The sequence below is a fragment of the Carcharhinus amblyrhynchos genome, chromosome 13 (genome assembly GCF_965287045.1).
Source record: "Carcharhinus amblyrhynchos chromosome 13, sCarAmb.v2.hapA, whole genome shotgun sequence".
NCBI classification, from domain to species: Eukaryota; Metazoa; Chordata; class Chondrichthyes; order Carcharhiniformes; family Carcharhinidae; genus Carcharhinus; species Carcharhinus amblyrhynchos.
Genome location: NC_137336.1, coordinates 15,811,801 through 15,872,748, shown reverse-complemented (window position 1 = coordinate 15,872,748; position 60,948 = coordinate 15,811,801). Strand labels below are relative to the sequence as shown.

Genomic DNA, 60,948 nt, shown 5'->3' with positions numbered 1-60,948 from the left:
CTGAGTTCAGGAGACTCATGAGGTGGGTAACCACCATATCACAGAATCCTACAATGCTGAAGAGGTCCTTCAGCCCATCGAGTCTGTAGTGACACATGAAAAGACCTGACCTGCCTACCTAATTGCACCTGCCAGAACTTGGCCCATAGCCTTGAATATTATGGCGTGCCAAGTACACATCCAGGTATTTTTTTTAAAGAATGTGAGGCATCCCGCCTCCACCACCCTCCCAGGCAGTGCACTCCAGACCGTCACCACCCTCTGAGTAAAAACATTTTCCTTCAATTCCCCCACTAAACCTCCCACCCCTCACTTTTAACTTGTGTTCCGTTGTAACTGACCCTTGAACTGAGGGTAGCAGCTGTTCCATCGCATACTAGATAAGCTGAATGGGGTCACCAAATATTTTTCAGGTGAAGGTAAATATATTCTTGTTAGGTAAAGAAATCAAAAGTTATCAAGAGTAGATTGGAATGTAAAACTTGAAACACAAACAGATCAGCCATGATCTTATTGAATAGCAGAGCAGGCTTGAAGGATTGAATGGAACTCCCTACTCCTGTCTCATATTGTCTGTCTTTGTGCATTTTCATTGTAATTATATTTTTAAATAATCCAGTAGAAACAGTATGCTTTTCTATAGAATCTTAAATGTAAAGAGACACCACTGAGTCTGAGGAGTAAATACTCAGTGCTGAAGAGAGAGCTATCAAGATGGCTCGCCAAAAGCAAATAAGTGAGCATGAAGCAGAGTCATAAAGATAGAGAGGGGAGGTGCAGGGCAGGAATTCCAGGAAGTCAGTTACAGACAGCTGAAGGTTATATTAGTAGGGGATTTCAACTTTGTCATATTAACTGGAATTGCCTTAGTGTGAAAGGGTTAGACAGGGTGGAATTATTAAAGGAGATTTTTCTGAGCCAATACATAGATAGTTCTCTTAGGATTTTTGACTTGATTTATTACTGTCACATGTATTAACATACAGTGAAAAGTATTGTTTCTTGCGTGCTATACAGACAAAACATACCTTTCATAGAGAAGGAAACAAGAGAGTGCAGAATGTATTGTTACAGTCATAGCTAGGGTGTAGAGAAAGATCAACTTAATGCAAGGTAGGTCCATTCAAAAGTCTAACAGCAGCAGGGACGAACCTGTTCTTGAGTTGGTTGGTACATGATCTCAGACTTTTGTATCTTTTTCCCAAAGGAAGAAGGTGGAAGAGAGATTGTCCGAGTTATGTGGGGTCCTTAATTATGCTCACTGCTTTGCTGAGGCAGCTGGAAGTGTAGACAAAGTCAATGAATGGGAGGCTGGTTTGCATAATGGATCGGGCTACATTCACGACCTTTTGTAGTTCCTTGTGGTCTTGGGCAGGGCAGGCTGTGCCCTGCCCAAGACCACAGCCTTAGCCATACCAAGCTGTGATACAACCAGAAAGAATGCTTTCTATGGTGCATCTGTAAAAGCTGGTGAGAGCCGTAGCTGACATTTCCTTAGCCTTCTGAGAAAGTGATCAAGGGATATAGGAAGATGGGATCAGGGTATTGAATCTGATGATCAGCCATATTCATAGTGAGTGGCAGAGCAGGCTGAAAGGACTGAATGGCCTATTCCTGCTTCTATTTTCTATGTATGTTTCTATGAATGCACGGCAGAGATATCTAAGGCAAGAAGGTGCAGGTTAAGGTGAAGATTAAATGGTTTAGAGGAGATCTGAGGAAAAAATGTTTTCACCCAGAAGGTGGTGGAAATATGGCATGCACTGCCTGTGAGGGTAGTGGAGGCAGGTGATCTCGCAACATGTAAGAAGCATCTGGAAAACCACTTAAATCACCAAAGCATTGTGGGCTATGGACTAAGTGCTGGTAAATAGGATTAGTCTAGATTGGTATTTGATGGTCAGCATAGACAAGGTGGGCCAAAGGGCCTGTTCCTGTGTTATAAGTCTCTATTATTCTATAAGTGTATGGCATGACCAGCATCTAAGATGTTAATTAATTTACATTCCCAAAGAACCATTTTAACTTTAAAGAATCCTGAACTTTAACCCAAGACACACAACGTTCTTGAGAATTAACAATGGATGCTTGGGAGGGTGGGGGGGAGTTGTGGCGGCGAGGGTAGTGCAATGATATCGACTAAGAATCCAGTCCCACAACTTAAGAAAAAACACTGGACATTCTGAAATGATGAAGCCAGCAGCATTTACAAAGGCCACATTGTGTTGTGTCTGATTTGTGCCTTTTCTGATCTTTTATCCGTTTCATACCTACATTTTCTGCTAGTATTATGTTACATTCAGTTTGTAGCATTGTACCTACCTTGTCCCTTCTGTCATTTTTACCTTCTTATAGCTACTTGGTCTAGCTCATCTAATGGAACATACGCATCCCTGAGGGCTGCTCCATTACTGTCTCATTGAGTTTACCCAGTGATCTGCTGGGCTATACAGACTAAGGTCAATCCTCAATTTTGGGGCGTTAACTGATCTCCGTCAGGGTGGCAACAGGAGAGCAACAGTGTCCTGGAATGGGAAGAGAAAAACTGACTGTGTTTGGCAGCCAGTAATTTGTTGGTCCACTGGGCTTGTGGATGGAGAGGTGAGTCGAAAACTGATCCACTGCTGCACAAAGCAGAAACCCTGGCTACTTTAAATCCTAACCTCATTTACAAGCTGCCCTTGAAAATCACGTTCAGTCGACGACACGGATCAGTTTCTGCCGGTGCCTCACATACAACGTGCATTTGGGAAGGAGAAAGACACTGGGCATGGGGAGCCTTAGTGGAGGTTGTCGAGCAACTATTGCTCTTGGCTCCACAAAGGAAAGAATAGCTTTTAATTTGAATGAATTAATTTTAATTAATAGCTTTATACAGCATCTTCCAAGGACTGATCCTCTGCTGTCCCAGGCCAGCTGAATTAAAACAATGGCTTAGTTCCAGCCGTATTATTGCATCCTGAACGTTGTGAGAAGTGAAATTTGTGCCTGAGATTTGCAAAAGCTATTCAGACCGAGGGAGTATCATTAGTCCTCATGAAATACAGAATACTGCCGCGGGAGAATTGACCAAATCTTACAGCGTGCATTACAAAGGTTAAAGTAACCCGCTAAAAATTTGAGGATACTTTCATTACAGATAAGCAGAGCCTTCAGTCTATGTGACTCTCAAGTCTATGAAATGTTTAGCGGGAGGTCGGGATTGTAAAATCAGGTTGAAGCACATAGACAAGCATACTTCAACTATGTTTCACTTCAATGTCAAAGTTAGGACTTTGATGAAACTTCATGTGCACAAATAACCCAGAGCTATAATGTCGACTTAGCTAACTTGGTTGTTTTGGAATACGGAGAAACTAATTCCCCAAGAAGGCAGGATTTTAGAAACGTTTTATCAGATAAACATTGTGTTTAATTCTCCAAACAACAACTTGTAAGAAATTAGTAATATGACGGACTCTGATTTTTTAATTATTTTGTGTTTCTGGAATGTGTGTGATCAGGAAAGGAAGCAGCTGTTGTATTGTTGACTGTGATGTTTATGACACTTGCAGCATCCATGAGTAATGAAAGCACCGAAGGAAGTTTAAAACAGATGTACAACATCAAAGCGGTTTCGGTGTTTAAACAAACAATTAGATGCCAATTGGATAATTGAAGCTCAAGGTGGATTTTAATAGCGTAGTATGAAACTACCCACGAGATAGCCTGCACATCTTGGATAAAAAACATTTTAAAAGTTGCAAAGAGTGATATGGTGCTTTCGCCAGTTAATCTATTCAATTTCCAAAGAATATGATTGGTAAAATGTTGACTGTCCCTGAAAGATTGCATGCAAAATTCCCTGTAACATAATTGTGAATAACAAGTGTATTGTTAACTATCAAACCTAGCAAAAGCATCGGTGTTTAATTTGGGCTTTGAATGCCGTCTCACTATTTTTCACTATAGTCATGTCTGAACAGTAATTTGTCGTTGTGGAAGGTTCCATTTTATAGTATGCTAATGCCAAATGACAACCCTATGGTTCTCTGATATCACTACGCTCTTCCAATTCTGACCTCTTACTTTCCCGATTTTCATTGGTCCATAACTTACAGCCATACCTTCAGCTACTTAATCCCTAAGCTTCTTAAAGATCTTTGTTTCCTCTACCTCTCTCTCCTCCAGTAAGATGCTCCTTAAATTCTGTCTCTTTGATTTTGGTCATTTGTCCAATCCAGTGACTGTCAATCTTTTGTTTCCAACTGCATTTCTGTAAAGCACCTTGGATAGTTTCCATGAAAAAGCATTATATAAATGCAAGTTGTTGCTATGAAAAAATAACCCCCATCTACATTAAGTATGTGTCCTGGCTGCCTGCTTAGGAGGACAAGTTAAAATTGTGGCTCATCTTGGTCATGGAAGTAAAGCATTTTTCATTATTTACTGGCCCAGTTTCTACCAAGCAAATAAGGTTAAACATTTCCTCTCAAATGAAAGCAAAATACTCCGAAAGCTGAAAATCTGGAGTGAAAGCAAAGAGTATTGGAGAAATTCAGCAGATCTGGCAGCATCCGCGAAGAGAGGTTCTGGCCAGAATCTTACCGCCATTCACACTGGTGAGATTTTCCTATCCTGCTGCAGTAAATGGAGATTTGGCTGGCTGCCAAATTCTCCGATTTCACTGCAGCCGGAGCGTGGCATGAATGGTAGGCAAGATCACAGCCTCTGAGGCCAAACTGACTATTCTGAGTCTTACAGCCCTTTCTGTTATTTTTATTTAAAATATTCCCCATTCAATCAACTCAGGACTATCTTAGAAATGAACAATGGCCAATTGTTATGGTTCAGGTCAGAAACTACAAAGTGTTTTATGGATCCTACCTGGATCATACGTCTTCCACCTTGAATTTGGCTAGAAAAAGCATGATATGTTTCACCTCTGGTATGATTCAAATGACCCACTGTGGAGCTTTTACCAAACAAATTTTATTTAAGAATATAGTCAACATGTATGGAAAGAAAATTAGCAAAAACTTTTATCAATTACAAACAAAACCAAAACAACTACAATAATGTATAACCCTTAACAAATAAACTTAAGATGTTCCAATCAAACAAAAACTTCCCTTAGACAAAATCCTTTCACAGGTTCAAAGCAGAAAAAAACTAATGTTCACGTGATGCTGGTATTGAGTCTTTTGGATGAATGCCACAGTTCTATTAATGCACTCAGTTCAGTTTGAAGTCAGAACAGCTTCCCTAAACGCCAGGGAGAGACTCTGGTCGAACCACCTAGAACAGATTTCCTACTGTAGGAATAAGTCTTGGTTTCAGCTGACCAGCAGAATTTCCCAAAACTGGGGAGGGGGTGGGAGGGGGGTGGTGAGGGGAGAGAGAGAGAGTCACTTTCCAGCTTGATGTCCCTTCTAAACCTAAAACCTGCAGCTCAGAACTGAAAATGAAAGAGCTCCTGTCAGCTGACCTGCAAACATTCTTCCTCCTGATAATGCAGGGCCATAAAACTAATTACCAAAGTAAAAACAAACAACCCCCCATTTAAGCCACTTAAGGAAAATAAAAGGACTCCTCATAAACAACCTGGCAACAATTACATCAGCAAAGTAAGGCACAGAGAGCATGATTTTAAAACAAAAGCTTTTAAAGGTACACTAACGTCACACACTTGCAATTAAATAGTGTACAGCGCTGCAAAGTAATTTATCAGTGACATCCCACTGAATGGAATTTTCTAATTCTTGAAAAGTCTATTCTGATTGCTTGCTGCAAGTTCAGACAAACAGACGCTGGGGAGTCACTGGCCTAAGGCTGCAGAAAGAATAAGACCAAATGCTGTTAGTCATACTTTCATATGTACAACCAAGCTGCGAGTGTATGATATGTTAGCTGCCAGTGACAATGCTGAGAAAACTGTGTGAGACTGCTCTATGCTATGAAGGAATAAATCACATGGCCAATGAAAATACAATTCAGAATTGCCCCTGCACTATTGCCATCATTAATGTGCTCAATTTCACATTCCTTATCTTGCTCCAGAAGAATTAAAACAGACTGCCTTGTGACGGTCTTAATAAAACAAATACTGAAGCTTATGTTTGCAGTGGATTTAATTTTAATTATAGGCTGGGTTAGGATGGCCTTCAGTAGGTGATCTCTGTTGGCAACAAAGAAGCCCTTGTGCTCTGTTCACCTATTAGGTTTATTAGCAGAAAAATTATTTAACTGAAAGAGATTTAATTACGAAGACAAACAGAACTGCCTTTGGAAATCTCTGTCCTGTGGAGGCATATAGATATATCAGAGACAATATTGGATAAAAATAGGTTTTGCTTTTCGTTAGAATTCTAAGCTGTATGTGATTTCTTCAGTGTTTGACATACTCTTTGGATTCTATAGATAGCAATAGACAATCATAAAATGGTGAATTCCATCCAGCAGAAAAATAATATCTGGCTTGGGCAACACAGTGGCACAATGGTTAACACTGCTGCCTCACAGTGCCAGGGACCCAGGTTCAATTCCAGTCTTGGGTGACTGTATGGAGTTTGCACATTCTCCCTGTGTCTGTCTGGGTTTTTTCTGGCTACTCCGATTTCCTCCCACTTTCCAAAGATGTGCAGGTTAGGTGGATTGACCATGCTAAATTGCCCCTTGACATCCATAAGTGTATAAATTAGGGAGATTAGCTATGCAAATGTATAAGGTTACAGGGACTAGGCGGGGGAGAGGGATTGGGTAATATGCTCGGTCCGAGAGTCAACATAGACTTGACGGACCGAAAGGCCTCCTTCTGCACTGTAGGGATTCTAAGACTTCAGAAACAAACATGAAGCTTGTCTGATAGGTGCAAAGGCTTTGCTGTCATTGCTGAGTGAGTGTGAGGTCCTGATGTGGAAGACCAGAAGTATTATTGTTTTGAACAATAATAATTGTCCTAGATTATATTGCTGTCCTTCATCTAAACATTGACTGTTGCTGTGTTCTGTTACAGTAACTGCAAGGTTACTAGGCAATAGCATTGTGGTTATGTCACTGGACTGTGTCTGAGGACACAGGTTCAAGTCTCACCACAGCAGCTGGTGGAATTATAATTCAATTAATAAATCTGGAATTGAAAGCTGGCAGCAGAAATGATGATCAGGAAACTGTTGTTGATCGTAAAAGATGATCTGGTTCACTAATACCGTTCAGAGAAAAGAATCTACCATCCTGCTGAGGTCTGGCCCACATGTAACTGTAGACCCACAACAATGCAATTGATTCTTAAATTCCTTCTGAAATGGGTTAGCGAGGCACTCAGTTGTATAAAACCACGACAGAACAGTCAATAGGGAATGAAATTGGACAGACCACCTGGTACTGACTTAAACATCGGAAATGACAATGGCATATGTAGCCCTGTTGGACCAACAATGTCCTCTTCACTAACATCTGTGGGCTTGGAACAGCTGTCCCACAGACTAGTCAAGCAGCAACCAGACATAGTCACAGTCATGGAATCATACCTCACAGACATTGTCCCAGAAACCATCTTTATTATGACCTGTCCCATTGGTAGGACAGATTGCTAAGAGTTGCAACACAGTGGTATAAAAGGCAGTTGCCCAGGAAATCTTAAACATTGACTCTTGACCCCATTAAGTCTTATGATATCAAGTCAAACATGGGCAAGGAATTGGCCTGCTGATTACCACATACCTCGCCCCTCAGTTGATGAATTACTACTTCTCCATGTTGATTATCACTTGGAATAATCATTGAGGACAGGAAGGGCACAGAATGTACTCTTGATGGGGGAATTTAAAGTCCATCATCAAAAGTGTCTTTGTAGCACCACTTCTGGCTAAATCCCCAAAATACTTAACTGCTGGACTTGGTTTGTGTTAGGAGGTGAGAGAACCAAAAAAGTGTGAAAAGCCTGTCAAGATATTAAGGTGATTATGGTGCTAGATTCCAGTATTGGATATGATATGGTTCACCCTGTACATCATGGGGTCACTTGACCTAGGAGTCAAAGGTCAGAGAGCACATTTAAATATGGATTGTAACAAGGACACAAAGGCCTTGCAATTGTGTGTTTGTACTTTGTTATTAATAAAGTTAGTTTATAGTAATGGTGTTGATGATTCTGCAACATTAAACATGACAAACCTACCTGACCTCCTCCTCAGCAATCTAGCTGTGGTAGATACATCTGTCCGAGACAGTATCGGTAAGTGTGAACACTGCACAGTACTTGTAAGGATGTACCATATTCATTTCAATCTACAACCTCATGGTCCAACATATCCCCACTCTGCTAATATCATCAAGCTGGGCAAATGGAGAGTGCAGGAGGCATGTTTGGAACAGCACCAAGCATTCCTGAAAACACGGTGTCAACCAGATGAAGCAACAATACAGGACTACTTGCATGCTAAACAATGTAAGTAGCATGAGCTCAGTGGTCTCCCAAAGATCAGACCAAAGCTGTATTGTCCTGCCAAGTCCACTTGTGAATGGTAGCAGACAGTTAAACAACAAACTGGAAGAAGATACTCCACAAATATTCCCATTCTTAATGATGGTAGAGGAAAGCATAAAAGACACGACATGAAGCACTTACAACTGTCTATGTAAGACAAATGATTTAGTGTGTTTAGCTAGCACAGTCATAAAGGGCCAAATGGCTTCCTTTAGTACAGTATAAAGAACAAAGAAAAGGACAGCACAAAACAGGCCCTTTGGCCCTCCAAGCCTGTGCCGATCATGATGCCTGCCTAAAACTGTATACACTTACAGAATCTGTACCCTTCCATTTCCATCCTATTCATGTATTTGTCTAGTTACCCCTTAAATGATGCTATCATATCTGCTCCTACCACCTCCCCAGGCACCGTGTTTCAGGCATTCACAACCCTCTGTGTAAAAAAAACTTGCCTCGTACATCTCCACTAAACTTTTCCCCATGCAGCTCAAACCAATGTCCCTTAGTACTTCTCTATGCTACGAAAGAGCATCTGACTATCCATTCTATTCCAAGCCACTCATAATCTTGTCGACTTCTATCAGGTCACCCTCAACATCCATCGTTCCAGTGAGAACAAATCGAGTTTGTCCAACCTCTCCTCCAAACTAAGCGACATCCTGGTCAACCTCTTCTGTACCCTCTCCAAACCATCCACATCTTTCTAGTAGTGTGGCAACCAGAATTGTACACAATATCCTAAATGAAGCCTAACTAAGGTTCTGTATAGCTGCAGCATGACCTGCCAATTTTTACACTGCCAATTTTATGGCAAGCATGCCATATTGCTTTCTTGGCTACCTTATCCATCTGCGTTGCTACTTTCAGTGATTGGTGGATATGTATGCCCAAATCTCTCTGCCTGTCGATAATCTTAAGGGTTCTATCGTTTACTGTATAATTCCTACATGCATTGGACCTTCCAAGATACATTATCTCAAACTTGTCCGGATTAAACTCATTTGCCATTTCTCCGCCCAAGTCTCCAACTAGTCTATATCTCGTTATATCCCCTGACAATCCTATTCACTATCCGCAACTCCACCAATTTTTGTGTCATCTGTGAACTTACTAATCAGACCAACTACGTTTTCCTCCAAATCATTTACATATACTACTTGAACCTTCAAGTTAGTTCCAGGACCTTTAGTCACAGCCTTCCATTCAGTAAAGCATCCCTCTGTTACTACCCTCTAGCCTCTATGGCCAAGCCAGTTCTATATCCATCTTGCTAACTCTCCTCTGATCCCATGTGACCTCACTTTTCGTACCAGTCAACCTTGAAGTACCTTGTCAAAGACTTTACTGAAATCCATGTATACAATATCCACTGCCCTTCCCTCATCTATCATCGTCGTCACTTCCTCGAAAAACTCGATCAAGTTAGTGAGGCACGACCCCCTTTCACAAAACCATTCTGTCTATCACCAATAAGTTCATTTGTTTCCAAATGTGAGTAAATCCTGTCCCTAAGAATCTTTTCCAATAATTTCCCTACCATTGACGTAAGGCTCACAGCCTATAATTTCCTGGATTATCCCTGTTGCCCTTTTTAAACATTGGCGATCCTCCAGTCTTCTGGACTGTCACCTGTAGTCAATGAGGATACAGATTTCTGTCAAGGCCCCAGAAACTTCTGCCCTTGCCTCCCTCAGTATTCTGGGATAGATCCCATCAGGCCCTGGGGACTTCGCTTTTTAAGATTCCCAATACCTCCTTCTTTTGTGATATCAACATGACCCAAAATATCTGTCCTAAGCTCCTCATCCATCAAGTCCCTCTCTTTAGTGAATACTGAGGCAAAGTATTCATTTAGTATCTCACCCATTTCCTCTGGTTCCAAGCAAAGATTCCCTACACTATCCTTGAATGGACTAGACCTTTCCCTGGCTACCGTCTTGCTCTTTACATACGTATAAAATGCCTTTGGAGTTTCCTTAGTCCTGATGGCAAGGACTTTTTATGACCCCTTTTAGCCCTCCTAACTCCTTCTTTAAGTTCCTTCCTCTTTTTTATATTCTTCAAGGGCTTCATCTGCCCCAAGTCTTTTAAGTAAGTTCCTATGTTTCCGTGATATCAGCAGGTGTTTACTACAGCAGACTGGCAAATAATATGGTCTGGATGGGGTGAACTACTGGTGTCAATGCAATTGAAGAAGGTGCGGCAATTTTGTACCTCACCACGGTACAGTGGTTAGCGCTGCTGCCTCACAGCGCCAGGGAACTTGGGTTCAATTCTGGCCTCGGGTCACTGTCTGTGTGGAGTTTGCATATTCTCCCTGTGTCTGCATGGGTTTCCTCCGGGTGCTCCAGTTTCCTCCCACAGTCCAAAGATGTGCAGGCTCGGTTGATTGGCCATGCTAAATTGACCCTAGTGTCAGGGATATTAGCAGGGTAAATATGTGGGGCTATGGGAGTAGGGCTTGGGTGAGATTGTGGTCGGTGCAGACTTGACGGGCCAAATGGCTTCCTTCTGCACTGTAGGTATTCTATGATTCACCATAGACAGTCATGCTATAAACAGTTTAGATCCTACATTCTAGAATCCCCTCCTCACCTCCTTCATCTTTTAAGAACCTCCTTAAAACACATAGCTTTGATAAAGGTTTTTAATTGCACTTTCCCTCCAGCACACCTCTCCACCACCTTACCACCCTGTATCTCCTTTGGCTTGCCATTTATTTATATCTCATTACGGTTCTGTGAATGACCGTGGAACAATTTTCTACATTACAGATATTTAATATAATGCAAGTTATTGTATTGTAACATGCAGTGATGTGCGCTATCAAAGCCATCTCTTATTGATCTTGCACACATAAACACTTCACATTGTTGATTCATCATTTTCACAATGCCCTGTTGTTTTGTGATTCCTCATCTCTTGGTACACCCATCCTGTGATGCAACAAATGATTTATTAATTTGTTTGCAATTCCATTTGCACAAGAAGATTTATAGCCCCTTTTATGCAGAAGTATAGGTGAAGTCACATTTATGTGTGGCTTGCATTACTGAGTGATATAAATTATGTTCTGTATTGTTTAGAATGCATGTACAGTTTGTACCTTACTATCCACTGTCACACAAAAACTTCAGTTACCCTGTGCATTGCAGCTAACAACAATGTATACAGTTTTGAACTGTGAATTTTATAATTGTTAACACACTATACAGCACCTTTATTTGTATTTGTATTACAGTAATTCATAATTTATTTGTTCCACACGATGGATTGTTACATTGTGTCATACTAATTTTGTACGGCCTTGTAGTGGGCTTTCCGCCCTGTGCAGTGTGTTTTGCCCATCATTGGCTGGCGGTAGGATTTTTCGGTACCATCCCTGCTGATGGGTTTTCCCATTGTTCACACCGTCAGCCGCTGGGGAAATCAGAAAATTTTGGCCTATATTGTGTGGGATACAATTTGGCCAATTTTCCACAGTAAATTTGATTTGCGTTACATCAAGCTCAGAGTGTATCAGACAAAATCTATAATGTACTGTATTGCTAGAAATGCACAGAAACATAGAAACAAGAAGCAGGAATAGGCCATTCAGCCCTTCGAGCCTGCTCCACGCCATGATCATGGCTGATCATCAAATTCAATATCCTGATCCTCCCATATCCCTTGATCAAGAGTTATATCTAATATCATCTTGAAATCAGACAACGTTTTGACCTCAACTATATTCTGTGGTAGTGAATTCACACATCCACCACCCTCTGGGTGAAGAAATTTCCCTTTACCTCAGTTCTAAGAGTTTTACCCTTTATCCTCAACCTGGTTCTGGACTCTCCCACCATTGGGAACATTCTTTCTGAATCTATCCTGTCAAACCCTGTTGGAATTTTATAAATACAATGGGAAGGATGGTAGCGCATGCAGTGTACACACTCCATGAGAAATATTTGTTTTTATACTGAGTAACAGTTCATGATCCCTAGGGCAGGGTTTGAATTTTACTGTCCGATGTACAATCAGACTATAGGGGGCATCACCTAAAGATTAGAGCCAGAATATTTGGAAGTAAAATGAGGAAACATATCTCCACACAATGGATGGTAGATGTTTGGAACTCTCCTCCACAAATAGCAATTGAAGCCGCGTACATTGTTAATTTTAGACCCGAGATTATTTCATTAGCCAAAGCTATTAAGGGATATGGGGAAAAGACAGGTATTTGGAGTTAGATTTTCTCCGGCCTTGAGAAATCCATGTCCGTTACGTAGATTGCTCGAGGTTGCAGCCCCTCTTCTTTTGGTTAAGTGCCTGATCTTTGGCCACCCGCTGATGAGGAGGGGGGCATACTTGTAAGCCTAATGCTGGATCAGGCCAAGGCGGTCATTAATAAGTCCAGGCGGCGCATAATTGAGGGTGTCATCCAATCTAACTGTTTGTCCCTCTTCTGTGGTTATGTTCTCACCTGTGTGTCAATGTAAAGGGAGCGTGGTATTGCCACTTAGGCCAGTCATGACCAGTGGACACCATGGGGGCTGGAGGGCATCATCAATCCTGCAAACTCTATTTTTCTATTCACACACACAGCTTTTTCCTTTTGTGGAATAGTGAATAAGTAATGGAAAGATTCCCAAGCTGATTATCAGCCATTTGAACTGTGTTATAAATGCTCCTTCTGTGGCCAACAAGTACTGACATTGGACTTGATCCTGGAACTTCTGGTCTAGAGCCAAGAGCACTACCACTGTGCCACAAGACTTCCATAATAACATCTTAATTTAGTTAGCTTCCTTTCAGATTTTGTCTTTTGTTACAGTGTCACTTTAAGGGGCTACCACTTTAATGTAACTGGCTAATTTGATTAATTAGTCCATTTTGTTTTACTGTTCTATCAAAAGAGTATATGGAGTTAGGCTGCAGGTAAGCCATGATCTTAGTGATGGCAGAACAGTATTGAAGTGGCTAACATTTGTGCTTATCAGGTACTTAGAGTTTATATTATAATGTACAGTGGAGTTTCTGGCATTGAACCATGTATTGTTATGAACAAAAAGTAATGCTGCAGTGTAATCTGTGATCGTATTGCACTGTGCAACATGGAGTTAAGAAGCACAGGTATGCAATATATTGTAGCACTGTCGTGTTGTTTTATTACTTTATACAGTGAACAGTTGAGAAATAAATGTAACAGAAAATACCTTAGTTCCCTGATCAGGTACAACATACCGAAGATAGAAAAGTTCGAATAAGTTGGCCTCTGCAGTGAAATAAAACACTTCCAACATCTCAACTGCATGCAAGAAAGATTTTGTTTTAATTTTTTTTATTAGAAAGAAAAAATATTGAAAGTGTGCTTCTCATGAGTTAGCGAATAGCAAAAGGGTACGTTCGAGGTAGACTTTCTCCAACATGTACGATCACATTCTCATTTTCCAAATCCATGTACATACTTATTAACATTGGCATGTCCAATTTTACAATCCACTTTAGGTGAAAAACAAATTACATTAGCACCCCTGCCTTAAATGTAAATCCACACAACTTTTAACAGCATACTGAAATTAATTCTCTAACACCCAGCCATCAAAATACACCAATCACTGTCTACCTGTACAAAGGAGAGAAGCTATGAATCACCTGACTTCTGGACATTAAAGGGCTAATTTAATACGGATTATTTCCTTCCATGGGCAACAATCTAGATAGTACTATTATGTTAACACATGCAAAGTTACTCTCTAAATGGACAAGGACACTTAAAAAAGAACAAAATATGATCGCGATTCAACAATTGAAGGAAGATGTACGTCTTTTTTGTTGACAAGTTGTTATTGGAAGCACATGCACTGTGTTACAGTGGTATAGATAATAAATGAGAGTAGCACCATTAATGTAGTCAGACTCTACATAGCACCACTACCCGAAGGTAGCAATGGGCAGCAGTAGGCATAGAAACACGAGAGTTAAATCAGAAGGTTGCCATCGATATCCTCTGCAAAGGAAAAAAATATTAAAATTAGCTCATAGTTCATTGGACAAGATGCTTTGCATTTTCATCATAGTACACAGGACATAATTTTATATTTACAAGTGGCAGTTTTATTGTGATAATTGTAATGTTTGCTACTTAGGATCTTATCATACCCAAAGGCCTCAGGGATGGGAGTGGGGTCGTATTAATTTTCAATTTACCTTCAGAGAGTCAAGTTAGCATCACCTACTGAGGAATTGCCCAACAATCCTTTCCACTGACTTCAAAAGAAAAGATTGAGTGGCTTCATGACAAGAGCCTGATTTACACTATCTGATTTATGAGCCTGCAAAAAGTTCAAAATGACCCCCATAAACTTCATGTAATTAATTATTTTCAGAAACAGACGAGACAGTCATTATATATAAGCAGTATGCCACAACATTGAAATGAATAACCAGTCAGTCTGATATTTAATTTTTTGCTGTGATTGCACACGGAAGGAGTTTATTAGCCATGAAATTGGAGAGCTTTCTTTTCTGTGGTAGGAATTTTTAACCTCCACCTGAACTGCTAGAACAGGTAGACAGCACCTCGGTTTGATATCTTATCCAAAGATCAGCATCACTGCACTGGAATAATATATTGGGATTGTAGAGTTAAATATTCTTCCCTGGCACACAAATCTGCACCATTCAACCCAAGGATAAGTCAAGTTATCACCAATTTAAACAGAGACCCACGCATCTCAGTCCAAAGATGTGCAGATTAGGTTTATTGGCCATGCTAAAATTGTCCCTTAGTGTCCTGAGATGCGTAGGTTAGAGGGATTAGTGGGTAAATATGTAGCGATGTGGGGGGTAGGGCTTGGGTGGGAATGTGGTCAGTGCAGATTTGATAGGCCAAATGGCCTCTTTCTGTACTGAAGGGTTTCAATGAATCTATGAATCTCACTGGTGTATTTTAAATGAGGGATCTCCAAGGAAAGTATATTGAAAATTTGCCAAAGTGTAAAACTGTTAAGTCACCCTTTACAGGAACTGTCCAATTTTAATTCCCTTCAAAACTGATGGAAATCTATTCCGAGCATTCTTATATACTTAGAAGTTTGTTCTTTAGTTTGTCACAAACGTACCTTCTTATGCCTGTCCAGTTTTTGGTTGTTCTCAATCAAATGTATTTACCTCAAAGTTTCTCTCAATCTTCTCTTCCTCTTGACCCTAATAAGTGCTATCTGCTTCAACAAACCACTTATTTCATACTTCTATGAAACGATGGTATGATGGCATAGTGGTTGGCACTGCTGCCTCACAGTGCCAGGGACCTGCGTTCAATTCCCAGCTTAGATTGCTGTCTGTGTAGAGTTTGCACATTCTCCCCATGTCTGCGTGGATTTCCTCTGGGTGCTCTGGTTTGTCAAATAGGAGGCAGAGAGTGGGGGTTAATGGGTGCTATTTGGATTGGCGGTTGGTGACTAGTGGAGTGCCCCAGGGGTCGGTGCTGGGGCCTCAGCTATTTACCATTTATATAGATGATCTGGAGGAGGGAACCGAGTGTATGGTGTTGAAATTTTCTGATGACACCAAGATTGGTGGAACGGCAAATTGCGCAGAGGGTGTGGAGAGTCTGCAGAAGGATCTAGATAGGCTGAGCGAATGGGCCAGGAACTAGCAAATGGAATTTAATGTTGGCAAGTGCGAGGTGGTCCACTTTGGTAGGAATAATGGTAGGAAGGACTATTACTTACGTGGCGAAAAACTGCAGCAGGCGACAGTGCAGAGGGACCTCGGGGTCCTTGTTCATGAGTCGCAAAAACCCAGCCTGCAGGTGCAGCAGGTGGTCAGGAAGGCTAATGGGATGCTGGCCTTCATAGCGAGGGGGATTGAATATAAAAGTAGGGAGGTCTTGCTGCAGCTGTATAGGGCATTGGTGAGGCCGCAGCTGGAGTAGTGTGTGCAGTTTTGGTCGCCGCACTTACGCAAGGATATTTTGGCCTTGGAGGGAGGGCAGAGGAGGTTTACTAGGCTGATACCGGAGTTGAGGGGGTTGAGCTAGGAGGAGAGGCTGAATAAACTAGGCTTGTACTCGTTAGAGTTTAGAAGAGTGAGGGGAGATCTCATTGAGACATATAAGATGATGAATGGGATAGATAGGATAGAGGTGGAGAGACTCTTCCTGCTCAGAAAGGACAGTAGGACTAGGGGGCACAGCCTCAAGATAAAGGGGGGACGGTTTAGAACGGAGTTGAGGAGGAACTTCTTCACTCAAAGGGTGGTGAATCTCTGGAATTCTCTGCCCGTTGAAGTGGTGGAGGCTACCTTGCTAAATATTTTTAAGATGTGGGTTGATGGGTTTTTGATAAGAGAGGGGATTAAGGGTTATGGGGAGAGGGCGGGAATGTGGAACTGAGCCACGACAGATCAGCCATGATCTTATTGAATGGCGGGGCAGGCTCGAAGGGCTGGATGGCCTACTCCTGCTCCTATTTCTTATGTTCTTATGTTTCCTCCCATAGTGTAAAGATGTGCAGGGTAAGTGAATTGGCCATGCTAAATTGCCCCTTAGTGTTAGGGGTACTAGCTAGGGTACCTGCATCGGGTTATGGGGATAGGGTCTAGGTGGGATTGTGGTCAGTGCAGACTAGATGGGCCAAATGGCACTGTAGAGATTCTATGATTCTAATAACCTTGATACAAAGTAGTTGGGCCTGAAATCTTTTATTCTTCTAGGCATTCTATTTCTGTAAATGATATTCCCAAGTTTTCCAGAGTGAAGAAATTGCCCTGGTCACCTTTCTCATTCCCTTTAATTTAACCATTGCTCGTGGAAAGTTGGTTTAAATTTCAGCTCGTGAGCAGGGGCAATTTTTGTCTTTAGCTGCCTTGAGAAACTCACCCTCTTTAATACCAAAGCATGTGGCCCACTCCTCAAGGGCAATGTATTTGTCGTTGTCTGCATCACACTTCTGGAAGAAGCGGGTGGTGCAGTGCTCCATTGGGACGAGCGGGGCGCGTAGAGGAGCCAGCTCAGAGTGAGAAAGGTACCTGGATTTAAAACAAAGATATATTTGCAAGGTTTAAATTCATTTAAAAACATAACTTATTGATGCAGCAAACAGCTATCAGGTGATCCAATGTACTGAAAAAGTTGGATATCAATTTTTAGGCTTCTCCACATAGTTGAATATACAGCTGAAAGGGGAAAAAATCCATAGGGCCATGCAGAAAGAGCATGGAATTGGACTAAGGGATAGTTCTTTCCAAGTATCGGCAGATGCACAATGAACTTTGTTGCCCTGTATGGTTATCCGCACAGTAGAAATCTAGAACACAAGGGCACAGCCTCCCAATCATTTCAGACTGAGATGAGGAGAAATTTCTTCACTCAAAGGGCTGTGAATCTTTGGAATTCTGTGCCCAAAAGGGTTGTGAATGCTCCATTGTTGACTGTATTTGAGGCTGAGATAAACAGATTTTTGTTCCCTAAGGAAATTAAGGGACGTGGGCAGAAAAATGGAGTTGAGGCCCAACATCAGCCATGATCACTCACCTGATGAAGGGGCAATGCTCCAAAAGCTTGTGCTACCAAATAAACCTGTTGGACTTTAATCTGGTGCTGTGAGACTACTTAATGATCATATTGAATGGCAGAGAAGGTTCAACGGGCCACATAATCTATGCCTGCTTCTATCTCTTGTGTTCTTGTGGCTATCAATCTCAAAAGAAATATATAGAAGTCAATGAGGTCTCTAAGAAAAAGTGAGCAATACTCATTTGCACACCAAGATTCCTGACTACAGGGTGAGTGCGAAAGATCAGCATGTGGAATTACAAACTAAAAAAAGTGAAAGACAAAGGCTAAAGAAAGCTTGTACAGGGAAAAACCAGATAAGGGAGGATTCATGTATGTCAACCATCCTTAATATTCAGATAATTTTTGTTGTGTGTACGACTGAGAAACCATGAAAATTGATACATTTTCCAAGACAGGATTAATAGCCAAGTATCTATAAAATAGAAGATTTTCGTCAGCAAGGTCCCCGATCTACACATTTCCAGTGGTCCTAGAGAAGCATACTTGTCAGCTGGGTGTTGATCAAGCTGCCCAAATTGCCAGTGAACAGGGAAGATGAACATGTTGTAGTTCTTCTCAAAGTCATGAGCCAGAAGATCCAGAGAATGTTCTCCAGCCTGCAGACGCTTTTCGTTCTCATACATCTTCCTCACCTGTTGGACAGAAGGGTAACAATCAGCAGACATACTACAGTGATGACACTAGTGCTTCTTCCAATATAATGTCACATTGCTACAGCAGAAACAGAGCGGACAGGGGCAGGATATCAGCACATGTCTGCTTAGGTCTTGGAGAACGTTTCAAAACCAGGCATGTTTCCATTAAATTGCATCATTCTAATGATTTGTGCTGCCCATGCTTATGATTAGTCTGTCAATGTGGAAGTGATTATCTCAAAATCTTAAGTCCACTAAATTCAAAGATTAGAAAAGATTGTACGGAGAAATATAATCTCAAATGGAAATAGTCACCCAGATATATGACCTAATTCACAGGTGGCTCTGAATTAGGTACAGGACTCCATTTCGAAAAGATCCAGAATCATACAGTGCAGAAGAGGCCCTTCGGCCCATCGAGTCTTCACCTGCATGCGAAAACCACCTGAACTCCCACTTGATTCCATTTACCAGCACTTGGCCCATAGCCAGATCTTTAGCAAAAGGAGGGAACATTTACAAAGGTAGTCGGGATACTTTAAGATTTTGGGCAAGAGATTCATGGGAGATGCGAGAAAGAACTATTTTCAGCAGCAAGTGGCAATGACCTGAAACTCTCAGGCTAAAGATGGAGAGATGATGAATGATTTGAAAAGGAAATTGGATGGGCACTGGCAGAGTAACAGGGATAGAGAGGGGAAGTGAGATTTACTGGGATGCTGCAAAGAGAGATTGGATGGAGCTGATGGGCCGAATTGCCTCCTGCTGTGCCCTCATGACTGGATGATATTTACTGAGCAGGTGTGAGGGTGCACAGAAGCCAGGGAACATCCCTGACACCCAGGGACACTGGGGGCCCTACCACATTTAACAAAAGAACCTCACCATAATTTATTTTCCGCCTAGCAACTGGTAAGATTGATGGGCAGGATATCCAATGTCAGAAGGTCACAGTCAGGAATTGTGTAGGGAGGTCACAGGTAGGATTGTGGAGAATGCTGCAAATCGGGAGTTGAAGGTGTTTCAGTCAATCACAGAAGCTATAGAAAGATCACAGAATTCTTTGAGGATCCTACTATCTGGAGCTGATGGATTGGTCTCTCTTTCACTCCCAGATTTCAAGAGCTGCAAAAGTCTTGGCCGTCAATTGTTAAATTTGAATCAGGCTTTGAATTGTGCAGTGGAAGCCTGATTTTAATGTCACACTGAAATCTAACACCTCTCCAAGATAGGTCAAAACCTGCCACTGTTAAAAGAGTAAAGAGCATAGCCAATTGTTTCCCATTTTTCTGATTTTATCCACTTTGATCACATGAGAACATGAGAACACAAGAAATAGGAGCAGGAGTGGGCCATCTAGCCCTTCGAGCCTGCCCCACCATTCAATAAGATCATGGCTGATCTGAAGTGGATCAGTTCCACTTTCCCGCTTTCTCCCCATAACCCTTAATTCCCTTGTCTGTCAAAAACCTATCCACGCATGTCTTAAATATATTTAGTGAGGTAGCCTCCACCACTTGAACGGGCAGAGAATTCCAGAGATTCACCACCCTTCGAGTGAAGAAGTTCCTCCTCAACTCCGTTCTAAACTGCTCCCCCCCCCCCCACTTATCTTGAGGCTGTGCCCTCTAGTCCTGCTGTCCTTTCTGAGCAGGAAGAATCTCTCTACCTCTACCCTATCCATCCCTTTCATTATCTTATACATCTCTATAAGATCCCCCCTCATCCTCCTAAACTCCAACAAGTACAAACCCAGTCTATTTAGTCTCTCTTCATAGTCTAACCCCCTCATCTCTGGTATCAGCCTAGTGAACCTCCTCTGCACTCCCTCCAAGGCCAAAATATCCTTCTGCAAGTGCAGCGACCAAAACTGCACACAGTACTCCAGCTGCGGCCTCACCAATGCCCTGTACAGTTGCAGCAAAACCTCCCTGCTTTTATATTCTATCCCCCTCGCTATAAAGGCCAGCATCCCATTCGCCTTCTTGATCACCTGCTGCACCTGCATTCTGGGTTTTTGTGATTCATTCACAAGGACCCCCAGGTCCCTCTGCACCCTAGCATGCTGCAGCTTTTCTCCCTTTAAATAGTAATCCCTCCTACTATTATTCCTGCCAAAGTGGATAACCTCACACTTGCCAACATTGTACTCCATCTGCCAGGTCCTCGCCCACTCACTCAGCCTATCCAGGTCCCTCTGCAGACTTTCCACACTCTCCGCACAATTTGCTTTTCCACTCATCACTTCCTGACAGCTGGCAGGAGGGGCTAGGGGAGGCTTTGTTATATTGCCGTCAATGTGTTTGAGAAATTAGTGTGCATATTAATTTATAATAGCATTAATAGATTTGTCAAGGATCCATCACATCTCTTTCTGTGCAGCATTGAATTCTTTAGGCCTAGGGAATCTGGAAGAGGATATCAGTGATAACTAAAATTAAAATGTTTGTGTTTGAGTGTTCTCCTGTGTATACTGAGTATCAGTATTTTTAAGCTGTTCTCAGAGTGCATCAAAATTTACTTCAAAACAGAAGAAGTATTTGAAAACCACAACCATGCAGATTGCTGTATGTAGCCATAGCTATATTATGAATGCATGAGCATGGACATGTACCACATTGGAACTACAACACATACATAGACCATGACTTTGCAGAGACACAATAGAGCTATGCTGTATGCTGTAGGATAGTCATTGTAACTGATTAATTTCTGATCTCTGGCATACTACCATGGAGAATTGTGACAGAAGTCAAATATTTTCTCAAAGGAATAGCGATTAACACCAGAGGGTGTGTGATCTGAGCTATTCTTACGCACTGCCTACAATTAAATACCAAAAGAAGAGGAAATGTTTTTTTAAACAGCGAGGCAAACTCATTAAAAGCAAAATGGTTAAATTTTCTTGCCTTCATCTTCTGCTTCTCAGTGAGAAGGTTTGTTTCCTCATTATCACGCTCATAAAGGGTCACCAGAACATTCTTCAGCCAGTCACGCATGCGCAGAGGGAACTCAGCCAGCTCATTATCAGCACATTCTTGGATGACTGCAGAGGAATTCCAAAGAGATCAGTTAAAGAAATTAAAAACCCTGTGTGAATTAGTTAATTTATTTCATTGTATCTTGCAGTAATTAAGTTTCCATTCTGTCCAAACCTTGGAAAAGCCAACAGATGGAAAATTAACGGTTCCAGGCCTATAAACACAGACTTGCATGAGAATAAGATAGTACACAGCCAAATAAGCTCACAGAATGGTGCCAGGGATGCATGACTTCACTGTCATGGAGAGATTAATGAAGCTGGGATTATTCTCTTTAGAACAGAGGCGGTTAAGGGGAGATTTAATAGAGGTGTTCAAAATCATGACCGGTTTTGACAAAGTAAAGAATAAATTGTTTCCCGTAGCACAACAGAGGACTCAAATTTAAGAAATGGACCACAGGCGGGGTGTTCTGTTTTAAATAGTGTTTTAAACACAGTGAGTTGTTCCGATCTAAATAGTGCGGACTGAAAGGAAGGCAAAAGCAGATTCAATAATCCGTTACAAAAGGAAATTGATAAGTATTTGAAGGGGGTTAATTTGCAGGGCTATGGGCAAAGGACAGTAGAATGGGGCGAGTTGGATATAAAGAGTTGGGCAGATATAAAAGAACAAAAGGCTTCTGTATCTTTTTATTAAGGGATGTCATTCAAAAACTAATTGTTCAGACTTAGATTGTCCAAGTTCTCATTTACTGTATGTACCACGTATGTTGGAAGCATGCAGCAGAAAATCACAGAGAATGAGCCCATGATTTTCCAGTGAACACCAGTGCTTGACGAGATATTACTCCACTGATATCTAATCTCCTCTTAAGTGGAAATCAGTAGTTATCCCCGTGTGGTGAGCATTCAGAACAGATGTCTATATTGTCGAGTCATTGATGTCTACAGACATTCCTCCAATAACATGCACTTCCCATGGACATTGCATATTCCAAGACGACATTTCACATTCAAACAGTAAAAGACTTGCATGGGCGACAGCTTATCACATCTTTCAGAAATCTCTCAAAAATGCTTCCCATGTAATAAATTATGTAGAAATGCAGTGATTGTTATGCAGGCAAAGACAGCAGCCATTTTGCACACAGCAAGATTCCATACAAACAACAAAAGAGATGCACGCTGTGTGCAGGGACAGGTGGCAATTTGAGGAAGAGCTAAGTGATGGAAAAGATGTCTCACTCAGAGTGCACTTCATGTCATCAGCTGACGGCTGGAGGGTAGTGGAGGGTGGCAGGGGAGAAATATGAAAATTGCACTGTTATGAGGCAGGAAAGAATCAACTTGGAACAACTTTAATTATAAAATAATTTTCTGTAACAAACTCTCTGAACTCTAAAGCATCTTTCATATGTTTAGATACCCAGATGTGCACATTGCAAAGAGAAATCAAACATACTGCAAAATCAAAGCATTCCCTGAGCCACAGTAATCATGGATTAAGTTAGTTTGTATTTCTGGATCTGCTGCTGGAAGTTTAGTATTGCCTCCTTAAGGGGGATGCACTTATCTGGTCAAATTGTTAATAAGTTTTACAGAACAGACTCAAGGCTGTTGTTTTAACAATACCTCTCATTGTATAGGAAGCATTATAAACCCTTCCTATGCTCCACTGAAGTGATCCTTACTGGAACAGAGTGTGTCGCAGAGTGATAGACTGGTCCTATTACAGTGATAAGTATTCAAAGAAATGAATGTTCCCCCTCTTTGCCAGCCTGCACCCCCCATCTTGGCTTCATGACAGCTGCTGCCTTGATAGAAAAGCTGAGTATGTAAAAGCCTTTGTAAAATCTAACAGTGAGTCTCCATTCCAATCTCTAAGGTTAGAAGATGTTTGTAATGTGCTGAAACTATGCCCTCAGTGAATGAATAGGTGCTGTGAGTTGTAATACGCTGCTTACAACTTTTATTGTGCTTGCCAGAAGCATCCAAGGCAGACATCTCTTTATCTTGCTTTCCTCTTTGCCGTTTCTACTCCCTGTGATTCATTTCCCTCTCTATCCTTTTTATGTTTCTGCTGCCTAATCCTTTCAGATAATTACTGCTTTGACAGTGTGCACTATGAATTTTAAAAAATGTACTGCCGACTTTACAAGTTGAATCCTGTAGCCCTCAGAGGAACATTTAGCCCCTCAATCTTACTCCAGTACTCAGTAAGACCATGGCTAATCTGAGTCCTAATGCCATACAATATAGAAGCTGCGGAAGCTACAATCTGAAACAAAACACAAAACGTTGGAAAATCTCAGCAGGTCTGACAGCACCTGTGGAAAGAAAATAGAGCCACTGTTTCGAGTCTGGTTGACCCATCATCAGAGCTGGCTTAAAGGCAGAAGACAGTGAGATATGTAGTGGGACATTCCAGCCCCGTCCACTGCCAGGACTGTCGGGTCCCAATGACTACCAAACCTACCATGGGGGGGTCCTGCCACGATGGGTTTGGAAAATCCCAGCCTGGTGATTGTTCAGACCGAAGGGTGGTACACAGTAATATTTACTGAGGGTCCACTGCTTATGTGGATATGAATAAATGACGACACATCGCAGAATAAATTTTCAAAGTGTGTCCACGGTACCAGATCTGGATGTCTGACAAACAGTGAGGATGAAACTAGTCAACTGCGCCAGGACTAGGTTAGCAAAATGGGCAGACAAGTAGCAGACAGAATTTAATACAGGGAGGTGTGAAGTGATGCATTTTGGCAGAAAGCATAGGGAGCAGCAATGAAGACTTAATGGCATGGTTCTAAAAAGTATATGACCTTGTAAGGGACCTTGTTGCTCATGAACAAGATCTTTCAAGTTGCAAGGGTATATTGAGAGAGTAATTAGAAAAGCAAGTGGGATCTTCAGCATCATAAATAAAGGCATTGAATACAAAAGGAGAAATGTTATGCTGAACCTTTCGAAAGCTCTGTTTACAACATGAGAACAGTAATGTATCCAGTTCTGGTTTAAGAAGGGTCCTTGACAGGGTGCAGAGGAAATCTACCAGCATGATTATAGGGATGAGAGATTAGGTTGGAGAAGCCGGGGCTGTTCTCCTTGGAAATAAAGGAGATTGAAATAAGAGTTGAAAGAGGTGTAGAGATTATGACAAAATTAGTGAGATCAAGTTGGCAAAGGTAAAGTTGCTCCTATTAGCTTGTGGTCAAAGAACCGGTGAACACAGATTTAAAGCTTTAAGCAAGAAATGCAGGTGGTTATGCGAGAAAGAACTCTTTGATGTAGTGCACAGTAATTACCTGGAAGGTACTGCCCTAGGGTGGCAGAAGTGGAGACAAATATTGATTTTAAAAAGGAGGCTGGTGGAACTTGAGGGGAATAAAATTGAAGGATTATGAGAATAAAGTAAGGGAACAGCGCTGATTGGATCACTCTACAGACAGCCAACAGACTTGTTCTTGCAAACACATTCCTCCTTTATGGAATGCTTCTATGACTCATACCTTCTGCGGCCTTTTGTGTGTGGTCAGTCAGGTGATCCTCCAGTACCTTGTTCAATGGGATATTTGTGACTCTAAATGGTGAATGTTGGCAGGATATTCATCTGAGGTATCACAACTGGGCCCAACCTATCGTCATGCGAAGTCCAAACAACACTCTTCCTCGCAAGGATCACTCAATACATCTTTTATCCCCACCCGGTCTCGGGACGTTAGGACCAGCTTTCATGAGTTCACTGCTAATCCAGCAGTAATTATTGATTTGTGGTTTATAAACTCAGTTCCACCCCAAATGATGCATTTAACAATCTGGATATTATTGAGCCCAATGTTTTAAAGTTTGACTACAATATTCAGGCGATGGCAGCTCTTGAGCTTCGCAGCTGTCCTTTAACAGCTGCTTCCACTCTCCTTCACGGCTGTTTCTCCACCTCCAGAAAGAGATCAACTCTGGGGCTGCTCGGTTGATAAACCATGGGACCACACTTGAGCTAACTAACCCAATAGGGTAAGTGCATTGACAGAGTTCAAACAGATAATATGGCACAATCAATGTACAGCATTAGTAGAAAATAATATTTATTACTTTCTGCAAGGTTTTATCATCCTCTCCTGCATATAATGCTCACTAAAAGAACACATTCCACATACATTTGCATGGTCCAATGTAGTCCAAATGGAGCTTGTGTCCCTTTTTGGTGCCTTCCAGTGCACACTTAGTGGCAAAGAGCTGGCAGGCACTGTCATAGGTCTTGTTGTCAGTGCCACAGACCTGGGGAAGGTTATGGAATACAGAAAAATTACTTTCTATTTTAAAAAGGCAATGTTAAATCAACCTGCACCATCGAAAAACACTCGCTCTCATTGCAATACTTTCCGGGCAGCTCTAAGCAACAATAACCCAACTAGAATATGACAGGGTGTAAAACAAGTGTGCAACCTGAATGCATGCCCCATTCTCACTGATGGGTAAAGTTAAAAATACCCCACACCTCGCCCCCAAGTGAGACACAGCCACTGGTAAGGTGCAAATGTCAGAGTTCTATGATCATTGTGAACTTCAGGCTCTGAGTTGCTTCAGGTGGGGCTTTATTTTATTCTGAGACGTCATCTGTGTTGTACATTTTGTCTCTCAGAATTTTGCAGAGATGACACTGGCTTCTATGTGTGCAAAATGTGTTATAAAATGTCAACTCCATGCTTCTAGCTCTGAGGTCTGTGATGACTTCAACCCATGAGGTTGACCTCTTGGAGTATGAGCTCCCTGATTGAGATCACAATTGCTTGCCCAATCAAGGAGCCTTACTTGTATGAAAATATGGGAGCGATAGGTCCACTGGCATTCCTGGTTCTGATTTTGCACCTAAAGAACTCTGAGAGTGGAATCAAGTTTTTAAATAAAGGGAATCCGGTGAAGGGACACATGCTCTGAGGAGATATTTCAGGTTCCAAGTCCTTCTACAGTTTTGTTTACTTTTCTCTGAGTCCACATCCAGGTTTAACTAATCAAACATCAGTATTAAATAGACTCACATAATCAAATACAGAACACTGAACCACTGAACACTACAATCTTTAGATGACCTGGCCCCACAATGCAGACATACCATTACTGATCATTTAATCATGTAATTTCTTATTATTTCAATATATGGACACTTGAAATTGGATCTTGACCACAGGGCATTGTAACTTCCTGCATTGGTTTCAAACATCAACATGTGCAAACTCGACGAATCTTATCAGGTAAATAAACTTAATCATAGAAACAGGTTTAATATTAATTTGAGGCTTTTAATATGAATGGCACAGTGGTTAGCACTACTGCCTCACAGCACCAGGGACCCGGGTTCAATTCCCAGCTTGGGTCACTGCCTGTGTGAAGTTTGCACATTCTCCCCATGTCTGCATGGGTTTCTTCCTGGTGCTCCAGTTTCCTCCCACAGTGTGGGTTAAGTTGATTGGCCATGCTAAATTGACCCTAGTTTCAGGGGGATTAGCAGGGGAAATATGTCGGGTTACAGGAATAGGTGGGATTGTTGTTGGTCCAGGCTCAATGGGCCAAATGGCCTCCTTCTATATTGCAGGGATTCTATGATTCTAAAGCTGACAATTCAAGTCCATCAACCTAGAAGTCATGAGCAAAATGATCATCCATCACTCACTTTATTGTCTCTGAAAAGCTGCCAAGTTTCCCCTTTTAGAAACTCTTGTTTGTTATTATGTGGGGTGTAGGGAAGTCCACAGTTTGCTTCATGTTATCCTATGAATTGTCACCAATGGCCCTTTACAGTTCCCACTTTGTTAATGTATGAGTCCTCAATGATACCTTTTATATCTTGTTTTAAAAGCTGTTATGATTGTTCCTGTTCCATCCCACCCTCATCCTGTTGGGAGATTTTTCAGTGACAGTAATATTTTCCTGTTAGGTAACAGTTAGACTCTGACCTTCTCAAATTCAACGGAGCTGGGTGGGCAAGTTGATGGATCCTGGCAGACACACATGGGTTCATTGTTCTCGTCGGCCTCGCACACCTTTCCTCTTTTGCAGTGGAAGTTTTCACAAGGGTCTAGAAAGATATGGTCAAATCTGAAAATTACATTATGTAAACATATTGATGGATAATTCAGCTCATGGCCCTCAGACTGACTTCCGTCCCTGTTATTTATATGTAGGATTTCAGGGAGTGGTTTAAACACGCCACAATCGCAGGAAGTTCTCATTGGAGCCGATGAAATTGGTCAAAGCAACTTTGAAATTGAATACTGTGTGTTTGTAGTAGTTACAAAGAACCCAGCTGTTCTCTCATCTGGTGAATAGATTCAGCTAACTTCAAAACTGATGTCAACAAGTTGTTTGTATGAAGAGTGCTTGCTACTTGGAATAGACTTCTGACTAGGCTAGTGCGGTCAAAAATGTTTTAAGTCATTTAAGAGACTATGCTACCACGTAATGCTACCATGGAGGTTGGGGCTAGATGGCCTACTCCTGCTCCTATTTCTTATGTTCTCATGTTCTTATTTTACTTTTGATGGATAAGCTACAATCAGCTGAATGACCTCCTTTATTCCAACTGAAATATTACTCCAGAAAATAGCCACGCTTCAAAATAAAATGCTTAATTACGATGTGGAGATGCTGGCGTTGGGCTGGGGTAGGTACAATAAAAAATCTCACAACACCAGTTGAAGTCCAACAGGTTTATTTGGTCTCCTGACTCACCTGATGAAGGAACAGTGTTCTAAAAGCTTGTGCTACCAAATAAATCTGTTGGACTTTAACCTGATATTGTGAGACTTCTTACTGTGCATACTTAATTACAACAGAGATAACTTTATTTTTAATTATGATAATGGTATAATGTCATGTCTTTATTCCATACTTCTCGTCTCCATATGTATTCACATACATAAAGTTCTTCATATGTATTCACATACTTAAAAAGATATGTATGGGAAATTTAGACATGTTGTACAGATTTCTACATGTTGTACAGAGTTATGCACAATTTAGAAGTGTATAAGATGACAGTGTGGGCAAGTCGGAAATAGGAAGATATCAAAGGTCACATATTATGGTGGCATGGTCCTTACTACCTATTGGCTGCCCAAGGTTCCAAAATCATTTTAAGTCTCAAGTTAAAGCCGAAGAGAATCTGGATCAATTTAGAGTTTGGATTTCAGAAAGATGAGCCTGCAGTGCCAAAGTATGATTGTTTAGTTCTGTTGCTGTTTGACTTACTCTCAATTTCAATGTCCTTCTTGGTATCATCTTCAGTATCTTCAAAATCTCCTGTATCAATCTGGACTGGGTTTGCTCCGACTGGCAATGCCTATATGAGTACAAATTGTTTATGAATTAATTTGCTATTTATCCCACTTTAAATATACAATGGCCTTTTCTAGAAGTTTGATAACCAGGGAATATCTAAGAGACAATACAAATGGTGTAGATACACCCACAGTGCAGTTAGCAAAGGAGTTCCAGGATTTTGACCCAGCACCAGTAAAGGAATGGCGATATAGTTCCAAGTTAGAAAGTTGTATCCCTTGGAAAGGTAGTCTAGTTCCCATGCATCTGCTGCCCTTGCCCTTCGAGAAGGTAAAAGATCATAGCTTTGGGACATGCTGCTGAAGGAACTATGAGTTACTGGAGTGCATCTCATAGATGGTACACATGCTGCCACCATGCACAAGGGGTGGAGGGTGTGAATGTTTATGGTGTGGGTGAGGCACCTATCAAGCGGGCTGCTGTGTCCTGGTTAGTATCAAGCTTCTTGCGAGTTATTGGAGCTGCAATCATTCAGACAAATGGAGAGTATTCCATTTTATTCTGATTTTTATCCTGCAGATGAAAGACAGGCTTTGGAAAATCAGCAGAGTTAATCACTGTTGAATTCTCAACTTTTGACCTGTTCTTGTAGCCACAATATTTATATGGCTGGTCCAGTTCAGTTTTTGATCAGTGGTAACCCCAAAGACTCAGTGATGTTAACGCCACTAAATATGAAGGGACGATGGTTAGAATCTCTATTGTTGGGGATGGTCATTGATTGATGTTTGTGTGGCATGAATTTGCCACTTGTCAGCCCAAGCCGGGAAATTGTCCGGGTCTTGCTGCATTTGGACATGGACTGCTTTGTATCTGAGGAGTTGTGAATGATACTGAACATTGTGCAGTCATCGGCAAACATCCCCATTTCTGACCTTATGATGGAGGGAAGGTTACTGATAAAACAGCTGAAGATGGTTGGGCCTAGGACACTACTCTGAGGAACTCTTGCAGTGATGTCTTGGAGCTGAGATGGTTGACCTCTGCCCACCACAACCATCTTCCTTTGTGCTAGGTGTGACTCCAACCAGTGGAATGTTTTCCCCCTGAATCTACTAACTCCAGTTTTGCTAGGACTCCCAGGTGCCACACTCAGTCAAATGCTGTCTTGCTGTCAAGGACAGTCACTCTCACCTCACCTTTGGCATTCAGCTCTTTTGTCCATGTTTGAACCAAGGCTGTAATGAGGTCAGGAGGTGAGTGACCCCGGTGGAACCCAAACTGAGCATCCAGGAGCAGCTCTGAATAAGGGCCACTTGATAACACTGTTGATGGACCCATTCCATCACTTTACTGCTGGAAGTACTGTGCTACTGATAGTAATTTGATCCACTTTCATGGTGAGGGATTTTTAAATTCTGGCTTAGTTTTGAAAAAGGCATTCATCCAGAATCCAACAGAGACACTCATAATGCTGATTAGCTACTAACGGTTTGAAATGAGTTTTCTCTCATGTGTAGCTGTGATGTTAATAATTCACATAATCTTGAGATAAATGAAGCACAGCAAGACATTACTGTAAGGGATTTTAAGACAGACACATTTAAATAAAATGCAATTCTCCTTGAAAAGGAAGCAACTGATTTAGGACAAGGACTAGGGTAAATACAGGAAGGTTGTTCCTGATGGTGGGGTTGTCCAAAACGGGGGTCACAGTCTGAGGATACAGGGTAGATAATTTAAGATGGAGATGAGGAGACATTTCTTCACCCAAAGAGTGGTGAGCCTGTGGAATTCATTACCACAGGAAGTAGTTGATGAATACATTCAATATTTTGGCAAGAGGTGGCTAGATACAGCATTTGGGGTGAACGGGATCAAAGGTTATGGGGAGAAAGCAGGATTAGGCTATTGTGTTCGACAATCAGCCATGATTGTGGTGAAGCAGACTCTAAGGGCCGGATGGCCTACTCCTGTTCCTATCTTCTATGTTTCTATAATATAGAAACTTGTAGTGAAAGCAGAAAATGCTGAAAAAAACTCAGCAGGTCTGGCAGCATCAGTGGAGAGAGAAACAGAGGTAATGTTTCGATTTCATATGATATTTCTTCAGAGCTGCAGACTCTTCTTCCGATTTCCAGCATCTGCAGTACTTCACTTTTATGTAAATTTATAAATTGAGATGAGGATATATTTTAAGAAAGGTTTCATAGTGGCAAAATGGCTGGCACTGCTGCCTCAGCGCCAGGGACCCGGGTTCATTTCCAGCCTTGAGTGACTCTCTGCATGGAGTTTGCATGTTCTCCCCGTGTCTGTGTGGATTTCTTCTGTGTGGTCCGGTTTCCCCCCACAGTCCAAAGATATGCAGGTTAGGTTGATTGGCCATGCTAAATTGCCCCTGAGTGTCAGGGGATTAGGAGGGTAAATATGTGGGGTTACCAAGATAGGGTATGGGTAGGATTGTTGTCAGTGCAGACTCGATGGACTGAATGGCCTCCTTCTGTACTGTGGTGATTCTATGATAAGGAACTATTGTGCTATATATTACCTTCCAACTCTGACAGTTTTTTGCAGACCATCCAGCACTATAATCTAACAGGTTAAAGACACATTATTGTTGTCCGGTTACTTCTGCAATTCATTATTCACAGGGCCTCCCTTGCTTGCCTTTGGAAAGTTATTCTGCACCAAACTCATCATGACATCAAGATGTGTTTTTACCTCTTGTTCTGCTTCGTCGACAACTTCTTCAACCACAACAGCCTCCTGAAAAATTGGGAAGGAAGACAGAAAGATTCAACAAAGGAGTAATTATTCTTAAGAACGGCAAAGCTTCAGTTTCAAAACTTCTGTGTCCAATACTCGCATTGGAAGTGTAACTCAATACGCTTTGCGAGGACCACCACTGCATTGCAGTGAATCAGAAGAAAAAGCAAATCATTGTGGAGACTCATTTACTGAAATGATAAAGGAATGTGGGATGTAAACTGTTTAAAATATCTTGTGATTAGAAGTGTGGCAAAGAGATTGTTATTCAAAATATCTGTTTGTATCAGAGGGTTCATTACTACTTTGATTTCTATTGTATTTATCGTTGGAGCAAAGCCAATTAATAGCCTAGGTCTGGACAGTAAGTGTGACGGGCAAGCATGATACATATATTTTGTTCAGAATGCACAATCCTTTATCTTATATGTCAAACAGCAGAGTGTGACAGCTCCCACACTTATTTTATATCACTCATGTATGCAAAACATACTTACAGGAGCAGCCAGTGCCTTGCCTGCAAGGCAGAGGAGAAGAATGAACCAGGCCCTCATTTTGGTATTTTGAGATCTGAAAAAGGTGCAAAAAAAGTTACAATGAGCTTTGGTTAAAGGAATTTAACTAAATGGTGGAGTATGGAGGCAGTCTGCCAGCGTTATTCTACAGGCTGATTAATATTTTACATGTTCAAACATGAACTTTGATTCTAAGAAAATAAAAATGGATAGAGTAAAACATTCTCCTTGCATCTGCATGGGTTTCCTCTGGGTGCTCCGGTTTCCTCCCACAGTCCAAAGATGTGGGGGTTAGCTTGATTGGCCATGCTAAATTGACGCTAGCATCAGGGAATTAGCAGGGTAAATATCTGGGGTTATGGGAATAGGATCTGGATGGGATTGTGGTCATTGCAGACTTGATGAGCCAAGTGGCCACCTTCTGCACTGTAACAATTCTATGATTCTATGAAAATGGGAATTGGAAGGGGATGGACCAGTGGGACGGGGACCATAGAGCAGCTGGGATGATAAAAGGAAGGAGAAATTAAAGGGAGGGTGCTGGAAGGAACGAGAGAGGATAAGAAAACATGAAGAAGAACGTGGTTCTGTGATTAGAGAATGGTGATGGGATAGTTCTCAGGAAGACACCGAGTTTCCTAATTCTTGAAACAGGTACGTTGTGTTTCACCGATGCTACCAAACTTTGTTAACTCAAATTATTGCTTGTAATTTCTCACTGTGAATGACCTGGGTTGGCAGGCCCAATTATTTTCCCAAGCATTAAACATTTCCTTATTTTTCAAACACGTTGGCTGCACACCTCTCATTGCTCCACTGCTATTCATTATTTTTGGTGTATCAAAGGCATTGAACCTTTAACTCTCCTTTTTACATGTGACTCAGCATCAGGGGGTTGTGGATTCAACTGCTCATTCTGGAGACTGCAGGACATAATCCACATTGACACGTCAGTGCAGTACTGAGGGAGGGCTGCAGTGTTGGAGAGATGCTCTCTGAGATAAGACACCAAACTGAGAGCCCAATGACGCCTGAAGGAAAACGAGAATTCTCCCAGTGTTCTGGCCAACCTGTCTCCTTTAACATTGTCACAAAAATAATGCATTGGATCATTTATCTCATTAACTGTATGCTGTGTGCAAATTGGTCATCATGTTCCCCCTTTTCATTGGCTATGAAATGCTTTTGGAAATTGTGAATTAATGAAATCAATGCAAGTTCTTTCTGATGACTTCATTACTTTATTCCAGGAATACATTTTTTGTGTGAATATGAGTGAATTAACATCATGCCAACCAGGAAACGCGCAATTCACAAAGAATGTCTGTTGAAAATGAAATTTATTTTTGTTGAATCTAGGTGTAGTCTGTGATGGAACAAGTTAAAAGGAAAACATACAAAAAAATTGCCAATAGGGTGTTAAAAATAAGAGGCTGTGAAATATTCCTGTCAGAATCAAAATTCGGAACAGACCGATAATCAGGGGCTAAAAAATGTGAAGTGGTCTCATGTTGAAGTGGCTTGCTGGATAAATGGAGTCTTTTTTTTAAGAAGTGTCCAATGTGTGATTTAAAAACATCACCCTATGGGAGGGCCACTGTCTGGTCAAGGCTTTTAGTCTGATTCCAGGGTCAGTCATTGTCCTCTGAATTTGGGAAAGACTCATTTTACCTTCACTTCCAAAGGGCTTTGTTTGTAAGTTTATTTATTAGTGTCACACGTAGGCTTACGTTAACACTGCAACAAAGTTACTGTGAAAATCCCCCAGTCGTCACAATCTGGCATCTGTTCGCATTCAGGTACCAGGAGATACAGCAGAGGTTTGAAAATAATCTTAATATTGAACAATAGCACCATGCAGTTTTTTCATATTTACAGCTTACAAACCAGAGATTTGCCCATGTACGTGTCCTCTGAACGCTTTGGTAGACACCAAGGTAATCAAGATTTGATCCCAATGTGTTCTTCCATGGGATCAATCTGATTTTATCTATTACGTGGTTTTGACTGGGGAGGTTCATGTGCTTATTCGCCTAAGTGGGCCAGACCAGACATATTTATTCTTGGTTGTGTAACACTCTCCTGCCACCCAATAGCGAATTATTTCAACACTTTTGTGTGCGAGAATGAGCTGCCCTGACAGGATTACCGCACGCACGGAAACAGGCTCTGGGTTTGTTTACCTTGGAACAGCAAAACGTCAAACTGTGTTTTGCAGACGAGAAACATCAAGTGGAATCCCTGCCAGTTGATCATGTGGAGGGTAATACTCACTGCCACGTCTGCAGATTCACTGGCGGCAGGAAATCCTTTCAAGTCTCAATTCTAAAAAAAGGGGGTCCATTGAACTCCATCCAGCTGAAAATTCATTCTGTGTCACTCTCCGTGATAATCAGCAGCTTCATTGTCATGAAGATCGAATCTTAATATGATTTTTACACCTTATTTCAAGGCCCATTTCCCTTCCTACCAACAGTTTTCTTTATTTTGCAGGAAAATCATGGAAAACTCCCCAGCTACAAACTCAACTTAGTATGACCAACATGGCGGTTGTACACTGATATCTAGGTTGATAGAAACAATGCAGAGGGGATCTCTGTCGGCAAGGAGGTAGAATAGATGGCAAATGGTGTGCTTCAGTTCCACCATGACAACATCACTTGCAAGCAAGGCAATGAGTTTGCATATGTGGCACCTACTGAGGCAGGAGTTTTTGGATTATGTCACAGTATTTCAAGTTTATATCACATCATGCAAATAAATACTCCCCTTCCTCTCCTAATCAGGCAACCATTTCTTCTCACAGAGGGTGGTAAATCTCTGGAGTTCACTGTCCCAAAGGGTAGAGGAAGCTGGATCATTAGAAGTATTTAAAGTGGAGGTGGATAAATATTTCTTGGATTGAGGCAATGGGGAAATGGCACAGAAAGGAACTGAGGCTGGCACAGTCAGCCATGATTGAACTGAGCAGGCTCGAAGGGTGTGGTGGCCTGCTCCTGGATCTATTTCTTGTGTTCTTATCTGATAAGAATGAACAATTAACCAATCAAAACTGATATCAAAAAAGGAGGTAGCATTCTTGCCTCATTCTAGCTAAGCAATAGGTTCAAGACATTTTCCAAGTGTTAATCGCAATCTGGGCTGAAACCTTAGTAACGTACCACACATGGATAATGTTAAACAAAGATTCTGTTTACTTTTTCAAGTGACAGTCCAAAGATATGCAGGTTAGGTGCATTGGCTATGTTAAATTGCTCCCTTAGTGTCAGAGGGATAAGCTAGGGTAGGACTGTGGTCAGTGCAGACTCGATGGGTCAAATGGCCTCCTTCTGCACTGCTTGGTTCTATGATTCTATGAGCCTGGCATTGTTCAAAGAGAAAAGAAATCTTGCTCCTTGCAACATTCAGCTCTCCACCAATACCAGCAAGACACTTTTGCTTGTCATTTGTTTCACTGATTGTGCCACCTTGTTGGGAGATAATTAGTTGCTGTGTTTTCCGACAAAGCATCGGTGATTATAACTTCAAGGAGGTGATTTATTGTCTCTGGATCACTTTGGTAATTACTGAGGACGTGAAAAATGTTGTCATGTGAATGCATGGAGTTTCTTAATCGCTGCAGAATTACAACTTAAAAATACTTCCAGGGAAGAAAGACAGCAGCAAATATTGGAAGTTAGAAATATAATGCAGATCAGTCAGTGAGTGGTAAAGAGATTTGGATTTATATAACAGTTTACATGACCACCATCAACTCGTGACACCAAATTGCTGTTGTAATGTAATGTAGGAAACGGAATAACATGCACCCTCAGACAATGAAATACCAGATATTCTGATTTTCCAATATTATTCAAGGGATAAATATTGACAATGATGCCAGGGATAATGTCTTTTCTCTTTGACAGTCTCATTTATGTCCACCTGAGAGAACAGACAAGGCTTTGGTTTAATGCCCCGTCTGAAAAAAAAATTAAAAAAACAAAAAAAGGATAATACCTCCAACAGTGCAGCACTTCCTCAGTACTGCAATGGAACGTCAGTCTTGCTTTGCATGCTGAAAGTCTGGAGTGGGATTTGAACTCAGAACTTACTGAGACAGAAGCGACAGTGCTACCAGTTGAGCTTGATTGATGTTTTGGTGAGCAAATCAGAATGCTGCTTATTTCGATAGAGAGACTTCTTGTCTTGGTTACTCAGGAGGCATGAAAATTAGCAATCCACAATACCTCAGGAACTCACTCACATTATTTCCCGTAATTGTGCTATTCCCGCTGAGATCAAAGCCCACACCAATTTCAAATTAAAAGATATGAGATTAGATGTTGCCCCAAGCAAACTATTCATGCCATGACTTCAGGAAACCCTGCTTACCAGATCCAGTCAGCTTTATTTAAGATCTTGCTGTGCTACAGTGACTACCTTCACTTTATTTCAATTTCCTCTCCCAGCCAGAAAGGAACCTATTCTTACTCAAGGGCATCACAAGAGAAATCTGCTTCAGCATAAATAAGCTTAACCCTCACAAAACGTACAAAATAACAATAAATTTCACGCTCTCCATTTGTTGAATGGTTAGCATTAACCTTTGAGTGAATTCTGCTCATGTGTTCTTTGATGTCAAAATGGAAATACGTAGATTGCCGCAGGTGCTTAGATTTGAGCAATGATCAGTGATAAACAAAGGAATGAAATTGAAAACAGTCCAAAAATCAAAAGGTAACATGTGAGATTGCAATGCATGTTGCAGCTGCACTGTACCGTACCAGCCTTATCTTGTTGAGTCAAATCAAATGTATCAACATGTCTAACTTTTGATTCAGCACGCAAACTGTAATTTTTCACTTAAATATTCACTTGGTTTTAAAGAAACATCCCTTGATCTACAGCTACCAGTTTTCATTGTTAATACGTTGTGCAAATGGCAGTAAGAGATTTTCAATGCGGCACAGCTTAAACAACTTGAGAAGCATTTGTAGAGTTTCAGCAATTTCAAAGGGGATTAAGGGTTATGGGGAGAAAGCAGGAAAGTGGAACTGAGCAGCGACAGATCAGCCATGATCTTATTGAATGGCGGGGCAGGCTCGAAGGGCTAGATGGCCTACTCCTGCTCTTATTTCTTATTTCTTATGTTCTTAAAACACGTCTTCTGAGTAATTATTAATTTACTGCAATTTTCCATTTATATTGTATCAACATCATCATCATTGAATGTGTATACGTGAGAGATTTTTGGACACATTTACTACATGGATTGTTTACAGGTGAAGCATTGTACATAGAAAATATGTTCTAAATGATCATAATAAATGTTTGTGCTCTTGGTAGTTTGGTCATACTGACACTTCTAATGTACAACCACATTATTTTGCATAGGCATGAAAATAATAGATAGGAACAGTATTTATTTAGTTACAAGTCATTAGAATATTAGTTGTGGAACATTTAGAGGATAGTGATTACGAGTATTAGTTCGGCAAGTGGAAAAGGACAAGAAACAATCCAGAGTCTAAATAATGAGTTGGGTAAGGGCAAATCGCAGTGTGGGTGAGGACAAATCTAGCCTGGGAAAATTGGAATCAAAGATTGGGCAATGTGGTAATTCAGTAATGGACTGCCTTAAGTACGGGAATAGTTCAGGTGCGGTCAAGGTACATGCCAATAAGTGGGAAAGGTAGGACACACAAAGCTAAAACTCCCTGTATAATGAAAGAGATAGAGAAAGAATGAAGTAGAAAAAGGGTGTTTGTGACAATTGATAATTCAAGTGAAAGCCTGACTGATGTTGCCAGAAGCAACATCAACCTCTCAACATGGCTTCCACTAATCTGACCAAGACTTTCGACTCAATCAATTGGGAAGCACTATAGGAGACCTGTCAAAGACTGGCTGTCCAGAGGGATTCACTAACATCCTCCAACTCCTTCACAACAAGATATTGGTGACAGGCCTCACTGACAGAAATGTGACAAAAACCTTCAATGTCAAGACTGGAGTCAAGCAGGGATGTGCCCATCACCTCTACCCTTTTCTCCAACACCAACATCCTTCACCTTGTCAGGCACATGCTCCTCAGTGGACAGCAACCGTCTACAGGATGGATGGAAATTTTTTCATCTTCAACTGGTTGAAATATCCAAGAAGAAAAATGACATTGACATCACTTGTGGAATTTCAGTATGTGGATGACATTGCTATCTCTATTCTCTTGGAAGAGAATCTCCAAGCAATGCTTAAAGCCTTCGCAGAAGCAAATTGAAGAATGGGTCTCAGCGTCAACCTCAAGAATATTCAAGACTGTTACCAGATATCCTTACTGACAACACTCCTTAGAAACCGGGGTGATACCAGAAGACTGGAGAATTGAAAATGGTACACCTTTATTCAAAAAGGATAGAAGGATAAACACAGCCAGTCAGTGGTGGGAAGACTTTGAGAAATGAGAAAACTATCGTCATTTAGACAAATATAAATTAATTAAGGAAGGCTAGCAAGAATTTGCAGGTCACAATTTCAAAATTTGTAGAAGACATAAACTTGGAAGTATTGTAAACTATGAGGAAGATAATGACAGACCTCAAGAGGTCATGGAATGGATGGGCAAGTGACAAATGAAATTTAATTCAGAGAATTGTGAAGTGATATATTTTGATAGGAAGAGTGGGGAGAGGCAATATAAAATAAAGGAAACACTAACAAAGAAGGTGCAAAAGCAGAGGGACCTGGAGTACACATGCATAGATCAATGAAAGCTTCAGGGCAGCTTTAGAGAGTGGTTAATAAGGCATACAAGATGATGTGCTTTATAAATGGAGGCACAGTGTACAAAAGCAAGAAAGTTATGATGGCCCTTTATAAAACTTTAATTCAGTTTGAACTGGTGGATTCTGTCCAATATTGGACATCACACTTCAGGAAAGATGTGAAGGCACTGGAGAGGGTGAAGAAGAAATCTGTGACAGTGGTTCCAGTCATGACAGACTTCAGTTAATTGGATTGATTGTCCAAGCTGCTTTCTGTTCTCCTCAGGGAAGATTAAAAAGATATTTGATGGAGGTGTTCAAAATTATCATGTGTCTGAACAGAACAGATAGGGAGAAACTATTTCTGTTAGCAGAAGTCTCATGAGCAAGAAGACAAAATTTCTGGTGACTGGCAAAAGAAGCAATAGCAACATGAAGAAAGCTTTGTTTACATGGTTAGGTGGCACAGTGGTTAGCACTGCTCCCTCACAATGCCACGGACAAGGGTTCGATTCCTGGTTTGGGTCACTGACTGCGGAGTCTGCACATTCTCCCCGTGTCTGCATGGGTTTCCTCCAGATGCTCCAGTTTCCTCCCACAGTCTGAAAGATATGCTGGTTAGGTGCATCGACAATGCTAATTCTCCCTCAGTGTATCCAAATGTGGTGACTATGGAATTTTCACAGTAACTTCATTGTAGTGTTAGTGTAAGCCTACCTGTTTCTAAAAAAAACAAATAAAATAAAGGATCTCAAATGCATTGCCTGAGAGTGCAAGGATGGCAGAATCAATGGTGGCTTTCAAAAGGGGACTGGATCTTATCTGAAGAAGAATTTGCAGGGTCAAGGGGAAAATGTTTTGGGGGAGGGTACACTTGCTAAATTACTCCTACAAAAAGCCAACATAGATACGACAGGGTGGCCTTATTCTGTGCTGTAAACATTCTGTGATTCTGGTGAGTATTTATTATTGCTGTTACAATTCTGCCCATTAGTAGTTTATCCATTTACTCATTAAAACAATGAATGCAATTTACTGCTGGGAATTTTAACGATCTGTCTATTCTCTCTGAAGGCACGTTTTGTATTTTTAATGATGTAATAATGAGGTGTGTGCAGTGTAATTATATGCATCCATCTCAGTTGCGAGGTTGTACTGCCATGCTTTGAAGATTATCACAGTTATTTGTGTTAAACGTAGATGTAATTATCATTAGTTTAATCAATATTGAGCTTGAAAGTATTCTGTATTGCAGAACCATGCATATGTATTAGGGAAGAGTGAGTGTTTCTCCTCTGGCCTTAACAAGCACCTTATATGCATTGTTTTTAAATATAACACAGCACTTTTTTGATGTGTTAGCACTTTTGTGGGCATATCATCATGAAAGCATGTTACAGGTAATAAATGAAAATAAATCTTATAATATTTTCCAAATTTCCAATTGTGAACGGTTTTTGATGATGAAACTATTCTTCCAGATCATGGACTCTGATATGGGTAGCACGGTGGCACAATGGTTAGCATTGCTGCCTCACAGCGCCAGGGACAAGGATTCAATGCCAGCCTTGGGTGACTGTGTAGTGTTTGCACTTTCTTGCCTTATCTGGGTGGGTTTCTTTCCACACTCCAAAGACGTGCCAGTGAGGTGGACTGGTCATGGTAAATTGTCCTTTAGTGTCAGGGGAATTAGGAGGGTAAATATGTGGGGTGACAGGGATAGGGCCTGGGTGGGATTGTTGTCCATGGGCCGACTGGCTTCCTTCTTTCTGCACTGCAGGATTCTATGATCTGGGTGTGGGTCTGACGTTCCCTCCAGAGCTAATTTGCCCACTCCTGAACCGACGCCAGGGGCATCCATCGTGTCTGAAGATCAGAGTCTAGTCACAGACTTTTCAGTGTTGCCTCCTGTCCTAACATGGCTTCTACTTTCTTGGAAGAGTTCCAACAACATTTTTTTTAAAAAAATCCCGATTCCAACATCACTTTCTCAGACCTGAACATGATATGTAGGTGTTTGTATGTATGTGTGTGTGTGGGGGGAGGGGGTACACGCGGATATGTCTCCCACCTCCTGTCTGTTCCCAGGGCACTATGTTTAGAAGTAGAACCTTAAGGCAAATGGACAGTCTTGGATTCTGATGAAAGGACTGTTACAAAAAAAAACTTGGCATCAGAGTTGAGGATACAGAGAATTCTAAGTTCCAGTTTCCTTCTTTATTTTAGCTGGAAGCCTTTGTGCAAGAAGCGGTCTGTTCGTTTTACCCTTGAGTAACAGACGTGTAATATCTTTGGAATCGTGTATAATACAACTACCAGGAGAGGCACACAGTTCACACACACACACACATACAGATGCAAAAGTCATCTTGTCGAATCCCCTGATTCAAGTGAACGCAGAGTGGTGTCACTATCAGAATCTGTAGTCAAGGCTGTGGGTACATCTGAATTCAGAATCTAAATAAATACCCAAGTACTGACGTGTGAACGGGCTTCATGTGGGAATCGGACAGGAAATCCTCTTTATTTCCCCGTCTGAAGCTCTGGCGTCGTCTACTCACATCCCAATCCCACCCTCCCCCAACACCAGCCCGCCACGCCCTCCGACCTCTTCCTCCACCGCTCAAAGCTAACATGAAATAACCCTGCGCTGGTTTGGGGAAGTAAGTGAGAGGGATCAGTGGAAGATTCAGCGGGCGAGAGTGTAACTCCTTCCTGCAAATAACGGCCTGAATCGCAGGGCAAGATAAAAACGTAGAACCTCACCCCCACCTTCCGCCTCAACATTAGCAACCATGTTGCCGGGAGAATTTCAGACACAATCTTGCCATTTCTCGTCCTGCAAGGGTGCCTGATTTCTGCACTGTCCTGGAGAGCAAAACGACAGTCCGGAATCTAGGTTTACATGCACCGCTTGGCGATCTCACTCTGCGACCTTTAAGGATTCTCCCAAAGAACATGCATGCCTCATGTTCAGTGAAATTCCTCTCTCCCAGTGCCAACGCTGAAGCCAAAGAGAGAGAGGAGGTCATTTGGAAGGAATGCAGTTATTAATGTCACTTTTAATAGTTCTGACCTGGGACACCAGCCTCGTGTTCCCCAACACCTGGCTCCTCTTTCTCCCAAGTTGGCCCTTGGATATAACTGCCTTCTCCTTACCTTGTATAAATATACTGAACGTACAAATCGAATAAATCAGATTGTACCTCCTTGACTACTGGATCTAGGCGAAACCTGAGATATTTAAAGCATTGAGTCAAAGAGGAGTTTAGTTAATGAAAGCAACGGTACTCTCGGTAAATCATCCCTTGACTACACAGAATACACCATTTTTTACGTTAGGAAACGTTTTTTTAAATTCGAGAATTATAATACTGCTCCCTTTCCCCGTCCCGCATTGTCCACATATAATGTATTAGTGCATTAGATACTTGTCAATATATCTGCACCTAATGGTGGCACGCTTACTTCAGGCCCGTTCTGTTTTAATGTCAACCTGATCGATATCCTCTGCCTATCCCACTCCTGTTATGGTCAAGAATAAACTGAAGGGTGGGGGAAGCAGATTCGATGGTGATTGTCAAAAAGAAATGGGGTACACGGTTAATTTGCCCTGCGGGGGGCAGCAGGAAAAGTGTAGGAAAAAGTTGAAATGAAGAGCCGGCACGGGAATGATGTATCCAATAGCCTCCTGTCCCGATTCTATCCTTCTCCTCTCATCTTTCTGATCCCTCCCATCCCCTCCCCGCCCCACCCCCACTTTGTCTCCCTCCCTGTTATGTTTTCACGTCAATGTATCACGCCCCCCACCCTCCCCCACTATAGAAGTCAATTATTCTGGGCAGATGTTAAAGACCCTTCCCCCCATATGGAAGTGAATTATTTTAGGCAGATGTTGAAAGGTCCTCCTGACATCCAGCTGTTTGCACCTGCTGAAATGTCCCAGCTGTAACTACAGCCCCACACAACCAATGCAGAGAGAGGATCCACCCAAATGATTGATCCGGATAATCTCTACAATCACCCTCGACTCCACAGGATTCCCAAAATAAACTTCAAAAATGTTGGGTGGGTTCGACAAAAGTTGCCCCGGAGTTGAAATTTGAAAATGTTGTGTTTTTTTTAAACTTGAAACGGCTCCTGCTGTTAATGTCCTGGATACAAAGTACAAATTACCGCTTGGCAGAGAAATAAGCCTCAGAGGTTATCGCCATTTGAAAAGAAAACTTGCAAAGTTCCAGATTTACATTAAGATTTACATTCCACGATGAAAACGGATCCATTTCGGGACGATGATAAAAGGAAGAATTTTAATGCATTCATTGAATTAAATATAAACGCACATTTACAGAAAGCTCAGTAATGGTCCATGTTAAACTCAGCAAAAATAGATGAACAAACGTTAGGTTTTTTTAACTCAAAGATTTGTGTTAAGATCGAGACAAACCAGCGGTTACTGGGCTCACGGTTACAACTGTGGCCAAAAGGACTCTCAATGCTTCAGAAGAAGTTTAAATTACAAGCGACAGTTTGCGTGGTTTAAAACAAAAACCATGGAAAAAGAAAAAAAAAGACCATGGGGAGTGGTCCCATTGTTGTCAGGGAAAAGTAATGAGGGGTTCAGGTCCTCCGCCTCTTGTGTGTCTATGTGATCCTTTGTCTGATCAGCCACACAAGAAACTTCATCCCAGTTACTGTAGCAAAGATCTTTCTCAACCGGACCCCGCCCTGAAATACAGAGGATCACTTTCCCCGCTCCGGGGTTGCCTATGTGTGATCCCGTAACTAAACACAAAGAAACCTCTCCAAAGTTCTCTCACGCCAGCCCCGAAAGGGATCAAAATGGATCAAACCACCTGTTTTGTAACGGGATTCATTAGGAGTGAAACGCTTTTTCTAAAAAAAGTGTTTTCGGGGGTAAAGGAAGACCCTGTTAACAAACATCTCAGTTTCCAGGTCTAGTTCAAAAATAACTCACTGAATACTAAAGACACGGGAAGCGATAATGGACCTTACACACTCTACAGACAACAAAGGAAATCCTTCAGAAACAACCCATGGACCAACAGCACTAATAACATCTCTGAACAGTTAACATCTAAACATTGCTAGGCAGCATCGCATTGTAAGTCAACGGGAATGCACAGAAAGTGACGGTAAGTTGTAGTTAAGCATCAATAAAAGAGCAGGAAAAAGCTAAGCAGTGGATAAAAGGACGCAATCTAAGTTTGCATTGAGTAATTTATCACCGATTTGCAGAAGTGCTAACAAAAAAAGGGGGCGAATAGCTTTGGATAACAAACGGAAAGTGTACAGTCGTACCTCGGAAAGAAGAGAAGACCGTACGGCGGTGAGAGAGCACCAGGCTAACTGAGACACGGGAAGAAACTGGCTCTTTAGAGCTCGCTGACAGGAAATGAAGCAATGATATCCCTGGTGGGCTGGCTCTCGGTCTCTCTGAGTCTCTTTCCCTCCCCACCACCGCCCCTTTTCAAATTGTTCTGGCTGGAAAATCAAATGCAATAGTTTGCTGTTGGAATGCACTCTTTGCCGCAGACCAGAACAATCTATCCCCAGCGTCCTCTGAGCAGATTTATCTGTCTGTCTTCAAAACTCTATCCGTTAACATCAAACAGCACGGTTTTTGTTCAACGGACCCCATTAACGCTGGCGTTTGTGAATTCTATCAGCGTGCAGGGATTTATTAACAACTCATCCGTTGCTTCTGTAATCGGTTCTTTGTGTCTCCACAGTGCCTAGAGAACAAAAAAACATCTGGATTTGTTTTCACATGGTGATGGGGGTGGGTGAGGTGGTGGAGGGAATTGTCAACGTGGCAGCTGCATATCTACGTGGTCCAAATTTTAAATTTAACGAAATCCAATGAAGGGAGTGCAGATAATTACCACGGTCCATCTGAGTAGACGTGGCGTACAGCTGCACCCTCTATAAACATGCTCCGGCATAGCTCCAGCAATGGAATTCACAGATTAGCTCCTCAAGAATGTACTGCAGTGCCATTTCTTTTGTGCATTTTCTGATTTTAGGATTTTCGTCTGTGGCTTTTCTTGTTAAAATCAATCACATCTTGGAAAATATCCCAGATTTTAAAATTAGTTGATGGCAAAATAGTTTTGTTAATTTGAATCTTTCCTAGCTGTGTTTTTCTTCCATTGCAGTTGTTGAGATCATGTCAATAGTTCTAATGAAGTCATTGAGTGCCCTTATTATCCAGATCATGTTTAAACTGACAAATGCAAGGATGCTCCCACCACCCCTTCCCCCACACCTCTGTGGCTTGGTCAATATTTATCCCTCAAATAAAAAAAATCAAATGGCCTGAACATCATCTCATCACTGTTTATGGACGCTTGCTGTGCACAACTTTGTGCACTGTATTTTATTATTCAATCGTGGGATATGGGCTTCGCTGGTTACGCCAGTATTTTTATTCCCATTCTCTTGTGCCCTTGAAAAGGTGGTGATGAGCCGCCTTCTTAAACTACCGTGCTCCATATGGTGTAGGGATACCCACAATGGTGTTAGGAAGGGAGTTCCAGAATTTTGACCCAGTGACGGCGAAGGAACCACAATACAGTTTCAGGTCAGGATAGTGTGGTTTGGAAGGGAACTTGCAGGTGATGGTGTTCCCAGGAATCTGGTACCCTTATACTTGTGGGTAGTAGAGGTTGCAGGTTTGGAAGATGCTGTCACTGGTGCTTTGATGAGTTCCTGCAGTGCATCTTGCTGATGGTACCCACCACTCTGTTTTAGGGAGAGGAAGTGAATATTTAAGGTAGTGGATGGGGTGCCAATCAAGTGGGCTACTCAACACAGAATTCCTAGGCTCTGACCTTGCTCTTGTGGCCAACACCCCTATGGCTGATCCACTTCAGTTTCTGGTCAATGGTAACCTCCAGGATGTTGATAGTGGGGAATTCGACACTGATAACGCCATTGACTATCAAAAGCAGAATGTAAGATTCTCTTCTGTTGCAGATAGTTGTTTCCTGGCACATGTGAGTTATGAATGTTACTTGCCACTTCTCAAGCCTAGTCTTATTGTTGTCCAGGCCTTGCTCCATATAAACATGGATTGCGTCAATTTCTGAGGATTGAGAAATGGTGCTTAACATTATCCAATCATCAGCAAACATCCTCATGTCTGTCCTTACAGTGGAGGGAAGGTCCTTAATGAGAAGTTGAAGATGATTGGGCCAAGGGCACTATCCCAAGGATCTCCAGCAGCAATGTCTTGAGATGAATGATCTCCAAAAACCATAGCTTCTAATGTTTCTTACATTGCAATGGTGACTATACTTAAAAAAAACTTACATAACTGTAAAAGGGTCTTGCGTCTTGAAAGGTGCTACACATATGTAAATGTTTCTTTAAATCTCCCATGCACCAGGTTCAGTTAGAACCACTGTTAGTTCATATCCAAAATTAGAAATGTGCTTACATTCAGTTCCCACTGCTTGTTTATGTCCAAGGCTCTGGTTCAAGTTTCTAAGTGTCCAGATCACCAACAACCTGCCTGAGTACCTCCACATCCACACTATAGTTAAGAAAACCCACCAATGCCTCTACTTTCTCAGGAGGTTAAGGAAATTCGACATGTCTCCTATGACTCTCACCAATTTTTACAGATGCACTATAGAAAGCATCCTTTCTGGTTGTATCACAGCTTGGTATGACTCCTGTTCTGACCAAAACTACAAAGGGTTGTGAACGTAATCCAGTCCATCACGCAAACTTCCATCCATTGATTCCATCCACACTTCCCGCTGCCTCGGAAAAACAGCCAGCAAAATCAAGGACCCCATGAATCCCAGACATACTCTTTTCTACCTTTTTCCATTGGGAAAAAAATACAAAAGTCAGAGATCATGTACCAACTGACTCGAGAACAGCTTCTTTCCTGCTGCCATCAGAATTTTGAATAGACCTACCACATACTATGCTGATCTTTCTGTGCACCCTAACTAAGACTGTAACATTATATTCTGCACCCTCTCCTCTCCTTTCCTAGGTAGTCTGTGAACAGAATGCTTTGTCTGTGTAGCACACAAGACTTTTCGCCATATCCCAATACATATGACATTAATAAATCAAACCAAATCAAATCAAATCAAATCAAATCCTGTTCCTATTCAAAGCCTACCTTTATCCACTGGGATATTTCTATTCATGTCCATTTTCAAGTTTATACCTATGCAAAAAACGTAATATTACTCACTACTGTCCTATCTAAAGGAATAGCCTCAAAACAGAGGATGAAAAAGGGGTTACCTAATTGTGGTATAAGGGTTCAAGAAGTGGTAGACTGGAAAGACTTATTTCCCCCTAACTGAGGGCTCGATTAGCAAGGGAACAAAGATTTAAAGTGATTGGTAGAAGGATACCAAAAGGATGGTGGGTGTTTGGAATTTACTGGTGGTTGAGGTTGAAGCACTCAGTTCAAAAAGTATTTGGATCTGGATCTGAAGCACTGTAACCTGCAAAGCTACGGACCAAGTGCTGGAAGTCAGATTAAAATGAGCAGCTATTTTTGTTTCTCTCTTTTTTTGGCTGGTGCAGACATAATGGGCTGAATGACCTCTGTCTGCACCATTATATTGCTATGATTCCATGGAACAGTGAGTAGGATGTTAAGCAGCTTGAGTCAATTCCACCATCCCATTTTATCATGGCTAGTGTATACCTAAAATCAGTTACTTTGCTTTGTTCCATTATATGCATTCCTAACAAAACTAATCAATTGTTTGAATATTTTGATTGACTCAACACCCAGACTTTTATTGCTATTTGTGTGAAGAAGTACTTCTTGCTTTCACTACTAAAAGTGCAATACATTCACCAAATCTTCTCTGCACTTCATAAACATGCCTTCCTGTACTTTAATACATCATACTGTTGCATTCGGAATCCTCTTGTATATAATTCTCTATATATAATACGATTCTATGCAGATATAGCACACCATTTCTAGGCTAAAATAATATCTCCCTTACAACCTCTAAAGTTATTTTACATCTTCAGATTCACCATGACCACCTCTCTGCCAAAACATCCCATGGACTGTTTTCTGGCCTTGGTACACAACTCATATCTCCGTGTCCTGAGATTCATTATATCATTTTCTAAATGTTAACCAGAATTTTCCAGCTATTCATGTCAGTGGGATTCTCCAGTCCTGCCAGCAGTGGACCCTGCCCGCGGGTTTCCCACTAGAATGGGGTGACACCAGTGGGAATTCCCACTGACAGCAGCAGGACCAGAGAATCCCACCGCCAGCAAACAACACGCCGCGTCCCACAAGCAGGAAACATGCTAGGATGCTGGAGAATCCTGCCCGTTGTCACAATTCTTTGTATCCTATGAAATATATTTATCGAACCGTGTGCTTGTGAAAGATACCTTCTCCACCACTATTTTCAACTTTGAAACTCATTTGAAGGTCTTATATCTGGTTGCCAAGAGTAACTGCCATAAATTTTATCACAATGTTACAAAAAACATGTCTCTGTATTATAACAACAGTAGTATGCATTAAAGTTTTTCACAGCAATATCTTAACATTAAGATTGGGAAAAGCCATTACAAAACAGATCTGTGATTCCAGGTTGCCATCCTACAGCAATTTCCTTTGTCTGACCACGCCTTTCTAGGCTTCTGTGTTGCTGTGTTCATTGTTTCCTTTTTCATTCTTTGCATGCTGTCTGCATTCCTTTCTATATATATGCCTATGTTCTGCTTTGTGTATTCTGTCTCTACCTCTGTGCATCTTGGAATATGAAAATGTACCTAACGTGAAAGGATAAATATATCTGCATTACTTAGGAGAAATTTATCTGAGAAAATAATAGTATGGCACAGTAAGCAGTATCAGATTCAAAGCGGACAAAGAAATAATGCCTGACTCAATTGAATTTCATGGCTGGTTGGATGTAATGATTTGAGACAAATATTTCAATCAGGTTTACGAGATGTAATCATGAAACCAGAAGCTAATGCATGGTTACCAGCATTCTGGTGTCAGTATCCCATTGAGCAAATATTTGCACAACTGTTGTCACCATGTCGTTGTGAGAAGGAGATAGTTCTGTGGCATACACAAGTATTTTCTTTATATTTCATGGAAGGATTCAAGATAAAACATACCTTACCTCCAGTGAACTAGTAAGAATAGCTGGCAAACCCTATGTTTTGTGGGTTGATAACACAAGCAATTGAATGCCTGAGTTCCCTTAATATTGGAACAAGCATCTCGCAGTGTAATTTCAGGGCACATTGACCAAAAACGCCTGTTCTTTAGTCAGTTGATTGATCTCTACTGGGATGATGGTCAGGATCCGACAATTGACTTCATTGCTGATTGGGTAAGGAAATAAGATCCAATGTTGCCCCTCCAAATTGGTATCTAATGACATTTTCAGGAAAGTATTTATCATATTAGCTGAGAAAAGAATCAAAATTGATGGCTATGCCCCTCTAGGTCACATGAAGGATGATAATTTGGTCATGGAACCTGGAAATGGTGATGAGAATGTGAGGTTGCATCCGAGCACGAGTCAGACCATTCAGATGAGGAGAGGGCAGAGAAAAGGAGAATTGCAACCTATCTCATTGTTGGAAGATCTCTAATATGGATTACCTTCGCTTTCAGTTCTTTCAATGCTTGTACTCGTTAGAGTTTAGAAGAATGAGGGGAGATCTCATTGAGACGTATAAGATGATGAATGGGATGGATAGGATAGAGGTGGAGAGACTCTTCCCGCTCAAAAAAGACAGTAGGACTAGGGGGCACAGCCTCAAGATAAAAGGGGGGCGGTTTAGAACGGAGTTGAGGAGGAACTTCTTCACTCAAAGGGTGGTGAATCTCTGGAATTCTCTGCCCGTTGAAGTGGTGGAGGCTGCCTCGCTAAATATTTTTAAGACGCGGGTTGATGGGTTTTTGATAAGAGAGGGGATTAAGGGTTATGGGGAGAGGGCGGGAAAGTGGAACTGAGCAGCGACAGATCAGCCATGATCTTATTGAATGGCGGGGCAGGCTCGAAGGGCTAGATGGCCTACTCCTGCTCCTATTTCTTATGTTCTTATGTTCTTAATGCTGCCAACATTTGGGATGGCACGGTGGCACCGTGGTTAGCGCTGCTGCCTCACAATGCCAGGGTCCAGAACTCGATTCCAACTTTGAGTGACTGCCTGTGTGGAGTTTACATGTTCTTCCTGTGTTTGCGTGGGTTTCTTCCAGTTTCCTACCACAGTCCAAAGGTTAGGCCGGATTGGCCTTGGGCCAGATGCTCTTTCAGAGAATCGATGCAGGCTCGATAGGCCAAATGGTTTCCTTCTGCACTGAAGCAATTTCATTTTATTGTTGAACCAGATTCCTATTTTTTTGCCAAGGCATACAGGGAATCAAACAATATTGGATTCACATTTTGTTATCAAACATGACACATCTCAGGCAATGGTTAGGTAAACATCTGTAATCGTAAAACATATATAAGTACATGGTAACTGGATTTTTCCACTCTACTAGTTGATAGAGGATATTTTTAAGGAGGAATGTGAGAAAATACAAGGTAACAGTCCTTGAACAAGGAATGGACAGAGCAATTCCTAATGAGTACTTGAAATTTCATACATCATATAATTTATTCAGCAACATGGAACACAAAATAAAGTGAATGGGGGTAACGCTTGAAACACATATTGTCCATCCATGGTAGGGCAGCAGAATTGTTAACAATTGTGAATTGTAAGTTGAACTTACTCTCATTTGGAAAGATAAGCCTTTGTTTCATCTCAAACTGCAATGCCCACGAGAGCTGGCTTCACAAATTTGACAGCTATTTAAAAATGTGTAGCATGCAATAATTGATGGAAGCTACCGAAGGAATCAGTCAATTTTAACATATTATGAGTGCCCATACGTCGGGGATAATGCACGACTCACCACTACCTGTCAGTAATATCCTCTAATTTACTCTCCAAATAATAGGGTAGGGTGCCCTCCAGGTGTGATAATTGATGGTCACAATGTAGAGGGATCAATGTAACAAGGTAAGAATGGTAACGACAATTCGAGAACCACTTGTATGGTTACTTCATAATTAAAAGAATCACAGACGTGAAATGTTACGTTTACCTGCTAAGTATTATTTTGCTTTTGTTTCTGGTTATGACTTCATCCATTTCTTTCTCTTTCACCTTTCTTGTTCCTTTTCTCCTGGGGGGACTTTGTTGGGTGCATACACAAAGGACACTTTGCATATTTGTTACATTGCTGTAATCTTAAAATCAATCACAATAGTGCTCAGCCAGTTGATGTACTGGACTAGTTCTCCATGACAGGGCTCTTTAAAAAATTAAGATGTCTCCAGCAAACTATTTACTTAAACACATTTTTCTCAGTAGAGAGATGAAATCGCTGAACGCATCTTACTTCAGTTTGGACTGTAGAATACCCACACGTATTTCAATCTTTAGGAACTTGGGGTTATTAGCACAGCTTCCTCTATCTGAAAAAAAACTCTTCCATGTGAATCTGAGAACAATCGCATTACATAGAAGCTTAGGACTACCCCAGCTAATTGTTATCCAGTGTATTCCATTGGCTGGTAGCACAGAGCTACTCCTCAGAAATCCCTCTATTGGGGATCCTGTGGCTAACACTATGCTAGCCTTGTCTGTCCTCCTCTTGCTAGCACTGTTAGCATCATTGCACATTTCCTTTAGGTCAAAGTCACTATAGAGCATCCTCAGCCAGATGGAAATGGATCACCACAGTTTGCCTACTGCCACAACAGGTCCACAGCAGACGCTATTTCCCTGGCCCTGCACTCAACCCTGGAACACCTAGATAACAAAGACACCTCTGACAGACTCCTATTTATTGACTAAAGCTCAGCCTTCAACACCATTATTCCCACAAAACTCATCTCCAAACTCTGTGGCTTGGGCCTTGGTACCTTCATCTGCTACTGGATCCTGAATTTCCTAACTCACAGAGAACAATCAGTAAGGATAGGCAACAACATCTCCTCCATGATAATCCTCAACATCGATACCCCACAAGGCTGTGTTCTCAGCCACCTACTATACTCCTCATACACCTATGATTGTGTGGCCAAATTCCTCTCCAATTCAATTTTCAAGTTTGCTGATGACACCACTGTAGTAGGTCAGATCTCAAACAACGTTGAGACAGAGTACAGAAATGAGGGATAGAATCTGGTGGACTAGTGCGGCAACAATAACCTCTCCCTCAATGTCAACAAAATGAAGGGGATCGTCATCGACTGTCAGGAAGCATCAAGGAGAACATGACCGTCTACATCAATGGGGATGAAGTAGAGAGGGTCAAGAGGTGTCCAGATCACCAATGATATGTCCTGATCACCCCATGCCGACACTAAAGTTAAGAAAGCCCACCAATGCCTCTACTTTCTCAGAAAACTAAGGAAATTCGGCATGTCAGCTACGACTCTCGCTGACTTTTACAGCTACACCATAGAAAGCATTCTTTCTGGTTCTTTCACAGCTTGGTATGGCTCCTGCTCTGCCCAAGACCACAAGGAAACTACAAAAGGTCATAAATGTAGCCCAATCCATCATACAAACCAGACTCCCATCCATTGACTCTGTCTACACTTCCTGCTGCCTCGGCAAAGCAGCCAGCATAATTAATGACCCCACACACCCTGGACATTTTCTCTTCCACCTTCTTCCATTGGGAAAAAGATACAAGAGTGTGAGGTCACATACCAACTGACTCAAGAATAAGTCATTCCCTGCTGCTGTCTAACTTTTGAATGGACTTACCTTGCATTAAGTTGATCTTTCTCTACACCCCAGCTATGACTGGAACATCACATTCTGCACTCTCTCTTTTCCTTCTCTATGAATGGTATGTTTTATCTGTATAGCGCGCAAGAAGCAATACTTTTCACTGTATGTTACTACATGTGACAATAATAAATTAAATCAAACCAAATCAAATCAAAGAATGCTTGAGTACTTGAGTGCATATCTCCCTTCAAATTGGACCTCACAACTACCTATAATGTGGGGTAGTGAATTGTTTTGACATATCAGGTGGGATTTTATGGCCTCGCTCATCCCAAAACTATAAAATCCCGTCCAAGGTCAAGTGACCTTCCCATAGCCCATGGCAAGCGGTTCAGTAAAATTCCTAGCTTAGAATTAATCAGTCCATATTAGTATTTATTCTCCACATGAAAGGATTCCTCAATCAGAAGTGAAAGATCATTGCAATATCTTGTTCTTTTGCTGGGAGGTCAAGATTAACACAGCTCTTCACGTCAAGAATTCAAGACAATGCTCGTATATCTGCCTTGTGTTGGGAATTCCTCACAGCTTTGATCATATTTTCCTCCAATTGAGAATCTAAGACAGCTCAGTTCAATGTAGAACTCACATCCTTCTAGCTTGGATGTAAGTGCTGTTATTGCAGAAGTTGTTTTTTTTAACTGATAATTGAAAACAGCAACTTGTGCTTCTTAATGTAAATTTTACTGAGGAGAAATTAGTTTGTATCAAAGAATATCTGGCTACTGTTTTGTTTTTTGCATATGGTCTATATCATAGACATCTGTGGCCCACCCATCAAACATACATGTTCTACACTTATCCAGTAGCGCTCTTTTGTCAAGGAAGATAAAATCTGAAGGATGAACTGATGAGAATGAAATCTTGGGCTGGATTTTCACAGTCTTAATCAGAACCAGAAAGAAGCAAAAAACTCTATTCCCATACAAGGTCATTTTCATAAGAAAAGTGGAAGGAGTGAATCTTGGACACTGCCTGTTCCTAGCAAAGGGGCAAGTGACAATGTGGGAGTCTGATTTAGGTAAGTTTTATAATTTTCATGTTTTTTTTTATTTATTTGTAGGACATGGACATCGCTGGCTGGCCAGCATTTATTGTCCATCCCTTGTTCTCCTTGGAGCGCAGTTGAGAGTCAGCCAAAATTGCTGTGGCTCTGGAGTCACCTGAAGGCTAGATCAGGTGAGGACAGCAGATTTCCTTCCCTAAAGGGCATGAGTGAACCAGATGAGTTTTTCGGACAATCAACAATAGTTTCATGGTCATCAGTCGATTCTTACTTTCAGGTACTTTTTTATTGAATTCAAATTCCACAATCTGCCATGGCAGGATTTGAACCCGGGTTCCCAGAACTTTAGCTGAGTTTCTGGATTAATAGCCAGGCGTTTGCAACTATCAGGCTTTACAACTGCTGCACGAAAGCATGAAACATGGAGGGGGATTGAATATAAAAGTAGGGGGTCTTGCTGCGGCTGTATAGGGCATTGGTGAGGCCGCAGTTGGAGTACTGTGTGCAGTTTTGGGCGCCGTACTTACGCAAGGATACTTTAGCCTTGGAGGGAGTGCAGAGGAGGTTTACTAGGCTGATGCCGGAGTTGAGAGGGTTGAGCTATGAGGAGAGGCTGAATAGATTAGGCTTGTACTCGTTAGAGTTTAGAAGAATGAGGGGAGATCTCATTGAGACATATAAGATGATGAATGGGATGGATAGGATAGAGGTGGAGAGACTCTTCCCGCTCAGAAAGGATAGTAGGACTAGGGGGCATAGCCTCAAGATAAAGGGGGGGCGGTTTAGAACAGAGTTGAGGAGGAACTTCTTCACTCAAAAGGTGGTGAATCTCTGGAAATCTCTGCCCGTTGAAGTGGTGGAGGCTGCCCCGCTAAATATTTTTAAGACGCAGGTTGATGGGTTTTTGATGAGAGAGGGGATTAAGGGTTATGGGGAGAGGGCGGGAATGTGGAACTGAGCCACGACAGATCAGCCATGATCTTATTGAATGGTGGGGCAGGCTCGAAGGGCTAGTTGGCCTACTCCTGCTCCTATTTCTTACGTTCTTATGTTCTTAAAATGGTTTTACCTTTACCCACTTCATTATGAAATGTTGTAGTATGAGTTGTATCTGTGTTCAGTAAGATGAGTTATGAGTTATGAGTTATGGGATTGCAAAGTGTCACTACCCATTAAACAATGTATTTGCCAGATTGTTACTTCTGCCAACTGGTAGGATATCAAGTAAAAGATCAACATTATAAATATGAACGTCTTCAGATGAGTTTGAAAATAATAATCTCATGGGGTAAAAGGTAGAGTACAATTCACAATATTCACAGGATAGGCAATTATGGCAACTAAGCATATATGTTTAATATTTTCCCATTTGTTTTTATGTATTTAGTCTAGACAACAGCTAAAATAGCAGTTCTGAAGTCTGCTTGTTACTCTGGGAATTTTATGGGCTCTTGGCTGCCATCCAACATTCTAATCTGTTTACACATAGCTCAGATTGTTTAATAAACCAATATGATACTTTGTTTACCTAAGATGTTTAGTGACCTCTTGGCTGCAATCCACTAACTAAATCTTTAACAAGTGCTTCACACTGTTTGTGCAATTGTTTTGAAGAGTTTGTTCATTTACTCAGGGAGTTTCAGAGACATTTAAATGGCATCCAACTGCTATAACATAGCTGTGATTTCAATTCATTAAGTGGATAGTGAGGGAGAGGCGAAAGGGAGTAAAGGTGAAGAAGCGAGTGTAAATATAGGAACATACAAATTATGAGCAGGAGTAGGGGTGAGGGTGTGAATGAGTAAGGAAGAACATGAGGGAGTGATGGTGAGGGGGTGAGTTTAAAAAAATGAGGAGTGTGAAGGCATGGAGTTGAGGATGGAGGGTTGAGTGGTAAGGCGCTGAGTATGGCGGTGTTTAATACAGTTAAAAGATTCAAATGTATATAGATGAGGTGCTAATTGCCTCAGGAGCACTTGGCTGGGCTTTTATGGGGACAGAAGTGGGCCTTTTAATCTGCCCATTCTGTCTTGTCCTGCCTCCACTCCAGGCTACATAGGTATGGATCACTTAAGATCTTGCATCAAGAGATGGAGGAGGTGTTGTTATGCAGGATTAATGCCCCCTCTCTCGATTCCCACTTTGGGCATGAAAATATGGCCCCATGTGCTGAATACAAAATGATTCATTTAGTTGGTTCTGCATATGGCACATTTTCTAATCTTACAGAGATCCTTTTTGAATTGTGATACTGCTGATAGCCACATGCACATTAACAAGATGACACAGTAAGAGCAGTGATGAAAAGGTAGGTTAACAGCTTTCAGAAGACTTCAGCTGAATTTTGAGTCAAGCGAACTGGGTTTAGGTGCTCAGGTGTTGGAAGATGGTCATCACTTGAGTGAATAAATTGAACTTCTTTGTTTTCTATTGCCTTGTTTAACCTCTTTAAATATACAATGGTTATCCAAAGAAGTGTCAGTTAGGTTGACTGGCCATGCTAAATTGATCCTAGTGTCAGGGGATTATCAGGGTAAATATGTGGGGCCTGGTGGGATTGTGATTGGTGCAGACTCAATGGGCCAAATGGCCTCCTTCTGCGCTGTAGGGATTCTATGATTTAACCAAGACCAGTAGAAGATTGCTCCCATTTCCAATCTTTTTCAGATGTGCAAGAATAAAATGATTAAAATAGTCTGATTATTATTTACAGAATATGAAACACCTACTATTCTATTTCTTTTTGAGGCATTGCATCACACCTTACAGTATATTTATAATTCTTACATTATTGCCTTTGTAAAATGAGAAGGTGGAATAGCTAAACTATAAATAGTCTATTATTATCCTAAATGCTCCTCTATCATGGGTTGGTGTTAGTGATGCTTATGACCAGGTCCTCCTGATCCCTTTTCACTGTGTCAAGGATTTCCCACGTACTACATGAAAGGAAATCAAATGGTGTGACTAATATTCTTCCTTGTGTCATTCAATCAGAGAAAGCATATTTGACCAAGGGTTGGTCTGGCTTCCTAGCTTGCAACCAACCTTACTGTAAGATCTTGCTGAATTCATACTCCCAAGACAATCACCAGTTTGATTCCCTCATAAAGTCTTTGTGTTTACAGTTGCATCTTATAAAGCCAAATCATGCATTTAGATTTGAATAAATACAAGACTATAATTGAGTCTCCTGATGCACTTTAAAAACAATGGGACAATGTGTTCTGTACAATTGGCTTTATACTTCTTTATGGTCTCATGGCATTTTCTTTGATAAGAGCATAAGACCATAAGATATAGAAGCAGAATTTAGCCATTCAGCTCATTGAGCTTGCTCCATCATTCAATCATGGCTGATATGTTTCTCAACCCCATTCTCCTGCCATTTCCCCGTAATCTTTGATCCTCTTACCAATCAAGAACCTATCTATCTCTGTCTTAAATAGACTCAATAACCTGGCCTCCAGAGCCTTCTGTGGCAATGACTTCCACTGATCCATCACCCTTTGGCCGAAGAAATTCCTCCTTAACTTGGTTCTAAAGGGCCCCCCCATTATCCTGAGGCTGTGCCTTTGGACCCTAGACTCTCTTAATAATGGAAACTTCTCCGCTTCCTCTCTATCCAGGCCTTTCAATATTCTGTAAGTCTCAATGAGATCCCTTTCATCTTTCTAAACTCCAGTACAGATGCAGAGTCCTCAAGCACTCCTCATTTGTCAAAAGTGTTGTCTGTGTTCTGGCATCCTCCACGATCCTAACATACTCTTCTACGCTAATGAAGCCGTACACAGAATCCGAGTTTGCAGAAATTGTACTAACAGTGTGGGCACAGTGATTTACTGGGACTTAAATCTCTAGAATAGGACACCTTCACCAGCCTTTAGCAGGTGTGTCGTATGTCGACTCTGGAGAGTCTAGACAGTAGAAAATAAACATAGCCATCAACTGGCTTTCCATATTGGAAGGCGAAGCTCAACAATTTTAACACATTGGGAAAGCTTATAATTATCAGTGCATTAACATCACAGGCTCTGTAAGAACTTCCACCTCTGGCTGATCTCCTGTGTAAGCCAACAATTTTTTGCAGGTGTAAGTGAGGCACCTGCAATAGAGCCTGAGGCTAAGGCGATCTGTGCTGCCAAAGTCTGGTGTGGTATTGTTTTTCATTTAAAGCAATAATGATAGCTTGGCAAATGCTTATTGAGTCTTATATCAGGATAGCCAAATCTCTGAATATTAGCCTCTGGGGTAGCTGAACTGCTGATAATTGGTCACCGGTCAGAGAGTTGAAATGTTAACTCTCTCTCTCTCTCCAGAGATGCTGCCTGACTTACTCAATATATGCACCATTTTCTGTTTGTTTCTTAGGAGAACTAAAGCTGTAATAATGTTTGTTAGCCCTGCCGGCGCATGGACTGCAAGTTGTTATTCACTTGCACCGCACTGAAAAATAAGTAAGACCTAGCCATTGAGAAAAGTTGTTTGCCACAGTTGTTAGATTCTCAGTCAAAATACTTTCTGTTTGAGCTCCAGAACTGAGACTTGAGCACAATGTTTAGGCTAGCAGGTCAATGACGTACTGAAGGAGAAATGCACTGTCAGAGCTGTGGGGTTTTTTTTGGATGAGGCTTTAACAGAGGCTTTGTCTGCCTACTCTGGTGGATATAAAAGATCCCGTGGCAGTATTTGGAAAAAGAGCATTGTCTCTGGTAGCCCAGCCAAGATTTATCACTTAGCTAACATCATTAACAAAAAAGGATTATCTGATAATTATCTCATTGTTGTTTGTGGGGTCTTGTTGTGCACGCAATGGCTGACAACCTTCCGACATGGCACTTCAAAAATACCTCACGGGGCTGAAAAGTGCTTTGGAACAACTTGAGAGTTGTGAAAGCCTTCTGGTCTTTCTCTTTACTGAGGGAATGCTGCATTGTCAAAAGTGATGTCTTTTGAATACAGCATTACATTGAGACTCGTTTCAGAATGACCCCATGGCAATCTTTGAAGAAAAGCAAGGAGTCCTCCTGTCATCCTGACCAGGACAATGCAATTCCCAACAACATCGTCAAAAACCATCATGGTTATTTATTATATTTGCTGTTTATCGCATCCTACCATGTATAAATTTGCCTACTTAGCAACATCTATACTTCATAAGTATTTAAAGTAAGTAATTGGTCAGTTGATGAATGGTCTGGGATGTCCTAAGGACACGAAGTTCACAATATGGATGTCTTTTTTTAAAAGCCTTGGAAAATGTACACCAATCCTCTTATCCCATTCTGTGGTGCCTGGTCCCAGGATACCTTTTCCCAGATTAACCTGATACAGTGATAGTCAGACATGTTTGGGAATGGGAATCCCATGTTAATAAAAACCTTGCTTATCCTGAATTTGGCCTACTGTGCAGCTTCATTGCTTGTTTTGGCAAACATGACTTTGCGCGATAATGAATTTCTCCTACATACCGTATAAATTGTCTGCTGCATTGAAGAAGAGTGTGAAGGTCAGACCTGGATTACAAATGTAGAAATATACCTATAATTAATATAGCCGAGTAACAGCAGTTCATAAAACACACTGTGTGTTGGCATGCGTAGTAAATTATAAAATTTATGACACTAGAGATTTTGGAACTACAGATTAATTCCAGGTTATTTCAGAGACTATAGTAGTGGTAAAGCTGGAATGTAACCAATTTCATACAATGTTTCCTTTTTACATTCAATTACTACTTACACATATACCGTCTTACTTATGCCCACAATAAACACTATGAAATATGTACTAGTCAGGTTAAGATAGAATATCTGCACAAAGTATAACTTTTAAGATTATACTAAGAGCCATTTTAACCATGTAGTAACTTACTATGGACCTCACTCAAAAATCTACTAAATAATCTCTACTTTTCCTCATATTTACCATTTCCCCAAATTCCTTCTCCCCATCCTACCCTAAATCGCAGTGCTAAAGCTTTCTTTTAAACAAATGTCAAACGCTCTGCTCACCATGTCAAATTAATAATGAATGGATAAAAGGCTTGTATGACACGATATGTCTGCGTATTATTCTTTGACCTCTGGGACATTGGTTAGAACCCAGCTCTATTGAAAGTGCAAATGTTTCTTGTTCTATATTTCAGTGTAATGTGTGGACTGTTTAGATTATCTAGTGGTCACTAAACTAGGAACTATTCAAAACCAATTGGCATTTGGTGTCCCTTTGGTTTAATTATACTCAGATTTTAAAAAGTTAATTCTTAAAGGATTATCTTCAGCAACAGCTTTTGAGTCTTTTCCTTTGCCTTTTCACGAAGATTGCAGTTCTCCCCTACATCCGTGGCTAAATAAGGAAGCCAAGGGTTGTATCAAATTGAAAGCGACACTGCATAAATCTGAAAAGAATATTGATAGGTTAGAAGAGTTTAAGAATCTGCATTGAATGACTAAAATTAATAAAGAAGGAGAAAGTACAGCATGAGAGAAAGATGCTAGAAATATAGTAATAGATAGTAAGAGGTTCTATAAATAGGAAAAGAATGACCAACCAAAGCTATTGTTGGTTCTCCAGAGAGTGAGACTGGAGAATTAACAAAGGGAAACAAAGAAATGACAGATGTGTTGAACAGATATTTTGTGTTAGTCCCACTCTAGAAAACTCAAAAAACTTCCCAAAGATATTTGAAAATCAAGAGGTGAAAGGGGGGAGAAAATTAAAACAATCACCTTTACCAGGGAAAAGGTGCTGGGAAAACTATCAAACTTAAAAACTGACAAGTCCCCAGGACTAGATGGCCTGCATTCTATAATCTTAAAATAAGTGGCTGCAGAGGTAATAAAGGCATTGGTGATAATATGCCAAAATGCATTAGATTTGGAAGCGCCTCAATGATTGAAAAATAACTAATGCCTTTTTTATTCTATTTTTATGAGTCGCAAGTAGGCTCACATTAATACTGCGATAAAGTTCATGTGAAATTCTCCTAGTTGCCACACACTGGCACCTGTTTGGGTACACTGAGGGAGAATTTAGCATGGCTGATACATTGAACCAGCATGTCTTTTGGACTTGGGAGGAAACCAGAGCACCCAAAGGAAACCCACACTGACATGGAGAGAATG

General features: G+C 41.3%; 1 protein-coding gene across 1 annotated transcript; it reads right to left on the bottom strand.

Moving 5' to 3' along the window:
- Window positions 1-13,595: 13,595 nt before the first annotated feature.
- On the bottom strand, window positions 13,596-44,405 carry sparc (secreted protein, acidic, cysteine-rich (osteonectin)). Its single transcript, XM_080201334.1, has 10 exons — window positions 44,281-44,405; window positions 32,198-32,270; window positions 31,656-31,700; window positions 28,905-28,995; window positions 27,611-27,732; window positions 25,814-25,934; window positions 21,580-21,716; window positions 18,519-18,667; window positions 17,337-17,485; window positions 13,596-14,462 (listed from the first exon to the last, which is right to left on the bottom strand). Exons 2-10 carry the CDS (start codon window positions 32,252-32,254, stop codon window positions 14,434-14,436), a joined length of 900 nt encoding a protein of 299 aa, XP_080057460.1. The 5' UTR covers window positions 32,255-32,270; window positions 44,281-44,405; the 3' UTR covers window positions 13,596-14,433.
- Window positions 44,406-60,948: the final 16,543 nt, after the last annotated feature.

What these genes read in the sequence shown, in the direction of transcription:
- sparc (XM_080201334.1), bottom strand. Translation starts at nt 32,254, where the DNA reads ATGAGGGCCTGGTTCATTCTTCTCCTCTGCCTTGCAGGCAAGGCACTG. An exon ending in GAAGGACATTGAAATTGAGA is followed by an intron (nt 27,733 to 28,904) that starts GTAAGTCAAACA and finishes ATATCTTTCTAG; the next exon opens with ACCCTTGTGAAAACTTCCAC. An exon ending in CTACATTGGACCATGCAAAT is followed by an intron (nt 21,717 to 25,813) that starts GTATGTGGAATG and finishes ATTCCTCTGCAG; the next exon opens with TCATCCAAGAATGTGCTGAT.